Source organism: Myxine glutinosa, chromosome 6 (assembly GCF_964187855.1).
Source record: "Myxine glutinosa chromosome 6, kmMyxGlut1.1, whole genome shotgun sequence".
Classification (NCBI taxonomy): domain Eukaryota; kingdom Metazoa; phylum Chordata; class Myxini; order Myxiniformes; family Myxinidae; genus Myxine; species Myxine glutinosa.
This window is the reverse complement of record NC_136266.1, coordinates 59,517,151-59,581,830: the sequence shown is the minus strand read 5'-3', so window position 1 is coordinate 59,581,830 and position 64,680 is coordinate 59,517,151. Positions and strand designations below refer to the sequence as shown.

The following is a 64,680-nucleotide window of genomic DNA, read 5'->3' as shown; positions in this document are numbered from 1 at the left end:
CCAGAGGACCCAAATGACCCAGAGGACCCAGAGGACCCAAATGACCCAGAGGACCCAAATGACCCAGAGGACCCAAATGACCCAGAGGACCCAAATGACCCAGAGGACCCAAATGACCCAGAGGACCCAGAGGACCCAAATGACCCAGAGGACCCAGAGGACCCAAATGACCCAGAGGCCCCAAATGACCCAGAGGACCCAAATGACCCAGAGGACCCAAATGACCCAAATGACCCAGAGGACCCAAATGACCCAGAGGACCCAAATGACCCAGAGGACCCAAATGACCCAGAGGACCCAAATGACCCAGAGGACCCAGAGGACCCAAATGACCCAGAGGACCCAAATGACCCAGAGGACCCAGAGGACCCAAATGACCCAGAGGACCCAGAGGACCCAAATGACCCAGAGGACCCAAATGACCCAGAGGACCCAAATGACCCAGAGGACCCAAATGACCCAGAGGACCCAAATGACCCAGAGGACCCAAATGACCCAGAGGACCCAAATTCTATGTATGTTTCTATGATGATGTATGTTTTGGTGAAAGTACATAATGTGAATACTAGTAGCAATTTTACAAAAACCATGGCATAATTTCAAATCTTGACCCGAGATGATAATTATGCTACATCATAATTTCCATGTGCCAACCTGGGCGGAATCCAAGTGGATTCACTTGACTTGTTTTGCGATACTAATACAATACTTGGTTTTTGGTAACAACTGATTGGTGTGGTTTCACCATTGGTCTTTTTTTTTTGTCTGTCTGTCTGTCATTGGCACACATAATAGCACATCTTTCTGCCGTGACTCCTTTCGGGGCTTGGAGGTACACCGTGACCGGGGTTTGGGGAGGAGCACGTAACACAAGTAATAAAGTATCTTTATTTAATTGATTATTCTTTTTCTCCTTATAATTATTTATTTAATTTTCACTCGTTCCTCATGTCCACTATATCTATCTTTTTCTCTGTATTTCCATCACTTTTGAATTTCATCTCTTCAACTTTTTTTTTTCTGCCCATCTTCATTTACTTTTCTCTCCTTACTCCTTACCTCTAAATTTACTTTGTCGCATGGATTATGTTACATTAACCCAATAAAAAAATAAAATAAATAATCTAATCGCCATCTCGGATTCAGGGAAAGTGGGGTGGGGGGGGGGGGGGCAGGGGTTTGGAAAATGAACATGTGGTGATGGTGAACAGGTTGTGGGAAGGGGGGCGGGGGGTTGGAAACGCCATTTTCTCTGTCTTTTGATTAAACCCGTCAGCGAAGTGCCGAGCGGGATCCGTTGGCTGTCGCCATGCTGCGGGCAAGTTTGTACAGAACAATAGCATATATGGATGACTGTGCGGTAAAGGATCTCTGACTCATTCCTGCGAGATCTTACAAGAAAGCAAACTGTCTTCGGGGCATATGACAAATGAAGCCCCCATGAGCCACAGAATGATCTGAAGGCCCTTCATAAACTGCTGAAATATTCCCGTATGCTGGTTGAGCTTATCATGCTCTACGAGTCTACAGACTCAATAAAGACACAGTGAACCAAATATAGCAATTTTTGGCAAACAGGACGACTAATTGGTCAGTCAGCTAAGCGACAGGTAGGTTCTGGTATTCTAGTAATATAAATAACTACTTGAGGCCTAGCTCTGAGCTTGGATCACATGGGTGTGGCTTCAAATCAATAGGTAAGTCTCGCCCGGTAAGTGTCGGTACGGCGTCGTGTTTCAGCAATTTCCAAAGCTTGTTTCACAGGTAGTGATCGCCTTTTGATGAAACATGAACGCTGACGGCTCGAAGTGGTTTTTGCAAACAACGTGATATTTCAATGAACATAGGTGTTGATGTTGAATTTGATTGTTCCCAGGTTTTTCAACCACGAAGCACATGATCGTTGACGATCTTTTTGTGGGTCAGGATGCAAAAAACGACTTCTGAGTTCTGTGGGAAAATTTGTTGACGATTGGAACAGTTGAAAGCTTGGCACGTCAGCAACTTGAACTCCAGAGTAGAATAACTTGTGATGAAACACAGATGTGCACGTTTGTCAATGAGTTGTGCCCACATAACGTCACGTGAATCGATGGCAGTAGCTCATTTGCATAACGGAAGTGAAAATAGTCCGATTAAAAACACGATTATCTGGTTTATTATTGTCCCCCCAAATTTTTTTTGGTGGTAATGGGTCAGGCAGATCATCCTCGAAAACATATCTCTTCAAAAAAGTTATGATTATGAAAAAATATTATAGGATCCAGATCCAGATCTTCACCAAAATCGAATCAATTCATCCATGGCAGATATCCAACCTGTCCACCAAGTTTCATTCAAATCTGTCCATAACTTTTTGAGATATCGTGCTATATATTGTTTTTTTGCCCTTTCTCTCAATGGTGAAGAATCACTTTAAAATTCGAGTATCCTGATCTTCATCAATTCTTCCTTGTCACACACCCAACCTGTCCACCAAATTTCGTCTGAATCCATTAAATAACTTTTTGAGATATCCTTCTCACAGAGAGACAGAGACAAACAGACAAGGGTGAAGACACAACCTTCGTCCACCTTAGGTGACAGAGGTAATAAAACATTACAGCTGAAATAGCTGATTCTGGATTTTAGTTGCAACCTGTTAAAGACACAGAACCAGCCACTACAAATAACCTTTCGCTACTATATTGTTACCTTCAGTATCGGTCAGCAGCCTTTTTTTCTCACTTGCTAGCCCATGCCTTGGGAAAGGAATCAATCCATGGATGCATTTCTGGCTCACTGGCCGTCATCAGCAGGGAGAGGTCTTTCCCTAAGAGTTCACTCTTCACCGAGTCTTGGAGGGTTGCAGTTTGAGATTCAGACCCTGGCTGAGTCATAAAAAGACTTTTAGAAAGGGCCAGAGAATGAGACTTAACTCCTTTGGAACCAAGTCTCTTCGGAGAATCCTTGGCTATCGCTGGTCGGACTTTGTGTCCGACGAGCGGTTGCTGAGAAAGACTCAGATGAGATTTGTTACCTGTATGGTCCGTGAGCGTCAGCTGCGGCTGTATGAACATGTGGCTCATTTTCCGGACGCTGACCCAGCTCACCAGATACTCTCAGCAAGGGAGCTTCGTGAGTGGAGGAGGTCAACGGGCCGACCACATGCCTCGTGGTTGCAATAGGTCGATCGGCATCTCAACGAGATAGGGATGGGCCAGGCCTTAGCCTGGGGGATGGCCAGACAGAGGCCCCTGGAGTACCATCGGAAAGTGCATGTTCCCATACCTGACCTGACCTAATGCTACATCACTGATGCTGAGCATTTAGAGAATAGAGTGCAGCTCCATGTGGGTTGGAATCCCATTGAGGGATGGGAAGAGGTACGAGGGGGGGGGGGGGGGGGGAGAAAAGATTCTCGCTTAGACATGACTTGCTGACCGCGGAGAGAAAGGTGCCACCACAAGATGGCACAACTGTCACGCAGTGTATTCTGGAAAGTTACATCTCCCAAGGTCAATGGCTATGTTTATCTGAGATTCTGAGGTCAAGTCCTGTGTTGTCTGGTCTCTGTCTGCATGTGACACTTGTGAACCTTAAAAACCAAAGCAAAAAAAAGTGAGAAACTGTTACATTACAGAAAAACCAAATCAGAATTCAAGCAGTTGGGATTATAAGTGTTTAATCTTCTGCCTTATTTGTCCAGGTACATCAATCACCACATGCTTTCCGTCTCTTTCGAGGAGTATCACGTTTCCAAGCGACGAGGACGTGAAAGAAGATGCCCTAAAATGGCTACGCGTCAGTCCTAAAGGTTTATACGCTTCTGACAGGTTGCAGGAGCGAGGTAGAGTTGAAAGGACATCTGCTTTCACATAATGACGTGATCAAGCTATTATGTTCGGTATGGCATCACCTTGAAATAAAATTTCAAAGAAATTGCTTGAGTTTCAATAACTTCAGTTCTCTTTAGAAGTCCCAGGAGCAAGGCTGCAGGTCCTTGTGTCCTTCTCCCCCTTCCCTGATCTCACTTCCACTCTGCTGCCATTGTTTGCCACTTTCTCTTTTGTTCTATTCCATTCTGCTCCAGCTCTTCCATGAGCCTCGACCATGTATACAAAAAATACGAAGAAGAAAATCCACTTTTCTTTTATGAAAAGGCACATGAATATTTATTGCTGCCAATCCTGCCACATAATGAATAAGAAAATATAGTGTGTAGTGGAAAATTATTGTCATCATTACAAATAAGAGTCAACATGAAATAAATTACACAAAACACAATCTTCCACTTATATGTCCTCTTTTAAATCAACGTGAGTGAGAACAGTGCACTCGACAATATAGATGGCTGGTAATTTTGAAAGGTGTATATATAATATTTGGACAACTTTATAAATATCTTCCACTTCTAGTTTACCTCCACCATAATAGTTTGAAGATTGGGGGTAGTGAGGGGAGGGGGTGGGGGGCAGGGAGGGGGGTGGTTGGGTGGATGGGGTTGAAAAGGAGGGGGCAGGGTGAGTGGTGCAGACATGAGAAAGATCAGGGGTATTGGAATTAGTCAGCCTCACTAAAACCCAGTACCAAACCATCATATTATGCAGATAATTACTAATACAACCAGCTCAGCAAATACTCAAATCAAATCCGGGTGAAATACGCATTCCCTCGGTGATACACAACATAACCTGGACCTTCTGACTGAATACATGACGCTGATATCATGCACATGTGTAAACCATGGCTTAGACGTCATGTACATATGTGTAAACCATCAGCGTCATGTCGTATTCAGAGTCTGAAGAGCTATTTTTTGTTTCATTTATCTTGCCTGCTTGCACCCCTATTTCCTAAATGGTGATCAGTAGGGCAGAGACAAGACGTTCGTGTGGGAGACGACGCTTGTTGCCAACAGATCGTACAGCAGTTGCTGTTATGGGACTCTGTCTGTGCCTCGCTGCCCCCACCAAATTAAGGGGATATACAATATATTACATATGTATGTAGTTATATATATATACATACATACATACATATACACACATCTAAATATATCCCCATTCACCATTTTCTGTCTCAAAATGTCAGACGCTGATGAAGTAGTTTCTTGACGAGGGTGTTATGCTGGGTGGTTTGCCATTGCCTTTCCTTTGCTTTCCAAAATTTGGAATTTCTTAATGGTGCTGGCGATAGGTCTTCTACTTTTCGCAAACTACATTGTGGGATCTTTAACATCCACCAAGTAATACCAGCATCCGGGACGCTCAGTTTAACGTCCATCATGGACGACACAAACATTGATGAATCACCCCACCTGTGAAACACAGAATTTATAGTAGTTGGGTCAGGATTCGAATCCAGGCTGCACAGCTTAGAGGCAAGTGTGTGTACCTCTAGAGTCTAGGCTATGTGTGTGTGTGTGTGTTTATATATACATTAAAAAAAAAAAAATTTATATTTATATATATGTATATGTATACATATACATATGTGACTGGCTCTGGCAAAAGCAGACACTAAGGGGCAAAAATCAAAATTGAGATTTTGATATAATCTAATTCCCCATGCTTTTCTCTTTCATTTGATATATACATTATGTTAATTGGATGAAAATTAACGAAGTTATGGTATTTTAATGACAATTATATTTTCGTTTAAACAATGGAGATAATTAGGTTCAAAGTTCACAATACAGTTCACACGCACAAACAATGTGCGCACGTCGAGCATTTCATTCATACCAAACATGTATGTCAGGGATCTCCTTCGAATTGCGATGTGTGGCTCGTAGTAAAACGTCTAAATTTCGCGGTCTTCGTGACTTTCTGAGCACATTTTGAGAATGATATTTTAGATTCTTCGTCGAATTTCACAACTTTTCTGTTGTTTCCTGGAAAAATGTTTTGGTGCATAATAATCTGGAGAAGTTAATCTTTCTATCCATATAAAAATCTCAATTTGGTCCCTGTGGTCATATTTTGACTCTCTTCGGCTTTTTCTCGCCAAGAGAAATGCCACAAGTGTCTGGTTTTGCCAGAGCCAGTCACACGGGTGTATATATATATATATATACACACACACGCCTCGCTCAAAACCCAAAAATGTAATTTCCTTTAAATGTTGCTGAACTTATTTTAGTCTCATAAGCCGATTAGAATCGAGCAAATGCTGCTGTAATTATTATTCATTCCAAAGCATCAACAATTGTCAATTAATACAAATCCAAATATTTTCTCGGTTATTTACGAAGTATCAAAGTTGAAAAGCATTAACAACATCAAAATGTATATATTTTGTTAATTTCTTTTTAGGAAAAAATTGAACAGACAGCTCGGTGTCGAAGCCCACACTATTTAGACTTGGACAATGGACGACATTAAAAGAGTGACATAGACAGCTGGGCACCATGAAAATAAATAGGTTGTTACCAGCGATGTTCAGCGAATTTGTTAACTGTAATAAAAAACAGATGTGAAATGATGGCTGACAAACATCACAAATCACACAAACACACACAAACGTACACACGTACCAATTCACCATATGCATAGCTCGGTGTAGACAGCAAAAGTTATCATACTAGCAGCTACACACGTTACATATAGCACGTGATGCTATTAGCAATAATCACGTCACTGTCAAAGTGGTACACAAGTCGTTTAGATTCAACATCTAGTCAGTCATTCCACATTGGTCGAGGCTGGAGATGAATTGGAAGAGCAAACTATTCTAGACAGAAGCCCTGTAGCTCGTCAAGTTTGCTAAAAGGTCATCCCTCCCTCCCTCCTCCTCCCTTCCCCAAACCCCCTTCCCCCTCCGCTAACCCCAGACGATAAGAATTGATCTTCAATCATTCGCCCCAAAATAAGTTGCTTTAATGTAAAGGACAAGTACAAAAAGTTTTAATTAAAACAAAAGCCGCGTCGATGTTACACAATGCCTAGATGCAGCTGTGCCTATAACGTCGATGTTATAGGCACAGGACATTCCTATTAATTCGATTACTTGATGTTATTTTTGTGCAAAGTGAAAATATATCTCGGCAATTTCCCGTGTGTGGCGACGAATTTTTAATATATCTCGACATTTTCCCGTCTGTTATTTCGGGCGGTGTATGACTGACCATGCCGCGATTTAAAAAAAAAAAATCTCGGCAATTTCCCGTGTGTGGCGACACGTGAACGAAGCTATGCTCCTCTCTCCACATTATTGTGACGACGTATAAATTAAATATTTAATCGTGACGATTGTCATCAAATGGACGAATTTTTAATATATCTCGGCATTTTCCCGTCTGTTATTTCGGGCGGTGTATGACTGACCATGCTGCGATTTAAACAAAATATATATATCTCGGCATTTTCCCGTCTGTTATTTCGGGCGGTGTATGACTGACCATGCCACGATTTAAAAAATATATATCTCAATGGACTTGAAGTTACAGGCCTCTGAGAATTCATTTCGTTCTTTCAAGGGCAACTTTCATCGGAATTTCTTCCCGTTTTTTTTCAACCGAGTCTAAAACTATGTTAGCGACTGTGAAAAATGAAATGATATATCGAATTTGATTTGAAATAAAACTGTGTGAGAGAGGAAGACACCACGGGCCTACAAAACAGGCCTCAAAGCTATGCGAGTTAATAAAATGGTGGATATTTGTTTATATGAAGCCTCTCCCACAATGGGTGGAGCTATGGTTCCCAGAATGGGTGGAGCTTTGAGGTTTTGTCTTCTCTGCAAGAAGAACAAGAAGAACAAGAACAACAGCAGATGGCACTCTATGACCAGCGTCTTGCGACGCGGCTAAAAAACCGAGTCTAAAATTTCCCTAAAAATGGCCATGGGGTACAGTATCTTTTATATAAGGATACCTAAGGAACGTGGACCCAGGAGGAGATCATTTGTTCCATCAGGCTGGCGCTACATCTTTTCTCATCCACATACCCTCGAAAGCCCGCAAGCTGAGCAGCATAGACAGGTATTTTGAGCAGTTGCAGCATATAAGCAACCCATCGAGCAACCAAGCCAGTCGAAGACTATATCACCTTGCGGATCGTTCATATATATATATATATATACATACATACATTAGGGTGGCCCTTAAACAGGGTGAAAATTTTAAAATGTTAATTTGAATATTCTCATGGCCTAAATGTCATCTATTTGGGATAGAAACACTGCAGTCAAAATTTCATACAACTCTGTTTATATTTAGAGGTAGTCCAGGCACCTTCAATAATCAAGATTTTATATATATTTTATATTTTTTATATTTTATATTTCTAGTCCAAAGATGTGATAATTATTCATAAGCATGTTTTATCAAACGGTGTTTATTTATTTCTGTGATACATACTGCATTATCTGTGATATGTGTTTTTAGTGTTACGTGATCTCAATCAAATGGCCGACAGGGGGAAATGTTCAAGGGTGCTGGACTACCTCTAGATATTTATGAATTTAGCCGACATTTAGCCTGTTGTGTTTTTAGGGCAAATGGACGAGTTGTAGAGGGTGAGAGCTTAACACTTCAAACTTTCAAAAATAAAGGCCACCCTAATATACATATATATATATACAGTATATATATATATATATATATATATTAATTAATTTTAATTTATTTATTTATTAATTATTATTTAATAAATTTCCCAATTGGGGCACTCTTTCTCACATATATATATATATATATACGTATATATATATACGTATATATATATATATATATATATATATATATATATATATATATATTATATATATATATATATATATATATATATATATATGTATATATATATATATATATATATACATACATATATATGTATATATATATATATATATATATATATACTATATATATATATATATATATATATATATATATATATATATATATATATATATATATATATATATATGTGTGTTCCTTCCCTTGCTCTGTAACCGCAACGAGAAAGCAGTGGTGTGTAAATGTCTTTGTCACTCCCACCGGCCACGTCCTCGTCTATATATCGATTGCACACTACCAATGTGTTGAAGAACAGAAACCTCTCCCAATGAAACCAACTTTTGCGAACCGGAACAGCACTTATTACTCATATTGCACAAATCGTGACACAGGCCCAAGGCTTAGGCTGTGAACGAAACTTTTGCATTACAGTTACAGTAGGTAGCTCTTCGGTAACCTTTGACCTTTGCATACAAACTGGTTACGAAAATTGGGATAGTGCCAATGCGCATCAGATGAGTTTCATATTAAAGTGTCGGGTGGGTAAACGTCGGTGTGGGGGTTGCGGACGATTCTCTTGCAACCGAGGCATGTAGGTTATGGAAGTGGCCTGCTTTCGTCGCCCGCGTCCCCTCGTCCACACGAAAAGGAAAGCCAGGCAGAAAAGCACAACGCCCAGAAAGGTGAAGCAGCCCATCGCTGTTGCGATGACAATCGTCATGACAGCGATTGGCTCAAATGCGGCGCGTCCCATCGTGTTATTTGCTGTCACATTCTCGGTAAAGACATGGGTAATGAGTTCATCCTTGGTATCGGCGACGCCTACAAAACAGGAGGAATGGGTCCGCCTAAGCCCTGCACTCTTGTGCGTTTCATTCGCTATTCTTTGGTCGGTGACCTCAATTTTGCTCATCTCCCTGATCCCATTATTCGTGTTCTCTCCTTGCCATGCCACAGGTTCTTTTAACCAGCTGGTGTTGGACTGAGACTGACAAGCTGGCCACACTTCTGTCCTTGAGCGCTGCTGCTTTTGCCACCCAATGTCTCGTGTGTCACAGCGTTTAAGGCCGGATAACGTAGAAGACAGCAAGGCGGAAAGTTTCAAACCTCGGCTCTCTGATGGGCTAGAACAGACTGGTTCTGGCTTTCCAAAGTCCAGTTGCGCAGTTAGCAACCATGACAACCGACAATCACACATCAGAGGGTTTCCAGAGAGACGTAAAAGCTGGAGGGAGAAAGGTGGTTGACCAAATGAGGATTTCTCCAAATCTTGAAGTTCGTTATTTGAAAGGTCAATAATCCTCAGAGCTGGCACTCCAGCTAGCGCACCATAAGCCACACTCTCCAGTCCTGTATCTTCCAGATTCAGCTCCTGAAGACAGTGGAGCGGTGGGAAGGCAAAGGGCAGCAGTCGGGTGAGGGGGTTATGCGAGATGTCAAGGTGACGGAGCCATGGCTGCGACACCAAAGCAAGATGTGGCACAACTGACAGGTTTGTCCACGTCACAGAAAAAGAACAAAGTTTTAGTCCCAACAAAGAATCTGGGTTCATCGAAGAGAGGTGTGGCCAACCCTCCAGTGTGATGTTGTGCAAAGTGTGAAGGCCAGCAAAAGCGTTGGCTGGGAGCACGGTGAGAGGAAACCAACGGAGTTGGAGCTCCTGTAGTGAAGTCAATGGTGCAAGGGCTGAAGTTGGAATCGCCGAGAGGTTGCCACCATCCAGTGTCAGCTGGAGCAGTCCTGTGAGGCCCTGTAAAGCCTGTGGAGCTACAAAGACCAGCTCATTGAAACTAATATTGAGGCACTTAAGTGAGCTTAAGTGGCGAAACCCACCATCAAGCAATACAACGAGTCCATTGTAGCTAAGATCGAGGCTACTGAGATGGTGAAGCCCATCAAAAGCTCCAGCCACCACCAGAGTCAGGTAGTTCTTGGTTAGATTCAGCCTCTGCAGCCTGGGAAGGCCAGCAAAAGCTGCACGGTCAATGATGGATATTTCATTTGAGCTGAGATCCAGGTGTTCAATTCCAGGCGGAAGGCTGAACAGTTCATTTGGAGTGGCAGCGAGCAGGCGGTTGCCTGAAAGATCAAGAATTCTTGTCTCGTCAGGCAAAGATATTGGTGCTGAGGTGAGTAAAACAGCACGACAAGATACAGAGTCATTGTATGGTGAACATGAGCAAGATGTAGGGCAGGCCAAACAAGGCCGCATCAATATAGCTAATACTAACAGGGCAAGCAATGGAATAAAGGGTGGAAGGCTTTTGTGAGAGGAGATTGATAATCTGTTTGATAAACAAGAATAAGAATGAGGATTTGACTGAGGGAGAGAAGTGGAAAAGTAAGGTACATGGAGGCAGGATGGAAAATGAGGAGATGCTTGTGGATAAAAGGGAGAATGAACATTGGAAGGGTATGTTGATGGAGGCTGAGAATAGAAACGACAAGTACATAAGGAGATTGGATGAGAAGAACGGCATTGCATAGGACGAAAACAGGAAGTTGAGATAGCGTTAGAGATGGGAGGAGGCGTAATAGTAGGAAGAGAGCGTGAATGTGGAATGTTCACGAGTGGAAGAGAAGAGCATGGGTGATGAGGAAAGGAACACTGCCGAGGAGAATGAGGACCATGAGATAAGATGCAGAGATGTAGAGATAAAGGAAGACATGGCTTGAAAGGAGAAGGGAAGATAGTGAGCAATGAAGGAGAGAAGATCATTGAAGAGGGGAAAATCCAGTGGGGTGAAGATAGAACATTTTTGGGATGTTCTGTTGACTGAGTCTCCATGTCTCCAGTGCCCTGTAACACACAAACGCATGCAATTAGATTTCGCCCGGAATAATCAAACTCCCACTACCAACAATACTAGCATCAAACACATTGCTTCACAGAGGTTATAAATATATATATATATATCTATATATATATATATATATATATATATATATATATATATATATATATATATATATATATATATATATATATATATATTGTTACAGACGCGGTTTTAGATGTTTTAGTTTACCGAGCGGTTTGGTATTACCGCGTCCGCACAGTTACTCCCCGATTAGAACCCTATCCCGCCCGATTCCACTCGAACGTTGGCCAAATCGCGCTATGCTAAATCAATGAAGGAAAGGACACAACGGCTGGGATAAATGCTACGACACAAGGGGTACAGTTCTCAAGACCTCCGGAGGAGGATATAATATTGGTGATGCAGAAACGGGTAGATTACACGGCAAGAGGTAAAGCACAGAAAATATGGGCACTTAGACACAGTCTTATCTTATCCCCAACAGACCACAGACAAACGGGACAAGACTGACTTACACAGGGATTGATGGCAAGGAAGGGCAGGCAGTCGATAGCTCAAGGTGCACCTTGGCTCAGGGGCGGAATCAAACGCGGTCCGGTCCAGAGATGCGGGGAGGTATTCAGCGCTTGGAGGTGGCGTCTTCTCTCTCCAAGCTGGGGGCGCATCTCATGTCACCTGCCTCTTCCTGCGCATGTCCAGCGGGGAGTGACACGCCCTCGGCTCGTTAGCTCCGCCCCAGATGGAATCGGTCCGCCGCATCCATTGGGTGCGGGGGGTTACCGGGCTCCGCCCTTGACGAGGAGCTGACAGCGAGCCCCTGCGTGGTAACCCCGTCGGAGCACATGCTCAATGGCGGCTAACCAAGCCGGAGTGAGGACGCACACTCCCTGCGCCGCCGCCGCTGTTGTTGTAGTTGTTGTTGTACCATGAGGAAGAGCTGCGGGGAGGTATTGGGAGGTCCTAAACTTTCTAACGGTGCCATACAATCACATTCTGGTGCAACGAAGAGTCAGAATTAATGGAAACGAGTCCTTAACTGACATAGACTAAGAATAACTAGCAAGATGTCCTCTAGTTGTCTACGTGAGATGCGGTGAACCTGGGTGCGACATTTAATGGGGGAAATAGGGGAAGGTCGGTTCTACAGAGTGTTGTTTACAGAAAATGGGACTAGGGAATGGGGGATTGGGGATAGTTGGGAAGTATTGGGGAAATAGGGGAATATTTACAAGCGGATATGGATGGAGGCCAAATCCCATATCCGCAACATTGCACCCTTCTCTACCTCGGGGCGTCCCGACCCGATAAATTTTTACCTACGTTAGTGTGGCACTCAGATGTAGTTCCCTCTACTATTAACTCAACCCTGAGTGCGACAGTTTTACAGATGTTCACAAATGAGTAAATATGTCCCCCTGCGACGTTGCACCCTTCTCCTCACAGAAACACACCCACAGGATAACCAAATCGCGGAAAGAATCCTCAAACTAAACATACAGCCGGTAGGGAGCATTATTTACACAAGACTGCACTGATATTTACACTACGATCCAGGACCTGTTTTTGGAGGAACACATGCAGATGTTATGCATAGAGAGAGAGCACGCATGCCAGCATCGATACACCAACCCACGAGTGCTCTGTGGCCTTACGGCCTTTAATAATGTGCAGAGCACCCCATCCAAGCACCAAAAGCACCACCCCATAACACAGTCAGCACCATCCGGTGCACCAATAAAGTGTTCATAGTCACCGGTGGTGTCGCAGCCGGCCGATGTTCTGCCGCTGGTCTTGCCTTCATGTGGTGTACTTGGCCTTCTGGCTTCTTTCAAAAATAAAGAAAGGCGCCAACCGCGTCCATTTCTAAATTGTGGCCGTCAGGGGGGCCAACTATAAGTAGTTCACCTGTATGGCATAGGTGCCACGTTGACCCATAGGTCCATCAACGGGTGGTGCTTGCCCGCAAGAGAACTGCGGTCCATGGTGGGCGGCCACAAAAATTGCGGTCCATATGGTGTATCGATCCAGGCAGCAAGCAGCGAAAGTACAGGCCCACAACTGCGGAGCCAGCACCTCTCTCTCCTCTCTCTCTGCCCCAAAGCCAGATCCTCGGAGGTGGGAGACAAAAAAAAGAAGACAAGTGAGTAAGGTGGTAAGGGCGCAAAAGTGCACGCAATACAAGGTGATGCACACTGGGGGCACATGGGAACCAGGTGAGACAGGTACGTTCCTACCGTACGCCCCCCCCCCCCACCAGGTAACCTACATTGCCCCTCCCTTACCCCTTACTGTATCCACAAAACACAACACTACCCATAAACATCTACTTTACACATCAACAAACGTCCCTACTGTCTTCCCCGTTCCTCCCATAAACCAAATTCGTCTTCGCTCCCTCCTAACCAATCAAATTTGCCATTTCCAACTCTCATCAAAATTTGCCATCACCAATTCGTCATCAGTCCCTCCTAGGGAGGGAGAGATGGAATCACCCCAATGTCTCATCCACGTCGTGATGCGTCTCACAAATCCAAACAGCAATTCTCATTTCCTGCAACACAGAACAAAGAAAACACAGGTGTGGAGTCATCATCATCACCTCAGGTAAGTGGCTGCGTATGGTGCGACAGGTTCGTCAATCCTAACTATTTCCTCAATGACTTTAACAACTTTACATTACCCGGGGTCTTTCTCCTGCCAAACCATTGGCCAACTTACACTATGGGTTCTAAAAACCAATTCCCATTGACCAAACTGCGGTGCCTCTCAATTTGGGGTCTCACCTCCCCCGATTCATCTCCCGGTGCCCTCGCACAATTTCTGGGCTGTGACGTGTAGCTCTCCCAGCAGGGCCACCTGCACACCTCCACCACTGTAGTTGCCACCCGAGCTTACCTGCTCCTCACCCTAACCTAACTAACTGGGGAAGGCCCTCTCGCACTCTCACCCCCTCAGTGCCCTCTCTGGCACGGGCTGCCCGATCCACACCCGGGATCCTCAGGCACCCACTGACACTAACGGCTCCCAGAGCCCACCTGCGGCCTCACCTGGCCGACATCCTCACAGTGGTGGAGTGCCCAAACCAACTACACACACTAACAGGCTACACGCCCAGCCATTTCCACAACACTAATGCACCCATCCACAGTACCATTCTGCAACCGCACCACAAATGCCAATATCCAACCACAATTTACCTATACCCTCTACCTAACACTTACACTACCCGCCCCGGGTACTCGTGAAAGGGGTCCACTCTTCCCCCACCCACACCTTCGCACCATGCACACCACTCCGTACCACTTACTCCATGTATTCCACACACCTGTACTTGCACACCTGTGCTCTCACACCTGGTGCTACCTGCACCCTTCTCTCCCCAAGCGCATTCTCGCTGATCCACAACACTCACTGCTCCACACACTGCTCCACACACCTGTCCAGTTCTCACACAGCATCATCTCATCTAACTACTCCCCTCTGAAACTTGCGCTTCCCAGTCGTCCCTTTAAACTATTGCGCTCCCTCGTCATTATAATCCACTCTACTCTACCTGCGTCCCCACTACAGGTATCAGTCACTAACTAACCTTAACGTTACCTAATGTCAATCTTCTAGGGCCCTACACACCATATATTCTAACCCTCCCGGGCTAGTTTTCACTGCCATACACCCCATAATCTATAGCTCCTTTGCCCCCATTTGTGAGGGATGACAGAGTTGCCATCCCACCACATCGGGCATCTCCCACTACCAATTTTGCACATCAAATTTCAACAAATCAAAAATTTGCCAATCACTACCCATCATCTGCCAATCATTACTGCCAATCCTTTGCCAATCATCAAATTTTGTTTTTCTCTAATTTTGGGTCCAAAACACTAACCTCATCACACAGTCTACTCACTAATGCCTCTCGGTGCGCCAATTCCTGTCCAAAGCCCGGCTTCGTAAAGCCGAGCAATGAATGCGGGTTGTTTGGTGCCAGCGGCTGGATACGTCCCGCATTCGTGGCAGGGATGGGGCCTTACCCGAGCCGAGATCCCACGCACCACCTCGGCGCGGAGCCATCCAATGTCCGGATCTCGACCTGCCGGCACGTCTCAATAGAAAGTGGTCGCCATGACGACCCTTCCTATCGGGCTGCCCGCTCCGCCTAGTGGAGCCCGGACGCGGCCGTTCCAAGCGAGGCACAGTGTGGATCGCGTACGGCGGCTCTTTCGAAACCGCCGTGGTTCGGATCCCCGCTGGTCCTCGCGGCACGCGAAGCTGCCCGACGCGCACCGAGGGCCCGATTCGGCTATAAGTCGTTCTAACCTCTAACCCGGTTACCGTCGATGCTTCACCTGCATACGCTACCCCTTTCTTGCTCATACATCCAGCCGTTTCCATGCTCCTCGTCGTACCTTCTCTAACACACCCGGGTACACTCATTCCACTCCCAGCCTTGGTCACACACCTGACCACCGAACACTTTGGCACACATTCGTTGGTCGCACACCTCACCAACACACCTCTTCGCGCCCCTTCCTCGGTCACCTCCTCTGTGACAATCACAGGTGTGCTTTCACTCGCACACCCAACCACGTGCCTCACTACCAATTCCAGCGTGCATTCCCACACACGCTCTACCATTCCAGGTGTGCTTCCTTTCTCACCTGTCACAACCAACTCACGCTCCGTGTCACTCTTACTACTCTCACCTCCACTCTTGACAGCGCACTCACCCTTACTCTTGACAGCGCACTCTTTCCTCACACACCCCAGAGTCGGACTTTCTCGCACACCTCCTTTTTCGCACACCAGACCTGTCGCACACTTCACCAACGGCCTCTCACGAACACCCGGGTCCATCTCGACCCCCAAGCTCATTAAATCACCTGGCGCATCATACGCACGACCATATTGGTCACCACTTACACCGGGGCCTCTTCCTCTTCGCTTCTCCTCCATCACCTGCGAATCCCTCATCCGGTTAATGAGCACATCATCACGATCCGAACACAGACTTTGGACCAATTCTTTTATCTCCTCTTTTATCTCTTTCTTATCCTCTCTCCGTCGCTTCTTAATTTCGCTCACCCCCTTCTTCCACTTCTTCTAATTTCTGCTTCACCTCTCTTATGTCCCGGTACGTCTCCTCAAGCTCGTCCTCCAAGGCTACCTTGACCGTTTCCATGTGCGTCCTCACCTGCCGGTCCTTCGTCTCCATTACCTCTGTCATCTCGTCCAACCTCGTTGTCAGTCCCTCACGTACCATCTGACATTGCCTCTTTGTCGCTATCAAGTCGTTTTTTATGTCGTTTTGTGTCGCTTTTAAACCTCCTAGTACCGCAGTGTTCCTTTGTACCTGCTCCACTAACTCAGTCTGTCCCACCGTCAGCTGTTCCACCTCCTGCGTCAGGTCCTCTATGCCACCTTGCAATTTTACAGTCCCCTTTCTCACCTCCTTCTCCATGTGCTCCTTACAGTGCCTCACCTCCTCGCGCACTCCTCCGACCTCCTCACTCACCCCTCTTCTGATCTCTTCTCCCATCACTTGCATCTCCTGCCCAGATGCCACCCTCATCTGCTCCATTTCCTCCCTGTGAGCATCCAACTTAGTTTCTACCCCCATTCTGACCCCCTCTATCTGCTGCCCCATTTGTTTAACTTCCCTTTCCGCTTGGTCCCTCATGTCCCTCAATTTGCCTTCCATACTGTTTTCTAACCCCTCTAACCCCTTTTGCATCCCTTCCATTTGATTCTCTTGAGCGGCCATTCTGTTTTCTACCCCCATTAACCCCTCCTGTATTTCCCCTAATCTATTGTCTAATCCCTCTATTCTACTCCCTAACCCTCCGATCTGGGCCCCCATGTCCTCCCTCAATTTCTCGCTATTGGACCCCATTTGGCCCTCCAATCGCTCACCCTGAGCATCCATCCGGTTCCCCATTACCCCCATTTGGTTTCCCATTACCCCCATTTGGCCCTCCAATCGCTCACCCTGAGCCTCCATACTGTTTTTCAAACCTCCAATTTGGTCTCCCATTTGTCCCATAAGGGCCCTCATTTGCAGGAAAAAAAGGTTCGAATCCACCAACGGCGCTGCTACGGTCGCGGGCGCGGTCGCCGTGGCCATGTGCGAGGCGCCATTTTGCGCGCCCGTAACCTCGTGCGCGACTACGCTATTTTGCGAACCTGCCACCCTCACTGCTTCGCTCTCCTCATGTCCCTCATTTTGGTCCTGGATCGACCCTGCCTCACTCTCCTCTACCGGAACCCAGCCGTCTTGATCCGCCATAGCGCGACTTTCAAAATTCGGGTTTTTATTTTTGTAAAACACAATCAAATTTCGGTCAGTTGTAATTTTGAGCGCTTTAAGCGCGCTTCGGGTCCGATCTCACTCCTCGACACCAATTGTTACGTAATAACACAATTGGTGTTCCAAAATTTGGGCCTAACAAATTTAGTCCCAGGTCCGAATCCAACTCCTGACAACCAATTGTTACAGACGCGGTTTTAGATGTTAGTTTACCGAGCGGTTTGGTATTACCGCGTCCGCACAGTTACTCCCCGATTAGAACCCTATCCCGCCCGATTCCACTCGAACGTTGGCCAAATCGCGCTATGCTAAATCAATGAAGGAAAGGACACAATGGCTGGGATAAATGCTACGACACAAGGGGTACAGTTCTCAAGACCTCCGGAGGAGGATATAATATTGGTGATGCAGAAACGGGTAGATTACACGGCAAGAGGTAAAGCACAGAAAAGATGGGCACTTAGACACAGTCTTATCTTATCCCCGACAGACCACAGACAAACGGGACAAGACTGACTTACACAGGGATTGATGGCAAGGAAGGGCAGGCAGTCGATAGCTCAAGGTGCACCTTGGTTCAAGGGCGGAATCAAACGCGGTCCGGTCCAGAGATGCGGGGAGGTATTCAGCGCTTGGAGGTGGCGTCTTCTCTCTCCAAGCTGGGGGCGCATCTCACGTCACCTCCCTCTTCCTGCGTATGTCCAGCGGGGAGTGACACGCCCTCGTCTCGTTAGCTCCGCCCCAGATGGAATCGGTCCGCCGCATCCATTGGGTGCGGGGGGTTACCGGGCTCCGCCCTTGACGAGGAGCTGACAGCGAGCCCCTGCGTGGTAACCCCGTCGGAGCACATGCTCAATGGCGGCTAACCAAGCCGGAGTGAGGACGCACACTCCCCGTGCCGCCGCCGCTGTTGTTGTAGTTGTTGTTGTACCATGAGGAAGAGCTGCGGGGAGGTATTGGGAGGTCCTAAACTTTCTAACGGTGCCATAGAATCACATTCTGGTGCAACGAAGAGTCAGAATTAATGGAAACGAGTCCTTAACTGACATAGACTAAGAATAACCAGCAAGATGTCCTATAGTTGTCTACGTGAGATGCGGTGAACCTGGGTGCGACATTTAATGGGGGAAATAGGGGAAGGTCGGTTCTACAGAGTGTTGTTTACAGAAAATGGGACTAGGGAATGGGGGATTGGGGATAGTTGGGAAGTAATAGGGAAATAGGGGAATATTTACAAGCGGATATGGATGGAGGCCAAATCCCATATCCGCAACAATATATATATATATATATATATATATATATATATATATATATATATATATATATATATATATATATATATATATATATATTGTCACGCAACCACCGAAATTAATATCTGTCGGTCGCGGATTGCCGATCACGAGGCTTTAACTCCGAGGCGGAAGCTCAATGGCGGATTCCAAAATCTAAAACACCTAAGCGTGCGGAGTGGAGGGAAACAGCGCAAGTCCCACAGCCTTAACTATCAAATCAATCAGGAAACTGCATTCAGGTATTATGTACAAAAAGTAATATAAGGGTTTATTGGGAAAAGCAAGGACAGGAAAAGCACGATAAACCTAAGGTAACTAAATTGGGATCCCACACACAACAGATTTCAAATACAAAAACGAAGGAATATGAATTAACAAAAAGAACACGTCACGTCGTGTACAGTGTACGCGGAGCTCGGGCTTATCTGTCTCGTCGTCTTGTCCGTCCACCGCGGCTCCAAACTCCGGCCCCGATGTACCCACGAGGCCTCGCTCCAAGCTCCGATCCTCTCGCCGCCAACGAGGTCCGTGCACCAAGCTCCAAAAGCACCAGCACCGCTCCACTCGGGCTACACCTCAGCCCAACTCGGGTCGGGGTCTCTGAACGACTCGACCGGGCTGCTGAAGACAACTCCTCGTATCGACTCGACTGCCCAATTGCGTTCGGCAAACTGGCGTTCAGCAACCCCCAATAGCTCAACTGCCAACTCTGCAAATCCAGCTGCTCTGGACTGCACCAGGAATGTCACTCAACTCCCTCACTCCTCCTGCTCAACTCAGGTCGGGGCTCTGATCTCATCTGAACTGCTCGAAATAGCGTCCGGCCCCCGTTAATATCTCTGGCCGATGACATCAGCATTGGCGCACTGCTCTGCCAATCAGAGCCTCCACCTACTAGCCCCTGTGCACGCCCACTGCGTCACTCCAACTCTCGTCCCATACTCCGTGGTCCTTGTGTTATAGCACATGCTATGCGAGGTGGGTAGGCCTCTCCGAGGTGTAAATGGTGGCGGCCAATTGTGGCGGTGTTCCAGCCTGATTTCTTCCTGAGTCATGTCAGGGGAGAAGGCGTCATTTAGTGTTGTACTAAAGGTCCTAACTAATGTTTAAGTGGTGTGCAATGCCAAAATGGACAAAGGTTTGACTACCAGGTGAGACATACAGGGGCTCTACTCATTATTCCCTACACTAACGAACACACGAATCTCCTGGTAGATTCACACACACATATTAACCCGACAAATGCCTACACATGACTTATTACAGGAAGTGTTCCTTATCGCGACATCTCGAAGCATGTTACCTACTCAGATCTACTCTGCTCTACATATTGCTCTACCAAATTCGTAACACAGCCCCCCCCCCCCCCCCCCCCCCGGAACCGAAGCTCCTGCAAGGTTCACTGCCGGCGCTACCATTCCAGCCTCAACACTTACTGTCACACACATAATTAACCTATGAAATAAATCTGGAAGGGCTGTGGGAAGTGAGTCGGACTACCTACCTACACTTCCTTAACATGCTAAACCCCTTAACCATCATGTAATGAAATATGTACATTGATCTTCTTTGTTCCTGCGGAGGGAGGAAACAAACAACACGCAACATTAACTTAACCACAAACTTAACCAACTTACAAAATTCACAAACTCTATACATTTTTACATACCCCGGTCTACAGACCGCGTCCCCCGGTGGATGCCACAAGACAACCTTACCTGCGGGGCCATCCCCAATGCACCCCCTAAATTTCCACGGGCCCTGTCCAGGTGTTACAGGTGAGTGGCATGGCTCGGTGGATTTCGCCCACATTCATGCAACACAAACCCCTTATCCACTCATCCTCATTCCGAAACTCATCAAGGCATTTCAAAAATCAACAAAGCACTTATTCAATTCACCCCCTTGCAGGACCATGGCATCGGTGTCATATCATATGTGTGCATTCCTCAACTAGGCAGCGGGGAGGTACCGCACAAAAAGACGGTGGGGGCGCTTCAGGCTGTGGTGCCCGCAGTCCCAAAACAAGTCAACCGACTTACAAGTTCATTGCCCATCCCCCCCCCCCCTTTACCTCTTGGCCCATGGCAGCCCAACAGCCCCTTTCCATCGTTACCTCGCCGGTGAGGGTCTCCACACACACCAGGCTCCTCCGCGGCCTCCTGCTTCAGCACAGCCAACACGGGTCACCGGGGGACTTCCTCACCCCGCAGCGCCCATCCAGACCCTCCACTGATGAGCTCCCATTTCCAGTTACCACCGGCTGCCAGGGGTAATTGCCGCAGAGGGGGGGCTGCAGGCATCGCTCCTCAGAGCTTGATCCGTACCTGCAGACACACACACCTTCCCCACCCACAAGACCCCAAGACACATCTCCTCCCCCGCTGCCATTCAATTCTCAACACAACTCAGCACAATTCCAATGATGGTGTAAAAGGTGTTACAAAGCTTGCCATGGCCTGCTACATGTGAAATCCCCCAGTTCACATTGAATCACATTTAAACCATTGCACATTTTCAAAAGCACATTTCCAAAACTCCATAATCATCACTCACTTTCCTGTTTCTACTCTCACGACCACATCAAAACACATAACCACAACACATAAACATACGCCACCCACAAGACACTGTGTGGCCCCCATTCAATCCCCCTCACTGGCCATTCATCACTCTCACCCGCCTCCCAACTCCAAATTACATGTCCCCTAAATTTCCAAGCAAGTCCTGGAGCCTGGGACAGTACACCTCAAAACACTCACCTCAAGTGCAGGTAGTTGCAGGTTGGTCGGGTCCAAGAGTGCCATCCACTACACCTAATTTCCCCCCTCACCCTTCCAATCCACCCCGGAGCCTCCCGACCCATGTAGGAGCTCAATCTATCCCCGTGAACTATCTGTGGAAGGGCCCGGGGCCCTTCCAAGGTGAGGTGAGTTTTTGGCACACCCCCTTCCTTCTCCGGGGCCAGTAGAGCCAAACAAGGTCTCCGGGAAGGAACCGAGGTGTGTGTGCCCAAGCGTCATACCGCGTTTTCATATGCGAAGAAGCCAAGCCAATTTGCTTCCTCGCAAACTCATGAGCCTTTTCCATGCTCGCTTTCAAATTGGTTGCATAGTTTTCCACAGATGGCTCACCCGGTTCCCCTAGTGACGGTCCCATCAACAAATCTGTGGGGACTCGCATCTCCCTACCAAACATCAACAGGGCAGGGGTGCACCGAGTGGTCGCATGCTGAGCGGTCCGGTAAGCCATCAATATAAAGGGGAGGTGCTCGTCCCAATCCTGCTGGTTTTCGGATGTAAAGAGGGCCAATTGTGTCAACAATGTCCGGTTGAACCTCTCTACCATCCCATCCGATTGAGGCCTAAGTGGGGTCGTCCGGGTCTTGTGAATTTGGAAGAGCTCGCACACCGACCGCAGGAGGGCGGATTCAAAGTTCCGGCCCTGGTCGGTGTGTAGCTCCCTTGGAACGCCAAATCGGGAGAAGAATCCCTCAACTAGAACTTGAGCTACCAGCCGGGCTTCCTGGTTGGGCAATGGGTAGGCTTCTGGCCACTTGGTGAAGTAGTCAATTGCCACCATAATGTACTGGTTCCCTCGGCGGGTGGCTGGTAGGGGCCCCACCACATCTACTGCCACCCGCTCAAGTGGTGCTCCGACATTGTACACCTGGAGCGGGGCCTTGCGCGCACGTGAGGGTCCCTTCTTACTGCGGTAGAGGTCGCAGGATTTCACCCAATTTTGAATGTCCCTGCTCGAATTCACCCACTAGAACCTCTGCCGCAATTTGGACAAAGTTTTGGCCACGCCCAAATGTCCCATTGTCCTAGTCCCATGCACGTGCCCCATAACCACTTCCTTCAATTTGTTTGGTACAATTATCAACCAGGAAGCTACATCGCCCGTTGGTGTCACGCATTTTCTGAACAAATAGCCATCTTTAAACCCCAACATCTGCCACTGTGCCCAATAGGCCTTTACCTGGGCCCCGTGTGGTGCAATCTCCTCCCAAGAAGGTCTTTTGTCCTCCTCTAGCCAATGAAAAAGGGGCCCCAAAACAGGATTCTCCCTTTGACTCTCTCGCCAATTCACATCGCCCAATTCAGGTGGGGGTTGTGGCAAAGTTCGCCTGGTCACTCTCGCTGCATATAGGCATGCATCAATTTGGTCCTGCCCAATTGGATCCTTGGCTTCTTGTCTATCACAAAATTTACACTGTGCCTCCCAACAGGGGTGCCGAGAGAGAGCGTCTGCATTGGCATGTGCTTTGCCAGGCCAATGTTGCACAGAGAAATTATACTGCTGCAGCCTCTCAAGCCACCTTGCAATTTGTCCCTCCGGCTCTTTGAACCGAAGAAGCCATTGCAAGGAGGCATGATCCTCTCGGATCACAAACTCCCTCCCATAAAGGTAAGGGTGAAAGTGTCCAACTGCAGACAGTAGGGCCAATAGTTCTTTGCGGGTAACGCAATAATTTCGTTCGGGCCTCGAAAGTGCCTGACTGTAATACGCAATAACCCTCTCGACTCCCTGTTGCATTTGGGACAACACAGCTCCCAATCCTTCCTGGCTCGCATCTGTGTCCAGGATGTAATTGCCATCATCCGTCGGGTATGCCAAAACTGGGGCCTCCACCAGACGTTGTTTTAAGTGATTGAATGCCTCGATGCAGCTCTCTGACCATATAAATTTGGCTCCTTTCTCTGTCAATTTGTGCAAGGGTCTTGCAATTTCTGCGAAATTTGCCACAAATCTCCTGTAGTAAGAGCAGAGGCCCAAAAATCCTCTGACCTCCCTTACATTTTTGGGGGCGGGCCACTCTTTTACCGATTTTACTTTCCCAGGGTCCATGGCCACGCCGCTCTCACTAATCACGTGACCCAGGTAAGTCACCTCTCTCTTGAAAATTTCACACTTGCTCGGAATCAATTTCAACCCAGCACCCCTTAATCTCCCAAATACCTCTGACAAATTTTTAGCAGCCTGTTCAAATGTGGGAGCGTGGACCAATACATCATCCAAATAGACCAGGCAAGTCTGCCATGGTAAGCCAATTAAAACACGTTCCATCAGACGCTCAAACGTGGCAGGGGCATTGCACAATCCAAAAGGCATAACTACAAACTGCCAGAGACCCTTTCCTGTGGTGAAAGCTGTTTTCTCCCTCGCCCCTTTATCCATTTCCACCTGCCAATAACCACTCTTTAAATCCAATGTAGAGAACCATTTTGAGCCTGAAACGGCATTGAGGGTGTCATCAATCCTTGGCAGGGGATACGAGTCTTTGAGTGTCACATGATTGAGCTGGCGGTAGTCCACACAGAACCGAGTGGTCCCATCCTTCTTTTTCACCAGCACAATGGGTGACACCCAAGGACTCACCGAGGGCTCGATAAATCAGGCTCTTTCCATTTTGCTCACCTGTTCCTCTGCCTCCTCTTTCTTAGCAAAAGGGAGCTGCCTTGGCGGTTGGCGAACAGGCCGAACCGAGCCAGTACTAATTTGGTGCCTGACGAGACTCGTGAGTCCAACATCCTCGGGGGAGAGAGAGAAAAAACATCCAAGTTCTTACCAACCAAATTGTGCAATGTCTCTACCTGCTCCGATGTTAGGCCCTCTTCAGAGCGTGTCATCATGACCCGCACTCCCTCTGGCCAATCACATTTCCCCAAAATTTTCCCTCTTTCCGGCTGTACTGGCAAGCATGTGGGTCCACCTCCTCCGGTGACCTCTACTACACTAGTGCATTTGGCTACGATGGCTCCGCACCTTACAGTGCGGGGGCTATTGGACAAGTTGAGCAGCCTGACTGCCAGCATAGGCCCACGGGTGTCTACGGGGGTGCGACCCACCATTAATCCCTCCGTCCCCTGTGAGGACCATGACTCCACTAGCCCCAGCTGGCCAATGGGTTGAACACCTGCTGCTAACTCCACCATCACCACTCTCTCGGACCTGGGAGGCACGGTCACAGTGCGTGGCACCTCCAGCCACATCCCCTGCACCTCCTCGTCATCCCCCAGTCCCACTAACTGCAGCCTCTCAGTGTCCAACCACATATGACCACACCCAAGGTCTAGTTGGCAGTCATGTTCCACCAGGAAACTCAGTCCCAATAGACACTGATCGCACACCCCCGCCAGCGCCACCCATGCAACCACGCTGACCTCCAGACCACCCAACTCCATCCTCACCACTCCGCATCCCAATATTGGCACCGTTGCCCCCGTAGCCAGTTGAAGGCTGTGTCCTTCTACCCTATCAATTTTGTCCCAGCCTCCAACACTCTGGTCTAGCACACTCGGATTAATAATGGTGTCACTGGCTCCAGTGTCCACCACAGCCTCACAAAATTCTCCCTCAATTTTGCATCTAACCCTTAGATTACCCGTGCCAATTTTTCCGCAATTCACTACTTTCACCAAAGGAGGGCGCTTCTCCACACACTTGCCAGCCGAGCATGGCCCCGTATGCTCGGCTCGTTCTAGTTTCCCGCACACTCTATTGCTATCGGCCCCGGCCGAGGTGGTGGTCCTCTTTCTGGCGCCTGTGGACCTACTGGTGCCCGCTCCTTTCTGGGCTGCGAAGCCTGTTAGGAGGTGGTGGCCCAGGTGGTTGCCGACAATCCCTCTGCCTGTGCCCTCTTCTCCCACATCTATAACAAGTCCCCATGAATGGACCCCACTGGTACCCAGGCGGAGCACCTCCCTCTCCTGGCCCAACCCGACGAAAATCAGGCCGTCCCGATGGCAAACCTGGACCAAACTGCCGTGACTCGCTCCCTGCAAATTTGCCCCCGGTCAAATTTGTCAGCTGGCGGCTGATTCCCCTTAACATTCGTCCCATGTCATCCTCTGGCTTTTCCTGATCCCACACCTCGGCCTGCCGTACCATCACAGGTGCCCTCTCCGATGAGTGGTTCGACCTCCTCAGAAAGGTCAGTCTCGCCACGCATTCCGCCGCCCGGTGCACCATGGGTGGGTCCTGTAACTCCACCAACGTCCGGACCTCGGGATCAGGAAGAGCCGCCATAAATTTTTCTATCGCCAGCTTGTCCCACGCCTGTGCTGGTAGGTCTCTGTATGCTATCCTCACAGATTGGTATATATCCTGGGCCAGCTCCTGCAACGTCTCATTCGGCTTTTGCCTGCAATGCAGCAGCTGTGCCCTGACCAGGTCGCACCTTGCGCCTGTCCCGTACCTATGATTCAAGGCCTCACAGATGGCCTTTCTGGTCAATATTCCCTCTGGGACTACGTTTAGCACGTCTGCGGCTGACCCCCGCAGTGTCGCCACCAGATTCCCCATGCGCTCCCGCTCTCCCCAACCATTGAGCTGAGACACGCACTCAAATTGCATCAGGAAAGCCTCGAGGCTCCCTGATCCATCAAAATGCACGAGGGGGATTGTTTTTCCAGAGACTCTATTCCCTGATTCCTCTCTGTCTAAATCCAGTCCGGGGCCAAAACATCCCCCCAACTGGGCATTCAGTTTCGGAGCCTCTGGTGTCCAACTGTGGCTCGTGGTGAGGGTCTCCTGGGTCACCTTAATCTGATCCTGAAGATGTTTAACAGACCGACTCACCTCTTCCCTTAGGCTTTCTTGGACCCGAACAACCTCCGCCTTGATGGCATTGTCCCAGGTCTCCAGTCGCTCCTGCACCAAATCACTCACCCTCTCATTATCCATTTGCGGCACCCACAGGCCTTTCTCAATTAACCCCTGCTCCTGCTCTTTTATGCGGGTTTCCAACCCTTTTACCTCCTCGGCCAATTCGCCCCCCTGTTGTTTGAGCAGTCCCCATTCCTCTCTCTGTTGTTGCATTCTGGCATCCACCCGGCCCCGATAGCCTTCCAGGTCCCCATTTGCTTTATCAATTCGGGCACCAATCCGACCCTCCAACGCTCCCCCCTTTCGGACAGCGTGGGTCACGCCCTCTATTTTTGACACTAATTCTGTCCGTATCAATTCACTTACCACCCCTATGGCTTTTTCCATCTCCCCCATTCTAGTTCCTACTTTACCCTTGTTACGGATTCGTCACTTCCGTTGTTGTGGTTCTCATCCACTGTAAACATTTTTGGTTGCATGTACTATTATGGTTATTGTTTAAATGAATTAGAGATTACTGTTTTCAAAAGGTAAAAAAAGTTAGTGTTTTAAAAGAAACCGGAAACCGGATCGGGAACCGGACGAAGAAGAAGAAGAAAAAAAGAAGAGGCGGAGCGAGTGAGGTCGGAGAATGAGCCGAGCTACGTTGAGGTTTTGAGCAAACGCTGGCGAACAAGGGTCACAAGCGAACTTTGGGGTTTCCTGGGAAAGGGATTCCTGCGACAGAGTTGTTATCGCTGTGACAGATAAACCTGCGTGACAGGTTTTGCGGATGATTCCGAAGAGAATCATTGGAGTGCCGTTACGTCTCGAGAACCGACCGTTGGCCATTTTACCTCGCGCCGGATTTCGCATCGCTCCAGGTTCTTCACCTCGCTTCAACCATTTTCACAACCATCCAGACGTTAATCTGGTGTGTGTGTGTAACGTGGATTTTGAGTGGGAATTTGCGGTTCGCCGTCTGAGAGTCGTTGAACATCCATACCCGAAGGTTAATTTGCGGTTCACCGTTTGTGAGCCGTTGAACGTCCATACCCGAAGGTGTGATTTCCCAGTTGCCTCTTGAGGGTACCTTTGCCCATCTTTGGCAGTGTGACTGTCAACCGAGCGGGATTCTGGTCTCGATACAGCATCGTTCTGACGATCACTGGAGTGGATCGACTTTGGCTTGAAGCCGGAACCAACTTTGGTTTGATGCCGGGATAGAGACATTGGGAATGTTCTTTTCGCTCACTTGGAGCACAGTGAGTTATATTGTACGAAACTGATGGTATCATCATAGGAATGATATATTGGTTGTACAATTGATTAATATTGTTATTGTACTGTTATTCTTGTGTGACCTTAATACAATACTTGTTTGTTGGTAACAATTGGTGTGGTTTCACCATTGATCTTTGACACACAGAATAACACATCTTTCTGCCGTGACTCCTCTCGGGGCTCGGAGGTACACCGTGACCGTGGTTTGGGGAGGAGCACGTAACACCCTCCAATTCCCCCAGTCTGCCCGTAATTTGGTTTTGCACCCTCCCTTCTATGCCATCAATTCGTTCCCCCAGCTGCTGTGCCATTTCCCCAATTTTTCCTTCCAATTTTTCATTCCTTTCCTTAATTTGTTCATTCATTTGTTCATTCATTCCTTTCATTTTTCCCTCCAATCCCTCAATTTTGCTGTCCATCCCTTCAATCTGTTCTTTCAATCCCTCCTTTAATCTATCCATTTGCCCCTCCATGTTTTGGGTTTGGGCATTCATTTTGTTCTCCAATTGCTCGCTCTGAGCATTCATTTCCCCTTTTAATTCATTAATTTGGTCACTCATTTCCTTCATCTCTCCCTCAATTCATTCCTTCATCATTCATCCTTCAATTCATTTCCCATCTCCCTTCATCCCTTCAATTCATTCAACTTCCGGGTGCGGTTGTGAGAGGACGCTGGCGCTACTTGTTCGCCGCTTCTCCGACTGGATGGATGTACAGGGTCTACTTCTACTTTCCGACCTGACATCTCACACCTGTCCTGCCTTTTGTTGATTGTGGATTGGATTGGATTTGTGGACTGTGGACTTTGTGGATTGTGGACTTTGATTTGTGGTTTGTGGACGCCGCCATGGCGTCGCGTATGGGGACGCTGGTGCTGTTTGTTCTCCAACGGAAGGCGCACGTGCCGCGCGTTCTCCGGCTGGATAGAGGTACGGAATCTGCTTTTCTAGTACTCTTGGCGGCTTTTTGGCCGACGGGTCTGCTCTCTGCTTGATCCTCCCGGCTTCACCTGCCCGGCTCTTCCGCCGTTGCCTCCTGCCCGCTCCCGGGCATCTCGCACCTGTCCTGCCTTTTGTTTTCTTGGGTTGCTCTCCTGTGGGTTGCCTGGACAGCTGGCTGGCTCCCTGTTGGCCACCGCTGCAGTCGTCGAGCTGCAGGACACTCGCTGGCTGTTAACGCTGGCTGTTGCCCGGCTGCCTCCTCGGCTCTCGGCCCTCTATTGGTCCTCGGGCTGCTCATCTTCATTGCTCGACCCTCCTCGCGTGTCGTGCTCTGGACCAGCCTGTTGTGCCTGGCGCTTTGGTCAGCCAGCCTGCGGCTGCCGGCTGACCTCTCCGGGCTCTGTGCCCCTTCGCTCCTGCCTGGCATGGCACTGAGGTACTCCGCCGCTAGGCTTCTTCAACTCAACAACCACTCCACTCCGCCATGCATCTCTGTCATCAAAAACCACGGACTCCTATGACGACCCAGATACATCCATAGAGGCTCCGGTCGCAAGTTTGTTTACTCCCAGACAGGTCACTCCGTCCCCTCACTCTGGTCAGCTGAGCGCACTCTCACCCGTCGATTACGTCATCACAACAACATACACGAACGCGCCCCCTGTCTGCAAGCCCTGGCAAAATCACCCGAGTCCATCGAGTCCATCACCCGACACCATGCAAAGCAATATGAAGCTTGCTCTGTTCAATACCCGGGCCCTCAACAATAAAAGCCACATCCTGAACGACTTCATTCTGGACAATAAACTGGACTTTCTCTGACTGAAACCTGGCAACAACCTCTGGACTACCTCTCACTCAACCTCACTACACCCAATGGTTACTCATACATCAATGAACCACGCTCGGAGGGCCGAGGTGGTGGAATTGCTGTAATACACCGACAGGACATCAAGACCAGCCTCATCTCCATCTCATCTGCTCCATCATTTGAACACCTGGCTTTTAAACTTTCTGGTCACACACAGTCAGTCATGGCAGTTGTCTACCGCCCTCCCAAACCACACCCATCATTCCTGTCTGACCTCTCTTACTTTCTGACCCAGCTCTGCTCCTTCTCCCCCTCAACCCTCCTCCTCGGTGATTTCAATATCCACATGGACTCCACTGACTCCACAATAACCGCTGACTTCATTGATATTCTTAATTGCTTTAACCTCACTCAACATGTCAACTTTCCCACCCATAACCATGGTCACATTCTGGACCTTGTCTGTTCTATTGGACTAAATCTACACCATCTCTCTGGATCTGACCTCACCCTCTCCGATCACTTAGCCATCACTATGACCATCGACATTCCCACCCCAGCACCAAGACAAAAACGCATAATCAACTTTGTTATGAACTCTCAGCTGAACTCTCTTTCACCTACCTCATTCTCATCTTCCCTCTCCGAAAAGATGTCCACCTCTCCGTTCGTTGATTTGCACAGCCCCTCTGACCTCACTGACTACTACAACCACACTCTCTCTTCCTGCCTCGACCAGCTTGCGCCTATAAAAACCAAAACAGTTTCATTCACCCATTCTGCTCCCTGGTTTACCCCTGAACTCCGCCTGATGAAAACCCGTGCCCGCCAACTTGAAAGACTCCGTAATAAAACAGGTCTCACAATACACTCCCAGGCCTACAAAGACCACCTGCAGCACTACAAAGATGCCCTCTCCCACGCCCGCTCCACCTACTACTCTCAAATAATCCACTCTGGCTCCGGAAACCCAAAGGCACTCTTCTCCACAATAAACAAACTCCTCAGCCCCCCTGGATACCACCACCCAGTCATTCACAGTCGACAACTGCATTTCTTTCCTTTCATTCTTCCAAAGCAAGATAGACAACATCTACAGCAGCTTAACCACCACCTCACCTGCTCCCCCTCAAACCATCTGCCCCCCCCCCCCCCCCCTTGTCCTGCCAACCCCTATCTCAGTTTTCCCCAGTCTCCCCTACTGACCTCTCTGAACTCCTCACAGGAATGAAAACAGCCACCTGCACTCTGGACCCCATCTCCTCCAGCTTTGTTAAGGCTTGACTTCCTGCTCTCTCTCTCCACTTATCACTGCAACGATAAACTCCTCCCTGTCTACTGGCATCGTCCCACCATCCCTCAAAATCGCTGCTGTCACCCCCATTCTGAAAAAACCTGGACTCAACCCTGACACCCCAAATAACTTCAGACCCATCTCCAACCTACCCTTTCTGTCAAAAGTTTTGCAACGCGCTGTAGCCACTCAACTCAAACATCACCTCTCTGCCAATAACCTGTATGAAACATTCCAATCCGGATTCGGCCTCAACCACAGTACGGAAACTGCACTCCTCAAAATCACCAACGACCTTCTCCTCTCCTCTGATGCCGTAACCTCAACATTCTCATCCTTCTCGACCTCAGCGCCGCCTTTGACACCATCAATCACATCATCCTCCTTACCCGACTTGAAACCACCTTTAACATCACTGGCACTGCCCTTTCTTGGATCAAATCATACCTCTCCGACAGGCACCAGTTCATCTCCATCAATAACTGCAAATCCCCCACCGCTCCCCTCCCCCAAGGTGTCCCCCAAGGTTCAGTTCTCGGTCCCCTCCTCTTCATCCTGTACCTGTTCCCCCTTGGTCACTTAATCCATCGTCATGGTCTCCAATTCCACTGCTTTGCCGATGACATCCAGCTTTTCATTTCCGCCAAGTCAATTTCCACCGTCACCCACTCTATCCTGACAAACTGCATCACTGAAATAAAATCCTGGCTTCAAATCAACTTCCTCAAACGAAACTGTGATAAATCCGAAATAATCATTATTGGACCAAAAACGCTCACCAAATCCACCCACAACTTCACCCTCAACATCGACAGTATCCCAGTATCCACCTCCCCTCACATCCGGAATCTTGGCATCATCTTTGACCAAACCCTCTCCTTCGACAAACACACTAAACAGATCACCAAGACAGCCTTCTTTCATCTGAAAAACATTGCCCGTCTCCGTCCATCCCTCTCCTCCACAGCTGCAGAAACCCTCATCCACGCCTTCATCACTTCCCGTCTGGACTACTGCAACAGCCTCCTCTATGGTTCACCCTCAAATATCATCAATAAACTTCAATACATTCAGAACTCCGCTGCCCGTCTACTCACCCACTCCCGGGACCGGGACCACATCACCCCCGTCCTTCACAAGCTCCACTGGCTCCCTATCTCCCAGAGAATCCAGTACAAAATCCTCCTCCTGACCTACAAAGCCCTCCATAACCTGGCCCCATCCTACCTGACTGACCTCCTCCCCAGACACACTCCCACCCGCACCCTCCGCTCTGCTGCTGCCAACCTCCTGTCCCCCCCCCCCCCCCCCCAATCCGGACCAAACTCAGATCCTGGTGGGACAGGGCCTTCTCCATCGCTGCTCCCACACTCTGGAACTCACTACCTCAAACCATCAGAGACTCCTCCTCTCTCACCACATTCAAATCATCACTCAAGACCCACCTGTTCAACACCGCATTCAACCCCTGACCGTCTCTTCTCCTTCTCCTTCCTTTCTGTTTGGTTATTTAATTATGTATTTTTGTCTTTTTTGTCTTTGTTTTACGTACTATGTCAAAGCGTCTTTGGGTTTCTTGAAAAGCGCTATACAAAATAAATGTATTATTATTATTATTATTATTATTATTCCTTTGGGAGTCCATTTTTCCATCCAACCCATCGATTTTATTTTCTAGTCGCTCACTGCGTTCACTCTGAGCCTCCATTTTGTTTTTCATTTCTCCCATCTCCTTACTCATTCACTCGCCCTGTGCGTTTATGTCTCCCTTTAATTCATTTTTCATTTCTCCCATTTGCCTAAGCAATTGACCCAACATCTGGTCGGTTGTCGGGGCCGCGCCTACTGCTCCCGACTCCCCGGTAGGGGAATGGGGGTAAGTTGGTACTCAGGATGGGGGAGGTTCCAAGGCTCACCTCTAATTCAAATCCCCCTATTTCCGGCCCCCTCGCTTCACTGACGGAGGCCTCGCTACGTACCTCCATCTCGTCAATCTCCGACATCCGCTTTTCGGAAGATCATTTCCCGCGCGCGTATTTATTTTAATTCCAAAAAAACACAATTTAAGTTTGGCGAAGACGCGATATCGCGCTCCGTATATCCAATCGGTATCAAATTTCTCCGCCTCGACTATGAAAATTTTGCGTTCGAACGTCGGGCGCAATGTATGCCCGACCGTGTCGATGTCTTGCCGTGGACAAAAAAAATTCGTCCGTCGGGTTCGAATCCCACACTCCTGACACCAAATGTCACGCAACCACCGAAATTAATATCTGGCGGTCGAGGATTGCCGATCACGCGGCTTTAACTCTGAGGCAGAAGCTCAATGGCGGATTCCAAAATCTAAAACACCTAAGCGCGTGGAATGGAGGGAAACAGCGCATGTCCCTGCAGCCTTAACTATCAAATCAATCAGGAATCTGCATTCAGGTATTATGTACAAAAAGTAATAAGGGTTTATTGGGAAAAGCAAGGACAGGAAAAGCACGATAAACTTAAGGTAACTAAATTGGGATCCCACACACAACAGATTTCAAATACAAAAACGAGGGAATATGAATTAACAAAAAGAACACGTCACGTCGTGTTAGTGTACGCGGAGCTCGGGCTTATCTGTCTCGTCGTCTTGTCCGTCCAACGCGGCTCCAAACTCCGGCCCCGATGTACCCATGAGGCCTCGCTCCAAGCTCCGATCCTCTCGCCGCCAACGAGGTCCATGCACCAAGGTCCAAAAGCACCAGCACCGCTCCACTTGGGCTACACCTCAGGCCAACTTGGGTCGGGATCTCTGAACGACTCGACCGGACTGCTGAAGACAACTCCTCGTATCGACTCGACTGCCCAATGGCGTTCGGCAAACTGGCGTTCAGCAACTCCCTATGGCTCAACTGCCAACTCTGTGAATCCAGCTGCTCTGGACTGTGCCAGGAATGTCACAACTCCCTAACTCCTCCTGCTCAACTCAGGTCGGGGCTCTGATCTCATCTGAACTGCTCGAAATGGCGTCCGGCCCCCGTTAATATCTCTGGCCGATGACGTCAGCATTGGCGCACTGCTCTGCCAATCAGAGCCTCCACCGATTCGCCCCTGTGCACGACCACTGCGTCACTCCAACTCTCGTCCCCTACTCCGTGGTTCTTGTGTTATAGCACGTGCTATGCGAGGTGGGTAGGCCTCTCAGAGGTGAAAATGGTGGCGGTCAATTGTGGCAGTGTTCCCCCTGATTTCTTCCTAAGTCATGTCAGGGGAGAGGGCGTCTTTTAGTGTTGTACTAAAGGTCCTAACTAATGTTTAAGTGGTGTGCAATGCCAAAATGGACAAAGGTTTGACTACCAGGTGAGACATACAAGGGCTCTACTCATTATTCCCTACACTAACTAACACACAAATCTCCTGGTAGATTCACAATCATACATCTTAACACGACAAACGCCTACACATGACTTATTACAGGAAGTGTTCCTTATCGCGACATCTCTAAGCATGTTACCTACTCAGATCTACTCTGCTCTACATATTGCATTACCAAATTGGTAACAATATATATATATATATACATATATATATATATATACATATATATATACATATATATATATATATATATATATATATATATATATATATATATATATATATATATATATATATATACAGTCTCGTGAAAAAGTAAGTACACCCCATGTAAAGTTTTGACTTTTTCAACATATTTCAACATACAGCTATTTGATCTTCATTTCAACAATATTGATAGATAAAGGTGATATAATATAACAAATATCATGAAACATTTACATTTTGTAGTCCATTGTATAATTTAAATAAACATAAATGCAAATTTCGCATGTGGAAAAAGTATGTACACCCTTGGCTCTAATAGGTGGTATTGCCCCCTTTGGCAGAAACAACCTCAAGTAGGCGTTTCTTATGACTGTCTACCAGTCTCTGACATCGACTGGGAGAAATTTTTGCCCACTCCTTCATGCAGAATTCTTTCAGCTGTGCGATGTTTGAGGGGTTTCTTGCATGCACAGCTCGTTTCAAATCCCCCCACAACATATCGATGGGATTTAGATCCGGGCTTTGACTTGGCCATTCCAGAACCCTCCATTTCTTTCTTTTCAGCCATTCCTTGGTGGATTTACTGGTATGTTTAGGGTCATTGTCATGTTGCAAGGTCCACCTTCGGTTGAGCTTCAACTTTCCGACAGATGGCCTCACATTATCCTCAAGCACCCTCTGGTACAATGAAGAATTAATAGTGGATTCTATGATGGTGAGCAGCCCAAGCCCTGATGCCGCAGAACTGCCAAAACCATATTTCCACCACCATGTTTTACAGTTGGTATCAGGTTCTTGTGGTAAAATGCTGTCTTTGGTTTTCGCCAAACATGTCTTCTGGTACTGTGGCCAAATAGCTCTACCTTTGACTCATCTGCACAGAGCACATTGTTCTAGAAGTGCTGGTCTTTGCCTTGGTGTTCATTGGCAAACTTTAGTCTTGCCCTGATGTTCTTTCTGGACAGCAAAGGTTTCCTCCTGGCACACCTCCCATGTAGATAAAATTTGTGCAGCCTCTTTCTAATGGTAGACTCGTGCACTTTGACATCAACAGTAGCATGAGCTACCTGTAGGTCCCGTGATGACATTCTGGGGTTCTTAGAGACTTCTTTCAGCATCTTGCGGTCTGATCTCGTGCTGAACTTGCTGGGGCGGCCCAGCCTGAACAAGTTGGCAGTTGTTTGGAATCTTCTCCACTTGTAGATGATCTTCTGGACAGTCGAATGATTGATTTCACATTGTTTGGAGATCTTTTTTAATCCCTTCCCAGACTCGTAGGCATCTATAACCTTCTTTCTGAAGGCCTCAGAGAGCTCTTTTGATCTCGGCATGGTAACGCCGCACACTTCAACAACAAAGAGCAAATCAAACTAAATGGCTGAGGTTTAAATAAGACAGGTTCCTCCAAGATCCTCTCTAACGATGTTCTAATGATTTGCACCTGAGCTGGTGCACCTGATTCTAATTTTAGGTATTTGAAGTAGTGATAAATGTAGATTGTAGGGGTGTACTTACTTTTTCCAAATGCGAAATTTGTATTTATGTTTAGTTAAATTATACAATGGACTACAAAATGTAAATGTTTCATGATATTTGTTATATTATATCACCTTTATCTATCAATTTGTTGAAATGAAGATCAAATAGCTGTATGTTGAAATATGTTGAAAAAGTCAAATCTTTACATGGGGTGTACTTAGTTTTTCATGAGACTGTGTGTGTGTGTGTGTATATATATATATATATATATATATATATATATATATATATATATATATATATATATATATATATATATATATATATATATATATATATATGTCACAGTATAGTAAGTGACAGTTTATTGACAGTCGACCCGGCGTTAATTTTATTAATACGCACTTTTTTTTTTATGCAGCTTGTGGCTGCTGGTTGCATCATTTATGGAAGTGGGGCTGTGCCGCTGATGAAGTGCCCTGTTTCCAGTAACCTGGCACTCATTTTGCCGACCTTGAAAGGATGACAGGGCTAGTAAACTCTCACCTGGTGTTATTTAATAGCACGACAGGGGCTCAACGTCAAGATCTTCAGGCTGCCACCTCAACAGATTTTTTTTTTTTTTTTTTTTTTGTATACTGAATCGAGGCTCGTGAAAGAGCTAACATTTATTTCACAAACAAATCAACCAGACAAACAAAATATACAAAAAGAGGGAGCGGAAGACAAGATGGGGAGAGAAGGGGAAGCACACAACCACAACATTTGAGAGCAGGGAGAAGTGTGGGAGGGAGAGGGCTTGGGGGCAGGAGGCGTGGGAAGGGGAGGGGGGGGGGGGGAGGGGGGGAGAGGTATAAAACACAAGGGGACCGAAATTAGCGGGGGTAGAAAAGATCAAGGTTTTGGATGGGGGAGGATAAGAGATGGTGGTGAACAGCTGTTTTAAAGACCTGGAGGGTGAGTGGGATTGAAGAGAGTGAGGGAGTTTGTTCCAGAGGTGGGAGAAAAGAGGAATGAAGGAGTGAAGGTGAGCAGAAAGTCTTGATTTTGGCAGTTTAAGCATAAGAGGGTTGCAGGCAGATCTTGTGCGACCTGTAGGAAAATTTGGGGGACAGAGCCCAGAGAGGGCTGGGGGGGCAAGGCCAGAGAGGAGTCGGTAGAAGACGGAAAGACCACCAACCTGCCTGCGGTGAGTGAGTGAAAGGCCCTTGGAGTTAGCTTCATCGCGGGAGATTCCAATGATTCTGAACGCTTTGGTTTCAACAGCGTGAAGACGGGCTAGGTGTGAGGCAGGAGCACCAGACCAGAGGGGAGAGCAGTATTCCATAGAGCTGCGGATGAAAGCCTTGTATGTGGTGAGGAGCTCAGGTGTGCCAAGGAAGGACTTCGCACGACGGAGGATGCCCAGTCGGCGACTGGCTTTGGAGGCCAGATTTGAAATGTGGTTTTCCCAGGAAAGATCATGGCAAATAGTGAGACCCAAAAGCTTGAGTGACAGAACTTCTTGGAGAGGATTATTCAGAAAGTGGATGGGAGGGTTTTCCAGTCGGTCTTTTCGGAGAGACATCGTAAGAGTGTGAGATTTATCAGGATTGAAAGACATGTTCCATTTGTTTGCCCAGTCTGTGATTTTGTCCAGGTCTGCAGAGACTGAGGAGGCTGCAGACTGCCGATCTGAGGGATGAGGAATGGAGCGACAGAGAGTAGAGTCGTCATAAAATTGCCAACACCTGGATTATTTGCACACTTATTATTTATAACTAGCAGGGGTACACGGCATTGCCCGTTCTAATTTTTGTGGGGGCCTAAAACATCTTTCCTACAACCACTAAGGAATAAAGTTCCTACACACTTCCCCACACCCATGATAGAGCGATCAAAAGAAAAAAAACATCTCCAAAAATGAAACTTTTAAAAATTAAATCAATTAATTTTTTGGTCTAAACCACTCCCTGGCACTCATTTATGGCATCTGAAAGTTTGACGAAGATCTATTCAGCAATCTCTGAGAAAAATGGCAACACTCACACAGACACAGACACAGACACACACGGCTCTCGTTTATAGTTTCGCTTTGTTTATGATCCCAAGGACCAGACGTTGCGTGTTTTATTGCAAGTTGGAAAAAGCATCAAGTTTGTTCTCATTACTTCCGCCACCGAAGGTAAATGGAGGTTGTGTTTTCACCGCTGTCTGTTTGTGAACAGGATATCTCAAAAACTTGTGGGCTGATTCGGACGAAACTTGGTAGGCAGGTTGGGTGTGTGACAAGGAAGAATTGATTCGATTTTGGTGAAGATCCGAATCCGGATGCGGATACGAGAATTATTTAATTTTTGAAGCGATTCTTCACCATGGAGAGAACGGGCTAAAACGATATGTAACATTATATTTAAAAAAGTTATCGATAGATTATAACAAAACTTGGTGAATTGGTGAATAACAATTTATTGTTATATAATAACAATTTATTATAACAATATTCACCAAAACTTGGTGAATAACAAGTCGGTTAGATTTTGGTTCAGGTCCGAATCCATATCCGGCCTATCAGTGGATACAAAACAAACTGTTCAGTCTGGCGGAGGTGTGCGCTCTCTACCGAGTGCGGTTGTTTATACTTTCAGCTGATGCTTTGTGATGGTGAACAAATATGACAATCAGGAAAAACCGTGCTGCTAATATAGTTCATTAAAACAAACATTGCGAGTTGATTATTATTATTATTATTATTATTACTATTATCATTATTACGATAACGATGTTATTATGAAAAGTAGGCTAATTAGTTATGGCTTGTTCGCAGGTACCAGAAGTGGTTTCTGAAATATCACACCACTTCTCATGGAGTCACGAATAATACACCACTGTAAAGGCCTAGCCTAGTGCTAGACATAACGCCGTCCCAGCGAAAAGAGCGTGACAGACGGACGGAGAAACCCGGCTACTTTTACATAGAGATGACGTTTTGTGAATTTTTTTAAATTATGAAATTGGAAGTCTGCGTGTGGAACTTCCAGTAACACAATTTGTGATGACATCATGGGGCACCTTGTTAGAATAAAGGGCACATTCTGTACTACAATGCTTAATATAGGCCAGCTGCCGTCTAGGATAGACACTTAGCCACACGGTAAAATCACACGTTAAATTTTACACCGATGTTGAGAAATTCGTCACTCGAACAGAGGCTCACACGTGGCATTTCGGCTTCAGTGACAGAGTTGCCTTTCGTCGGAGCAATGGCAACATCAGGCCTGAGCCTTTGTCCACGTGATAACTTTCAATATTGATTGTGCCTGCACGTTACCATTGATATAATTTATCAATCCACCATTTTCTTTCATTTGAAGCTTACACGTAAGCAGAACTCCTTCCTAATCAGCTTTTCGAGAGCTGCGCCATGGAATACCATTACTATTCGTGGTGAAGGTTCTAGTGAAATGCTCCCATGAATCACAGAAATTAGAGTCTGAACCTGCGAGTCCTAGACAAAACTGAACAATAGCACTTCTTGCCATGCACACACAGTCCCTTTTAGCAGTAACAGAATAATTATCATTCAGCAAATGTATACCAATGATTTTCTGTGGATGTAAAGAGGAAATTTAGGCCTAATCCCCCAGCTGGGCAACGGATCTGTTTAATGTCCCCAGAGCATCATTACATGAGGCCTCAGCACAGTAAGCATTGCCGGGTCGCTCGGGTGGGAGAGAGCCGGTGAATCATTCTCTGTTCCTCAGAAACAAACAACATCAACACATAATCACACACGTACATTCAGATAATCAGCATCATCTCTGAGGAGGATGGAGAACTCTTGCTTACAGGAAATGGAGTTACAATCCAGATGCTGTGCTATATTATTTATTGGAGTAAAATTCATCCAGTTAATTATTGGAATTTGTGGCTGCACGACGTAGTTTTAGAAAGATTTCCTCCATCTTGACTGGGGTTCATAAGAACTGATCAGGATGCAAACAGAGTTATGAATTGTTTTTCAAGACACCACTAAGTATGTTTCCTGGATACCAGTGCCTAGCAACGAGCACCTAGCAACCAGCATCCAAGCATCCATCAACAAAGCACATGACATAAAAACCCAGCATTTATCAACACGCACCCCATATTACGAGCGTTCAATTATTCATTCAATCTCAAGAAATATATATCGCGAGAAGCAGATGATGGAATTTCTTTTTTTTCTTTTTTTTTAAAAGTCACTTGGAACCCATGGAAATGTGAATTCGCGCAATAAACGGCACGCAGTGATTACCCTCTAATAGCAGACTGTTTGCTATGGCGAAGCGGCTCGACAGCGTCGCAACGCCATGAATGGGTTAATGCGTAATCTTCCGCTGCACTGCAGCTTCTGGGAATTTCAAGCTGGGATGTTGTCAACATAGATGCGGTATTCCAGCCATCTAACTGGTTTCACAGGGTACGTACATTTGAACTGCGGGAGCCCAGTGATGGGTTTGAACCTACCTCGTTTAAACGCCCTCCCCCCTCACCCCTCAAAAGTGTCTGCCTGGGTCGATAAATAACGCATTCTAAAGGTCGCAAGATGATGTACTGTGCAACCGACCTGCTTCAAATAGGTAAATCAGAGGGGCAGGATCCAAGTTTGACCTTTCAAGGTCAGCCCGGCTTTTTCTTCATGTGCTGAATCACTGCGTGTAGTTCCAGCCGAGCACGTACTCCTCATTGCACAGTTACTTTATGACATTTTACCAATTTTCACATTTGTGCACGAAATCGTATTACTTTGTGGGTGTCTTCATTTGAATCTTTTAATGCTGAATTCCATCCTTACATCTCCATGCATCCCCTCAAGGTGGAGAACTTGCTGCTCATAAAAAAGGTGTGAATCGTGATCAGATGATCTCCAGGCTGCCTGGGTCTCGAACTCCAACCCCTCGTCCCTGGGGGAAGATGGAGAAACGGAAGTCGGTTAATAAAAGATAAATAACAAAATGCTGTAAATCTCATTCATTTCCCATTCAAGGTTCATGCCAAAGGCAAAGACGCATATCTTGTTTCTTTATTTATTTCCTTTCCCATAAATGACTCCAGATGATGGATGCAAACACATCTCAAAGGTTGTAAACGCTGCAGCATAAAGAATAATGGATTATGAGGCTCTTTAGTTGGCAAAATTGGCATCATAAATTTTCTGCTATTATCGAACCGAGCATCACGACTGTGCTATTCTAACCTAATTGATTCTTCATCGATTATATGACACAGAGGAATCGTTTTTACCATGGTAATGCATGTGTGCAGACAAACCAAAACACGTTGAAGCCAAAACAACACAGCTGAGATAATTATCTCTGCCATACAACATGATGAAAGATTAAAAAGGAACAAAACAGAGAGCCTCTGGAGCCTCGTCACAAGGGCGAAGGGGCCATTTATTTATTATGTGGCTTACATAAGTATGTCAGGATTATTCAGCTCACTCCCATCACTTCATAAGCTCTGATCTGATCCCCAGCCCACATCAAGTACATCTGGAATATTGTGTTCGGGTTGGTCGCCACATTTGAGAAAGGACATACAGTAGCTGCCACGGAACGTGTCCAGCGCATTGTGGCTACCGGTAGATTGATTCCCTGTGCCAGCTAGACTTAGCTCGGAGCAATGGATGGAGACTGGACGTTATTCATCCCAAAAGAGATGAGAATGAGGGGGATCTGATAGAGATGCTTTATAGGCTAATTAATGGTATGGAGGGAATAATTGTGGAAAGGTTTTTCAGCAGAATGGACAGCAATAGGGCCATGAGCTTGAGAGTGAAGAGGAAAGATGGATCGTCATGGAAGCAGGACAGGGGGTCTTTCAATCAGAGAGTAGTTAATGCATGGAATGGTCTCCCTGGGGCAGTGGGGCAGTGGTGGCAGCTGAAATGGTGGAAAAGTTTAAACTGGAGATCGATAGCTACAGGAGTACATGGATATCGGTGGAAATGCACGAGCATGATGGGCCGGATGGGCATGTACATCTATGTACAAGGACTTCCTTGTATTTCTTTGTACTTTGTCCCCACAATTTAGACCATACCGCCAGAGCAGTATCCTCTGCCATTGCTAAATAACAAGAATGACCGCACCGTGGTCACAACCTGCAACACAAAATATTGTTATATCGGTGGGGTAGTGATATGTCGAGTCAGGTAGATTTGTGTAGGTATCATGCTCCGACTGTCGTGAAGAAGAAGAAGAAGAAGAAGAACCACCACCATGTAATAAGTAGAGGCCCTGTTTAGCCCGGCTGTCGGATTAAGGTGAATCTTCGTCCCCATTACGAGGAATGGGGCATGTTAACTGGTTATAGGGATTATGTTAATTCCCTGTTCGTCAAACCTCAGTGATTTATTTCCTTTGCCCCTTTTGGTACCACACCATAGACACTAGTGAGAAAGTGCCCATTAAACCACACTTAATAATAAAAACCAACCCGAAGCCAAGCATCAAGCACAAGGGCTAACAATCCCGCCTGGCAGGCACACATCGCTTGGGCAGGCCGAGAGCCACGCCCAGAAGGACAGTGATTGGGCGGGAGTTGACCAACAGGAAGGCCGGGGTAAGAAGGCACTCGCTGATTGGCAAGGGCAGAGCAGGAAGCTACTCACTGATTGGTAAAAGAAGGGCGAGCAAGAAGCGGCACGCTGACTGGTGGAGAGCTGAGCATTCAGTGGTGGCCTGCAGACTGATTGGTGAAGTCACAGATGACGTCACGAGACGGCCGATAAAATAACGTGCTGACTGACATCTTGCCCCTTGGTATCGGACTCTGGTGAAAGACGGTTGAGTGCTGACGATTCTCCCCCCTGTCTTGACGTTCTGGACCTCGGTTCTGGCGGAAGCGGTTGTGGGCCGGCATCGTATCCTCGTTCCCCTGTTCGTCTGACGTGAGGAGGAAGAGCCACAGACGGAGAGCTGCAGTTTTTCCAGGCAGAAACGATGCGTGGACAAACGCTCGGGAGGCCTTCATCGAGGCCTAGTGAGGCCTGTTTCGTGCCAACGCACACGCAACGCTACCAGCGCCCCGGACCCGTTCGCAGACCCTGACGAGGTTCAAGCCGATTGAGCTAAGTGCAAATAACTACAAGTTTTTATTTTCCAGTTATCCTTCCCTTCATCTGTGTTTCTAAGTCTGGTGAGGGAGCGCTCCATTTAGGACTTTAGTTATCGTCACGCTTTGCTTTGTCCCGGCATTCCGTTTAATAAACCCCTTCGTTATTTTCTGTACATTTAAAATCCGGTTTCGTTTTGAGTTACTTTTTGCAGGTTGAAGACTGCCCGGCGGGATCGCTCAGGTAAGCGCTTCAACTTCCGCCCCTCCCTTTTCTTCCCCCGGCGCATATGATAAAAATCCGCATTTGATCAACGCCTCAGAGTTAAAGCTCGCTATTGGCCATTCGTGATCCCTGTGGTGTTCACCTGGGGAATCGCACAATATATATGTATGTATATGTATTAAAAAAAAATTTTTTTTTTTTTTTTTTTTACCTCCTCTGTCCACTCAATTCACACATCCTTGCTGTTGAGGTTATTATCAAATTCCTCTCTGACGGTCTTCATGGTTTGGTTCAATATCAATTACCAGTCTGATGGACAGATGTGTCTGGTTTCACACCCCTTTAAGATATTACGTAATACATGAAGACATTCCCCCTTCCAATCAACGCTAATTGAAATCTGACGCAACAAACCCAGGCAATGTATAATCAGCAGAAAATCAAGATGGCGATCATATTATTTTGTCTGGGTGCCAAGGTGGATAGAGTCGAGTGACAAATGTGGGTGGGGTCCGGCAGCTGTCCGACCAATGAATGCACATTTCAAAAATCGACCCCTAACAACCACAGTTTCCTATTAGTGACATTATAGTTAAAGTGTCTGCTCTGAGTCTGGGAGGTTGGTATTTCAAACTTCGGCTGAGTCATACCAAAGATTTTTCAAATGTCCCTTGCTGCTTCCTTCCTTGACATCAGCATTTAGAGATAAAGAATGGATAAACCCCATGGGTTTGCATCCCATGGAAGGTGGCCAGTGGGAGGGATGTGGTTCTCCATAATTTCCTTGCTGACTGTGGAGAGAAAAGGGACATCACAATATGGCTTCCCAGCACAAAGAGTGCTCCTCAAAGTTATGTCACTTCCGCAAAGGTCACCAGCCGTGTTTGTCTGAAGTTGTATAGTATCGTATTATGTCTCTGTCTGCATATGTGGGCATGATTTGTGTAACAGCTCCTCCATGAGTCAAAGAAGCTGAAATAAAACTAAAACTTAGGGGTTAGTAATTATGTGGAGCTCTGGATGTTGAGATCCATTAATCCAACCGGTTTTTTATTTAACAAGAATGGAGATGATTTGAATACAACATGGCAGAGAAATACATGGAACATTATTTTACGTCTGGCAAACATAGGGGCAATACCCCTGACACTCACCTGGTGGAATAAACAGTATACTGCACTGACTAAAGGTATTTTAAACCACTTTCAATGCTTGCTAGAATACAGGGCAGCATGTAGAATCATACTAATATAATCATAAGACTTTAAATAAACAAACAAAAAAATATCCATTTTGGGGGGCAACCCCCCCCCCCCCCCCCCCCCCCACCATCCCCCTCCCACCCTGTGTCGCTCCTCAGACCCAAATTTTTCAAATGACTTGAACAAACATTGGTACATCATGGGTGATGAAGGTTGTGGTCAAGTTTCATCGAAATAGTGTGTGTAGTTTCAGAGGAAAAAGCAAATTCCTATTTTGGGGGGTCAAACCTGGATCCACTTTGACCCCGGTAAAACCCCTTAGATCTCGATCTTTTTTAATGCCGTGAACAAACATTAGTCACAACACAACAAATATAATTTGTGTCAAATTTGGTCGCATCGCATAAGCTCTCCTGAACTTCGTTCCAGGTGAGCAAACAAGAAAAAATACATGAAACAAGTAAGTGACCTGGAAATTGTCATCAATGTTACTTCTATTCTGACAAGATGATTAAAAGAGGGGAATGTTTCTTCCGCAAGTGATGTACATATGAAAAAGCAAGCTTACAATGCAATTAAATGCAAGACTCACAAGTAAAAGAAGAAGAAGAAATAATATTCACAAGTCAGGAGACGACGATGGTTAACGAGTGAGCGGTATTAAATGACAAAGGTCAAAACCGACATTGAAAATATATAAATAGGAATGTATTATCTGTTATGAGACTAGTTAGCGACACAATAACGAAAATTCGGTTCGATTCCGACAACTTTGAAAATTTCACCTTTGTGACCTTGAAATGTAAAAACGAAGGTTACTGACCTTGAAATGAGATAGAAAATAATGTATAATCAGTTATGAGGTTAGTTAGCTACACAATACCGAAAATTCGGTTCGATTCCGACAACTTTGAAAATTTGACCTTTGTGACCTTCAAAGGTCAAAGGTCAAAGATTCTGAAATTTGTTGGAAAACTTGTATTTCATGATGTATGTGATAATATAAGATCATGTACGACATTTCACCCTATCAGGAAGCGAACAATGTAATAAAACCATCAAAAATCGACTTTTCTAAATTTCCTGACCTTGTGACCTTGACCTTGGGGCAAAAATGAAAAATCTAGCTCTATGGGGCTAGACACATAACATTGGCCGAACCAAATACCGAAACCCCTGTCAGATTCCACCAAACCCCTCGGAGAAGATGTAGCTTGAAATCGATTACCCCCTAAAAAGACATCTTTTTTGGGCGTGGCTCCGCCCACTATGGGCGCAATACGCCCACTCTAGGCAGGACACAACTAGATCATGATATCAACCTCCCACCCAAGTTTCATCAAGATCGGATGATATCATCGGGTAGTTATGCTGCGGACAGACAGACATACAGACACACACCCATGACGAATATAGTGGTCACTCTGTTTGATAACTCGTGAACCAATATACTTGATGGCTCCATGCATCAACAAATGCCTCTCCCTTTTTATGGTGTATCCCGTAAGGCAATGCCGTCTGGAACAGCGTTTGTCTGTCCATCTGGTGTATGTATGTATGTCCCTCACAAACGTCCACCAATCAGAGCTGAGGATCTGGTCACATGACAGGGGGATGGCAGATCCTCCACTCAGCAGATCTAAGCTTGGCTATGCCGTTGTTAGACTATCGGTCTTGTTTTTTGACGACATTTTTGTTTTTACCTGCGACATGTCGCAGGCCTGCAAGAGCTTTGCGTTGCTGTTGTTGTTTGGGGTTCTTTTTGGGGGTCACTTCTTTTTGAAATTTTAGAAATGTGAACCCATTGGTCAGAGAGTTGCCAGACCACACCCACATCTGTCGCTTGATTCCACCCAACTTTGCGCCGAGACGAAATGATATGGCCGCCAGATTGGTTTTCTGGTGGGCCTAACACTTAGGCTTCTGCTAATTATACAAGGCCCAGGTTTGTAATCTGGAAAATGTTCAATCAAGTCTGCCAGAATGCATGGTAATTAAGCGTTATGTTATGCAAGTTATTCAAAAAATAGCGTGACGTCATTTTTGAACGGCCATATATTGGGGATAAGCAATCTGTGACCGTGTGACGAATCAGTTTGTTCTTATATAACTGTGGGGGGGCTGACATGGATCAGAGGTGTCGAGTTAATTTTTTAATAGCGCATTAAATGTATGTTTCCCAATCATACTGTTTGTCTTTTAAGAGGGCCTTGAATGCGTGTTTCACAATCGGCCTGATTACAGCATTTTGTCGCAGGTTGTGACCACAGTGCGGACATTCTTGATCTTAAAACCAAACCGGATCTGTATTCAAAGTCCAAAGCCTCGACCAGAATAGCATTCACAACTATAACAAGTTGACAATGTCAATTATACCTGACAGTAACATGGTGTGTGTCTCGACTGTTTCCGTTATCTTCTTCACTTTCATCTCCTCTTGTGTCATATTGTTGCGTGACGGCTCCTCATGCCCCCAAAAAAGATGAAAATGTGCGTTAATGGCTGTAATTACAACATGTGCGTTTACGAATGAAAAATCTTCATGGAAGCAAAGTGCTCGGATGAAAGAATGGCAGAAGAGGCAGTTACAGCGAACGTTTCAGGAATTTCACATGGAAGAGACTAAAGACTTCATGGACTACGTGCGAATGTCCCTCATGAATCGTCCGTTTCACTTTTAGAAGTGAAACCCCACAATGGACAATTGTGCGATACACATTCAACAGATTGGATGTTGCACCTGCGGCACGACATGAGGTAACACTTCGGTTTGTGGTGCCTTGTGCTCCGCTTCCATTGGCTCACTGCTCGAACCTGATGATGGTGAATGATGAACAAGGAAACTCGATGGAACAGACTCAGTTATGACTGCCATTAAAAACTAGCAGTTTTAATATGTACACTATAATCACGTCGATCAATTATAACTGACGTTCGAAATAATAGAAATTGTATCTTCAGATGAGGGTTCAGGATATTGCAAAGTTATGAACACAGGTTTGATTAATTGTAGTCATTTTAATTTGTATTAAAAAGGAATTTCTTGGATGCTATCACTGTATACTGATGAGACACACACACACACACACACACACACACACACACACACACACACACACACACACACACACACACACACACACACACACACACACACACACAGTTCAAAATTCTGTATTATGGTTGGTATTTTTTTCTTCACATGATGAAGGCTCATGGAAGAGCGAAGTGATGGAGAGTTGTTGTTGTTGTTGTTGTTGTTGTTGTAATATAGCCCCGAATAGTTCTCTTGAACAAGCCTGTGGCACGGAGACAGCCGATTGATCTCCCAGGAGCGACCCAGAGATCCCCCACATCTAGGATGGTGTACCCCCGCCTTCACCAAGTCAGGGCCACGACAGAGTTAGAGAAAGAGAAAGAGAGAGAGAGAAGAAGAAGAAGAGGAGGGACAGGACCGGTCCATGGGACCGATCGGCACTCTGACCGTGACCGTGCTGCCCTGACAAATCCGGGCAGCGGGAAGAAAGGGGAGATTTGGCCCCCGACTTGCGTTGGTGGGTACAACCACCACAAAGAGGCATCCTCGATAGTTTTTGATGGATGGTATGAAGTGACAGTGGGGTAACAGTTGGACACAATAAGCAAGGGAATGCGCACAAAGATAAGATAGACGAAGGGATGAAACACAGCAACCTGCAGAAGTAAGGGGGTTAAAGAGTGTTGTGGGAAAGGACAGTGGATGATATGAGATGGTGCTGCACCACCTGCTTGAAGCTTTGTAGTGGGGGGGCCTATGCACTCAATTTCAAGTTCGTGTGCAGTTCATGTTGATTTTGGGCAACCACTATAAATGTATTCTACTGGGTCCTACTAATCGGAAAAATGATGTCGCCATTTTTTTCTGTTGACCTTTAGTGACCTTGACTCAAGGTCAAAGTTCAAACGTCATTACAGTGACCATACTTCATCCAACGTATATCAACCTGGGTACCAAAATGTGGTAAATTTCACAAGGAACATTGGTTATGACATTTGTTTCATCATTTGACCTTTAGTTTTTTTGCAATATGCAAATGAGCTAATTAGAGACAAAAATATGCATAATTAGCATACCCTGTTAAACATATATCCCGGTTATACATATAATGGCTAGTACATCCCGTCTCCAGAAAATGTTAATCGTTAGTAATTAATCACAAATATATCCTGGGTCCGATTAGCTGACTGATGTTGTCAATATTCTTGTGACTTTTGTGACCTTGAACGAAGGTCAAAGTTCAAAGAGCATATTTCGGCCACAATTCTGCATTACCATGATTGTGTTCCTATGTGCATCTAATGGTTATTGTTGACACACATTGAAAAAAAATTTGCACCGAGTAAACTGGAAACATGTTTTTGCTTTTAGATTAGCTTCTTATATTGTTCACAACAAAGGATCTTCATAATCTTCTTCTTCTTCTTCTTCTTCTTCATCAATCCCAAAAGCATGTCCGTGGTCATTGTTAGTACAGTTGTCATCATCTGCACCACACACACACATCTCTATGCAGTTCATATTCTGTGATCTGCAAGAGCAGTGAGAGCTGCATTTTGTTGTCGTACATCCACACTTAACTAGGTGAGTGATGGCATATGGGGCAGGAAGTTGCTTTGTTGAGATGGCCACCAGACCATCACCTGCCACTTTCCACCCAAAGTCTGTAGCAGGTGGGAGCTGTGGGTCAGGCACGTAATCTTGGTTCCACACCATCGCTTGGTAGTGGGCACGCGCGATAGCTTCTTCCAAAGCTCCTCGAGTAGGCGGAAACTTTTGAGCTTCCGATTGTTTCTTTGTGAACAATCTCCAGCGGAGGTCGCCAACATTGGTGATGGATGTCCCTGGCTCGTACAACTGACAAACAAACTCTTCTAGAGCTGCAATTGTTTCTGATGATGGTCCATTACGATTACCAAGAGATGCAAAGGCAGATACCACATCAGGGGAAGATTTCATCAGTGCATGCCAGCAGCTAAGCTTACCCGTGGCAGCAAATCTGCCAGTTTGATCTGCTCCAGAGAACGCATGAAAGCCAGGTAGAGCAGCAACCATTTGGTTACCCAGTGCATGAAATATGGGTGACAGCGGGATAACATGTTTCTTGTTTCCTGTCCCTGTCAGAAAATATGTCTTTGCATCGCTGTGGATAACGTCTGATAAGCAGGACTAGAACATCTGTATCTGGGGACATAGTACGTTCGATCCAAGTTATCATTTGAAAGTATTAAATAATTTGACTTACCAATGGGCACTAATAAAAATCAAGATATGAATGAGGTTGACTGTAGACCTACATGTAGATACTACAGGTCATTGTATCTTACAAAAGCATTAATTCTTTATCTTAACAGGATTGGAGTATATGAATGAATGATCGTTTTTTAAGGCCATTTTCCCCACTAGAGCGGGGGTTGGCCTTGCGGGCCCCATGACAATCATGGTTTCCTGTTTGAGGTAATGTTTTTATGGCCGGATGCCCTTCCTGACGCCAACCCTTGGTCGCCTCTTGCGATGCGCAGGGATACGGTGTACCTATTCTAAGCCGGGGTACACACCGGGATCATTCATCCCAGCAAGCTGGTGCTCAATTTGCCGACCTCGGAAGGATGACAGGCTGAGTCAACCCCCCTGGCGTTAATTCAGCGATCGACCGGGATTCGAACCCAGGATCCTAGGATCCCAAGCCGGCACCCTAACCGCTAAGCCAACACCAGGCTTAACAGGATTGGGGTCCTTCCCTGAAAAGAGCAAACAGAATATATGTGTGACGCGAACAAGCAAAATGATTTGGACAACTGACAGAATCAATTTTGTGTTTTTAGGCAACAAATTAAATGTTAAAAATACTAACAATGGCTAAAAACCCGACCAACATGAGCAAATGAGCATGATGAATGAACAGTATAAAGAAAAGCATTGGGAACTTGAATCCAAAAATCAATATTCTAGACATCCGATTTATTTTGCTTGATCGCATCACATGGTTAAAATGACATTTGACATTTCACCTTGGGTCAAGGTAAGTAAAGTCAAGTACATGTCAAAGGTCAGTTAATATCAAGAACATGTCAACAGAAAACAATAAGCAACATATTTTTCCAGTTTAGGATCCAGCAGAACACATTGGTAACTGGTAACTAATAATTAATGATGGTAACTAATGATTGGCATTCAATAATAATGCGAAGTGATGGGATTTACGTGTATGATGAAGACTATATGTTAATTATGCATATTTATTCTCTAATTAGGTCATTTGCTTATTAATTTGCATATTGCAAACATCTGAGAGGGCAAATGACAAAACAAATGTCATAATCAATGTTCCTTGTGAAATTTGCCACATTTTGGTACCAAGGTCGATATAATTTGAATGAAGTATGGTCACTGTAATGACGTTTGAACTTTGACCTTGAGTCAAGGTCACTGAAGATCAACAGAAAAAAATGGCGACATCATTTTTCCGATTAGTAGGATCCAGTAGAATACATTTATAGTGGTTGTCCAAAATTAACATGAACTGCACACGAACTTGAAATTGAGTACATAGGCCCCCCACTATTGGAGGGAAGAGTGAGATAGACCTGTCTCTAGAAGGTGGTTCCGCAGTCAGGAGAAAGTGGGGAATGAAATAGTTGAGGTGCGGGCAATGAGCAAGGATTTTAGAGGTTTAACCAGGATGGGATTACTGGAAGAACACGTTCATCCTGGAGTTGCCGGGGAGGGTCAGATGTTTGATAAGGCCTAGGGAACTCGACTGGAGGAGAGGCCATTTAAAAAAAAAAACAGAGGCTATCAACCTGCCTGCGATGTGTGAGCAACATACCATAGCAACAGCCCTCTTCACAATGGTCCAAACTCCCCTCCCTTCTTGCATACGGCTAACAGTAAGCATTAGATGGCTCAGAGGTTGTCATCATGTCCTTTAAACACTTTTAGTTGGATATTTTGCTCTGAAATCCCATATAGCAAATGTGAGAGGTTATTTGGAATCCCCTAATGCTGAGAACGAGATGACAATAACTTGAGACAAACCCGGAAATGCAGTGCAAGCACTTCCGGCAGAGAGAATGTCCATGTGCGACCACCTGAAACAACGAGGACGAATAGGCAATGTCTTATATGACAAGGTGGTGTTGGTGTTGGGCTAGGTCCCTGGTGTTGGGCTAGCGGCTAGGGTGCCGGCTTAGGATCCTAGGGTCCTGGGTTCGAATCTCGGTCGATCGCTGAATTAACGCCAGGGGGGTTGACTCAGCCTGTCATCCTTCCGAGGTCGGCAAATTGAGTACCAGTTCACTGGTAATTCCCTGTTTGTCGTTAAAGGTGGCAAAAAGGGTTGGCGTCAGGAAGGGCATCTGGCCGTAAAACATTGCTTCAAAAAAGGGGACCGAAAAACGACAACAACCACGGTTCCCGAAAAAGGCCAACCCCCGCTTTGCGGGGAAAAATGGCCTCTAAAGGTGGTTATTTTTTTTTATTTTTTTATATGACAGCCTGAGTGAAACCGTTTCTGACATGCAGCTTCAATTTCCCCTCGACTCTATCGAGAGAGTGATTCTGTGCCTGCATGCTGGTGTTTAGGCCTTGCTAGAAACGAGCATGTTTACCCTGCGCACGAAGCGAAAAGCACAGTTAAACAATTGGTTTACTTCTGTCTGTCCATCCGTCCATCTGTCCATTCACCAACGTCATTTATGATCGAGGAACAACTTTATTTCAATTGAATGTTATATTTTGAACACGAATCGGAACATGAACCTGTAGTTTAGCAGTACGTACTTTGGCTCTGAATTTGTCCGGATCGTACATGCGCAGAGAGAAATGAGGTAATTCTTTTACTCTGTCTGCCTGGAAGTCAAACAAAATTGAAAATCATTCCCAAAAGGAAACTTACCGTTTTTAACGACGTTATAAAGGTCACAAACAACATGCACAAATAACTAATATAACATGTTAGATAAGGTGGTGTATAAATAGCCACTGTGTTATTGGCATTTAAATTCTGGAATCAATTTCTTTATATGAGCTTTAAAATTATTATTTTATTTCAATTGAATTACATATCTAAGCACTTTATTTAGAACACGACTCGCCTTCTTGTCTCTTCCAAAAAACCCCAGTTATCAGTACTTGGACATGTTAAATAGGGTGGTCTACAACTGCATCAACAGCACTAAACTTGCGGAATTGTTTTTATACGAGCTTTAAAAAAATTATTTTATTTAAATTGAAGTATATATTTAAACACAGTAGAACACATATCGCCTTCTTGTCACTTCCAAAAACCTCCAGTTTTCAGTACTTGGACATGTTAAATAGGGTGGTGTCTACAACTGCATCAACAGCGCTAAACTCCTGAAATTGTTTTTATACAAGCTTTGAAATCATTATTATATATAAATTGAATTATATATTTAAACACTGTAGAACACATATCGCCTTCTTGTTACTTCCAAAAAACCCCAGTTATCAGTACTTGGACATGTTAAATAGGGTGGTGTCTACGACTGCATTAACAGCACTAAACGTGCGGAATTGTTTTTATACAAGCTTTGAAATCATTATTATATATAAATTGAATTATATATTTAAACACTGTAGAACACATATCGCCTTCTTGTTACTTCCAAAAAACCCCAGTTATCAGCACTTGGACATGTTAAATAGGGTGGTGTCTACGACTGCATTAACAGCACTAAACGTGCGGAATTGTTTTTATACAAGCTTTAAAATCATTATTATATATTAATTGAATTATATATTTAAACACTGTAGAACACATATCGCCTTCTTGTCACTTCCAAAAACCTCCAGTTTTCAGCACTTGGACATGTTCAATAGGGTGGTGTCTACAACTGCATCAACAGCGCTAAACTCCTGAAATTGTTTTTATACAAGCTTTAAAATCATTATTATATATAAATTGAATTATATATTTAAACACTGTGGAACACATATCACCTTCTTGTCACTTCCAAAAACCTCCAGTTTTCAGTACTTGGACATGTTAAATAGGGTGGTGCACAACTGCATCAACAGCGCTAAACTCCTGAAATTGTTTTTATACAAGCTTTGAAATCATTATTACATATAAATTGAATTATATATTTAAACACTGTAGAACACATATCGCCTTCTTGTTACTTCCAAAAAACCCCAGTTTTCAGTACATGGACATGTTAAATAGGGTGGTGTATAAAACTGCATTAACAGCACTAAACGTGCGGAATTGTTTTTATACGAGCTTTAAAATCATTATTTTATTTAAATTGAATTATATATTTAAACACTGTAGAACACATATCGCCTTCTTGTCACTTCCAAAAATCTCCAGTTTTCAGTACATGGACATGTTAAATAGGGTGGTGTATAAAACTGCATTAACAGCACTAAACTTGCGGAATTGTTTTTATATGAGCTTTAAAATCATTATATATAAATTGAATTATATATTTAAACACTGTAGAACACTTATCGCCTTCTTGTCACTTCCAAAAAACCCCAGTTATCAGTACTTGGACATGTTAAATAGGGTGGTGTCTACGACTGCATTAACAGCACTAAACGTGCGGAATTGTTTTTATACAAGCTTTGAAATCATTATTATATATAAATTGAATTATATATTTAAACACTGTAGAACACATATCACCTTCTTGTTACTTCCAAAAAACCCCAGTTATCAGCACTTGGACATGTTAAATAGGGTGGTGTCTACGACTGCATTAACAGCACTAAACGTGCGGAATTGTTTTTATACAAGCTTTAAAATCATTATTATATATAAATTGAATTATATATTTAAACACTGTAGAACACATATCGCCTTCTTGTTACTTCCAAAAAACCCCAGTTATCAGCACTTGGACATGTTAAATAGGGTGGTGTCTACGACTGCATTAACAGCACTAAACGTGCGGAATTGTTTTTATACAAGCTTTAAAATCATTATTATATATAAATTGAATTATATATTTAAACACTGTAGAACACATATCGCCTTCTTGTCACTTCCAAAAACCTCCAGTTTTCAGTACTTCGACATGTTAAATAGGGTGGTGTACAACTACATCAATAGCGCTAAACTCCTGAAATTGTTTTTATACGAGCTTTGAAATCATTATTATATATAAATTGAATTATATATTTAAACACTGTAGAACACATATCGCCTTCTTGTCACTTCCAAAAACCTCCAGTTATCAGCACTTGGACATGTTCAATAGGGTGGTGTCTACAACTGCATCAACAGCGCTAAACTCCTGAAATTGTTTTTATACAAGCTTTAAAATCATTATTATATATAAATTGAATTATATATTTAAACACTGTAGAACACATATCGCCTTCTTGTTACTTCCAAAAACCTCCAGTTATCAGCACTTGGACATGTTCAATAGGGTGGTGTCTACAACTGCATCAACAGCGCTAAACTCCTGAAATTGTTTTTATACAAGCTTTGAAATCATTATTATATATAAATTGAATTATATATTTAAACACTGTAGAACACATATCGCCTTCTTGTTACTTCCAAAAAACCCCAGTTATCAGTACTTGGACATGTTAAATAGGGTGGTGTCTACGACTGCATTAACAGCACTAAACGTGCGGAATTGTTTTTATACAAGCTTTGAAATCATTATTACATATAAATTGAATTATATATTTAAACACTGTAGAACACATATCGCCTTCTTGTCACTTCCAAAAACCTCCAGTTATCAGCACTTGGACATGTTCAATAGGGTGGTGTCTACAACTGCATCAACAGCGCTAAACTCCTGAAATTGTTTTTATACAAGCTTTAAAATCATTATTATATATAAATTGAATTATATATTTAAACACTGTAGAACACATATCACCTTCTTGTCACTTCCAAAAACCTCCAGTTTTCATTACTTGGACATGTTAAATAGGGTGGTGTACAACTGCATCAACAGCGCTAAACTCCTTTTCTTTCTTTTTTTTCTTTTTTTCTTTTTTTTTTGTATACAATATCGAGGCTCGTGAAAGAGCGAACATTAATCACACAGAAAGACAAACCGACACATAAAACATATAACATAGGGAGCGGTAGACAAGATGGGGAGAGAGGGGGAAGGACACAAACACAACATTTGAGAGCAGGGACCGAGAGACATGGAGACATCGAGAGATCTGAGAGAGGGCGAGGGCTTTGGGGGGGGGGGGGGGCGTGGGAAGGGGGCAGTGCGAGAGGTATAAAACATATGGACACTGCCAGGACTTCCAGGAAAGAAGTTGGAATTTCAAACAAGGTGGATCTGGGGTGAATTAGCGGGGGTAGAAAAGATCAAGGTTTTGGATGGGGGAAGATAAGAGATGGTGGTGAACAGCTGTTTTAAAGACCTGGAGGGAGGAGTGGGATTGAAGGGAGTGAGGGAGTTTGTTCCAGAGGCGGGAGAAAAGAGGAATGAAAGAGTGAAGGTGAGCGGAGAGCCGAGATTTCGGCAGTTTAACCATCAGAGGGTTGCTGGCAGATCTTGTGCGACCTGTAGGAATATTTGGGGGACAGAGCACAGAGAGAGCTGGGGGTGCAAGGCCGGAGAGGAGTCGGTAGAAGACAGAAAGACCACCTACCTGCCTGCGGTGAGTGAGTGAAAGGCCCTCAGAGATAGCTTCATCGCGGGAGATTCCAATAATTCTGAAAGCTTTGGTTTCAACAGCGTGAAGCCGAGCTAGGTGTGAGGCAGGAGCACCGGCCCATAGGGGAGAACAGTATTCCATTGAGCTGCGGATGAAAGCCTTGTATGTGGTGAGGAGCTCAGGTGTGCCGAGGAAGGACTTCGCACGACGGAGGATGCCCAGTCGGCGACTGGCTTTGGAGGCCAGCTTGGAAATGTGGTTTTCCCAAGAAAGATCATGGCAGATAGTGAGACCCAAAATCTTGAGCGACAGAACTTCTTGGAGAGGATTGTTGAGAAAGTAGATGGGAGGGTTGTCCAGTCGATCTTTTCGGAGAGACATAGTAAGAGTGTGAGATTTGTCAGGATTGAAAGACATGTTCCACTTGTTTGACCAGTCTGTGATTTTGTCCAGGTCTTCAGAGAGTGAGGAGGCAGCAGACTGCCGATCTGAGGGAAGAGGAATGGAGCGGCAGAGAGTGGAGTCATCAGCAAAGAGATAGAGAGGATTTTCGAGAGAGTCAGAGAGATCATTGATGAAGACCAGAAAAAGCACGGGGCCCAGAACACTGCCTTGGGGAACTCCAGCCTGAACAGGAAGAGGAGATGAGAGAAACCCATTCAGGGCCACACGTTGACGACGACTAGAGAGGAAGTCCGCCAGCCATGCGTGGAGATTTCCATGGATACCAAAGGAGGAGAGTTTGGTGAGCAGAGCGGGGTGCCAGACCGTGTCGAAGGCACGTGATATGTCGAGGGAGACAGCTCTAATTTCCTGTTTGGCATTGAGGACCTCCATCCATTGTTGAGACAGCAGAAGCAGCATGTCCAGAGTAGAGTGACCTGGTCTGAAACCAAATTGATGATCAGAGATCAAGCCATTGGAGAAGAGGAAATATTTCATATCAGAAGCAATGATGGATTCCATGACTTTGCTGATAATTGGGAGAAGGCTGATTGGTCTGTAGTTGCTAGGATCTGTTTTTGCACCTTTTTTGTGCAAAGCGATGATGTTGGCTGATTTCCAAGCAGATGGCAGTTGACCTTGAGCAAAAGAGAGGGTGAAGAGAACAGAGAGAGGGTGAGATAGAGCAGCAGAGCAGGATTTTAGGACCCGTGGGCTGATGCCATCGGGTCCAGTTGCAGAATCAGAGTCGAGGGTTGACAGAAACTTTTCCACCTTGTCAGGAGGAAAGGACACGGAGTCCAGGAGCAGCAGGGTACGACTGGGTATGGTGGGTACAGAGAGGGATGGGTTTGGGACACAAGATTTAGAGGCAAACACAGAGTTGAGGCATTCAGCTTTTTCACGTGCGGAGTCAGCTGTGTAGCCGTTTGAGGTAAGGGAGGGGATGGAGGGGGAACAAACACCAGAAACGGATTTGACCAGACGCCACCAGGATTTGGAAGAGGGAGACAGATAAGAGAGTTCGGTCTTGAGAACGGAGAGATATTGTTTCCTGGCTCTCCTGAGGGTGGACACACACTTGTTTCGGGCTTTGTGAAAGGAAATGAGATTTCCTTCCGTTGGATTTGCTTTCCAGGAGACGAAGGCAAGTTGTTTCTGGGCAACAGCCTCACCACAAGATTCCGTGTACCATGGACGGGAGGAAGGGTATGACAACTGAAGACGAGATGGGATAAATCTGTGCATGAGAGAGAGCAATTTACTTTGGAAGAATTCCCAGGATGAGTTGATGTCAGAGGTGGTAGAGATGGGAGACCAGTCCAGATGATTGATGGCTGCTTGAAGACCGTGCCAGTTGGCCTGAGTGAAATGCCAGACTCGTCGACGCTGAGCAGGCTCCCTGAGGATGGTCAGAGAGATGTCCACTTTAACAAGGACATGATCAGATGTTCCGATCGGAGCAGAAGAAGAGCAGCAGACATTTTCAGGGAAGTTAGTCATAACCAAGTCCAGAAGAGAAGATGTTCCGTTGACTGAGATCCGGGTCGGGAAATTGTTTTTATACAAGCTTTGAAATCATTATTATATATAAATTGAATTATATATTTAAACACTGTAGAACACATATCGCCTTCTTGTTACTTCCAAAAAACCCCAGTTATCAGTACTTGGACATGTTAAATAGGGTGGTGTCTACGACTGCATTAACAGCACTAAACGTGCGGAATTGTTTTTATACAAGCTTTGAAATCATTATTACATATAAATTGAATTATATATTTAAACACTGTAGAACACATATCGCCTTCTTGTTACTTCCAAAAAACCCCAGTTTTCAGTACATGGACATGTTAAATAGGGTGGTGTATAAAACTGCATTAACAGCACTAAACGTGCGGAATTGTTTTTATACGAGCTTTAAAATCATTATTTTATTTAAATTGAATTATCTATCTATAATTCCAGTAATCTCTGTTTGTACGTTTGTTTGTCTGTGACCGCTGTTTCTCGACAACCACGGGTCCGATATACTTTTAACTTGCCAGGTATATTGCTGGGGACCCGAGGATGTGCCTTTTCAAGGTTTCATATTAATCGGACAATTACTTACCGAGCTATGTCCAAAAAACGATTCAACCAATCAGAGAGCAGCGAACTATCGCGTGTGCCGAACGTGGCGGACACACTCTGCCTCGGATGGCACATTTGAGAGCGTATTCATTTATTTCACGTTTGCAAACTATGTTGGCGTTAAACTATGTTTTAAAACTAATAAAAACGAATTTGCGATTCATTCGCTTTCCTGCGCGTTTGTGCACGCGATGGCGATTTCTTTACCAAACTCCGGAAGCCGTTCGCTTTGGACCAAACCATTTCATGTAAATAGAGGGGGGGGGGATATAATTTTAGATATAGATATAGTACGGGCAATGCCCTAGTATATTTAAACACTGTAGAACACATATCGCCTTCTTGTCACTTCCAAAAATCTCCAGTTTTCAGTACATGGACATGTTAAATAGGGTGGTGTATAAAACCCGCATTAACAGCACTAAACTTGCGGAATTGTTTTTATATGAGCTTTAAAATCATTATATTTATATATAATCTATCTATAATTCCAGTAATCTCTGTGTGTGTGTGTGTCTGTGTGTGTGTCTGTGTGTTTGTTTGTCTGTGACCGCTGTTTCTCGACAACCACGGGTCCGATATACTTGAAACTTGCCAGGTATATTGCTGGGGACCTGAGGATGTGCCTTTTCAAGGTTTCATATTAATCGGAGAAGTAGTTACCGAGCTATGGCGATTTAGCCGTTCGCCGTTCGCTTTGGCTTTGCGAATGGACCAAACCATTTCATGTAAATAGAGGGGGGGGGGGGGGGTTCTACCGTACTCGCAAGCCGTTCGCTTTGGCTTTGCGAATGGACCAAACCATTTCATGTAAATAGAGGGGGGGGGTTCTGTGGTCGTTACTGCCACGTGGTTTCAAAGTTTTTTTTTGTTGTTGTTGTTTGCACGCATGTTTTTTTGCACCCACGTACGGGCACGCCCTAGTAATCTATAATTCCAGTAATCTCTGTGTGTGTGTGTGTCTGTGTGTGTGTCTGTGTGTGTGTCTGTGTGTGTGTCTGTGTGTTTGTTTGTCTGTGACCGCTGTTTCTCGACAACCACGGGTCCGATATACTTGAAACTTGCCAGGTATATTGCTGGGGACCTGAGGATGTGCCTTTTCAAGGTTTCATATTAATCGGAGAAGTAGTTACCGAGCTATTGGTAAAAGTAACGCAAGCCGTTCGCTTTGGCTTTGCGAATGGACCAAACCATTTCATGTAAATAGAGGGGGGGTTCTACCGTACTCGCAAGCCGTTCGCTTTGGCTTTGCGAATGGACCAAACCATTTCATGTAAATAGAGGGGGGGGTTCTGTGGTCGTTACTGCCACGTGGTTTCAAAGTTTTTTTTTGTTGTTGTTGTTTGCACGCATGTTTTTTTGCACCCACGTACGGGCACGCCCTAGTTATATATAAATTGAATTATATATTTAAACACTGTAGAACACTTATCGCCTTCTTGTCACTTCCAAAAAACCCCAGTTATCAGTACTTGGACATGTTAAATAGGGTGGTGTATAAAACTGCATCAACAGCACAAAACTTGCGGAATTGTTTTTATATGAGCTTTAAAATCATTATTATATATAAATTGAATTATATATTTAAACACTGTAGAACACATATCGCCTTCTTGTCACTTCCAAAAAACCCCAGTTATCAGCACTTGCACATGTTAAATAGGGTGGTGTCTACGACTGCATCAACAGCACTAAACTTGTGGAATTGTTTTTATACGAGCTTTAAAATCATTATTTTATTTCAATTGAATTATATATTTGAACACTGTGAACTCTCTAGTGTTACAAGTTTTTGGACCAATTGTGAGGTTTTTGTTTTTTTGTATGTTACCTCCTCCCTGTCACCTCGTCGATCTGCTGGTACCGATTCAGAACCTCATAGACCACCCCATTCCATTTAAACAAGAATGTTAATCAGAGAAAAGAGCTCCAAACGTCATTCTTTCTTGTGTGTTTGTCTAGTTGCATCTTTTGTGTTTCTAATATCAACATTTCTCTGTGCAGACTTAAAAGCCAAGTTCTCTGCAATCATTTGCTCCCATGAGTGAACGATTTATCATCTGTGCTTGCCTGCGTAACAATACAATCCATGCGAGTTTGTCGAAGTTAACATTCGCTGTTACAAGTGGATGAACAAACGAATATGTTATTGCATGGGAATTGTGACTGTAAATAAATTTGCAGTGACATAAATGTTTATTTTTGTAAATGCTCTGGCTCCATTCTATCCCCTGTGCAAGTTTGAACTTGCTCACTCAGAGTAAATCGCTCATCACGTTCGTCAGGGCTACTTCGCTCGGCTAATCCTTGCGATTGGATGGCAGCGAGTTGGTCTTTCAGGCCCATCAGGGATATAGCCTAATCATTCTCTGGGGGAGGTCAATTGGTCATCTGGAACCGAGTCAACAATGATTTAGACCAATATGATGTCAGTTTAAGCTAGAACGGCCTACAGAGCATACCTCCTCCAGGCCGGAACGTTTTGTATCCCACTCATAGGCCAGATCTGCATCCGGATCTTCACCAAAATCGAATCATTTTGTCCTTGTCACACACCCAACCTGTCCACCAAGTTACGTCCAAATCCGTCCATGCCTTTTTGAGGTATCCTGCTCACAGACAAACAAACAATCAAACAAACAAACAAACAGGAATGTATAAGTACATAACCTCCATCCATCTCTGGTGATACAGGTAATTATAGGGCAGATATTGGAAATGTAAATCTATTTTAAGGGGTAAAATTTAATGAAGGAATGCTTCTTTTTTTTTTAAACAGGAGGATCTACTCTCACAGTGGAGCTGACAGACGCACACACGCACGCACACAAGCATGCACACACACACATGCACACGCACACACACGCATGCACACACACACGCATGCACACACACGCATGCACACACACGCATGCACACACACGCACACACACCACAGCCACCGAGCTTGGGGAAAGTGCTGTCACCTCCCTGGGCACTCCTGTACCCGTGACGTCACAACAACGGTGCCACCTTTCCCACCGCACTGAGCGGGGCATTTCCTAAGGAGGAATTTCCTCCTTTGGGGATTGTCCTTAATTTGCCCTTAACCTTTTAATGCTGAACCCTAAGCAAGGAAGGGGCACGCACCATTTAAAAAAGTCTTTAGTATGACTCAGTCTGGATTTGAACCACCGACCTCCTAGACTAGAAGCGGATGCTCTAACCGGATCTAGGTTACATCGATTAGTAGAATATTCAACAAAAAATAGACATTTGAACATAAATCAACAATTCAATGCTGTGACACATGTGCAGGTACATTACTCACGTTTTGTGCAGGTACACAGGTACATTACTCACCTAACAGCTCGATGATCATCAATTCTTTTTTTTATTTATAATCAATACTACTCCATTTTGTTTTAACCCGATAAAACTTCTTTTTTTTTTTCTTTTTTTTTAGTCCTTGGACCACGTGCTCTGTAAATTTTGGAATTAAACCATTTGATTACGATTACAAAACCTCAGATCAGCAACCCACCCTGCGAACTCGATGGGAAAAATAGAAATTTTTTTTTTTTTTTTTTTTTTTACATTATCGCACAAAAGGTCACGAGACTATAAGGTCACGAAGGCTTACAAAAGGTCCAATCAACAACCAGTCAATGGCGCGCCCATGTTCGTTGTGTTCCCCGTCACGCGAACTTCGTGGTCCACAAGGAAACGGACAAATGTGAGGATCGCATGATAAGTTGCTTGGGAGTAGATTAGCCTGATGAACACGTAACTTTGTCAGACTCGGATAGACGACGTTTCGTGATATGAAAACAAACGCCGCAGCCCTTGGCGAGGGTACGTCGGAGGGGTCGGGTCCCTTACGAGGATGAATCAAATTGCGAGGATGATGAGGACCGAGGGAGGGCGGAGGAGGGAGGGATGAAGTCGTTGTTAAGAGGGTTAGGAAATTGCGCACGAACCCGAGGCACGAACACACGATGGGACATTACGAGGCACGCTCGGGCTCTTGTTATACATCCAGTTCTCTGAGGTAATTGCATCAAATAAAAATCATTAATAACAATTGCCATTGTACTTCCAGCGTGCGACGCGAAAAAAGTGCAATCGACAATTATTACAATCCAAATGGCTCCATTATATGTACTATGATATCGCCTCACCTGCGACGCCTCTATCTCCCCGGGTCGTTCTCTCAGCAACACAGGAGAGTGCGCGTGCCCGTTCTTTAACCCCGCCCCTTCGCGCGCTCCGTTTCTCTCTCTCTCCTCTTCTTCTTCTTCTTCTTCTTCTTCTTCCTTCCCCAGTTTTGCTCCTCCTCTACGTCGCTTTGCTTATAGTATATTCCATCTCATTATTATCTGCGTCAAAGCGCTCGTTTGTCGTGTTTCGCTTGGCTTGGATAACGCTTGTTCAGACCATTGGAGACAACAGATGTCCATCTATAAAGCGGATAAACATGAAGGATTACAAGAGAAAGGAAGGGCGATTGATTTGTTCAAAACACTCCTGGCTCATGATGCAGCGAACCCAGCCCATGGTCATGTCCCGTTTACCATATGTGCTCCTCTACTATCTACGCATGTCCTTGTATTCATGTGAAAGTATACACCGATATGTACTCGTCTTTTTGTCCACAATGTGATGCATGTAAAAGGTTCTCCCTGAGCTTAAGATCAATATGAAAAGTAAATGATGATGTGCAGTCACGTCAGTCAGTGTAAGGTCGATTCATGCAGCATATGCATATAATGTACAGTCATGTGGATTGAACATGTAGTTTGTGAAAACCCTTTTAATTGGTTTGGGATATTTTTTTTCTTACTCTTAGGAAGCATTTTAGGGTCTAACCCAATTTGTCCAAGGGTATTAAAATTCAGCCAGAGAGTTTGGTGTACTATCACGTGCTGGCCAGATGAGGCATGGCATGACAAAGGTAAAATGTGAAGAACTACATAGTGGTTTGTCAGTTAAGTTTACAGAAGCAACCTGCAGCATCAGCATCTTTACCTGTTCAGAGGAGAGTTTATGTGATGCTAGACAAATGTATAATTGAATCTGGACAAACATGTGAGCTCCCAGTTTCCATTGCTCACAATCAATTAGATGTGATGAGATCACATAGTTGAAAACTCGTTTTGCTGGCAAGAATATTAAGAGATGGGGTAGGGGTGGAAGGTGGGCGGTGGAAGTGGGTGAGAGAAAGAAGGGGGGAGGGAAGGGGAGAGAGAGCGGGTGGGGAGGAAGGAGAGATGGCGAGGAGAGAGAGAGAGAGAGAGAGACAAGAATAGCGAGGGGGAATGGGAGAGCGAGGAGGGGAAGGTGAGCAAGGAGGGGACGTTGAGCAGGGAGGAGTAGGTGAGGTGAGGGATGTGGGGAGAGGAGAGGGAGGGGGGAGAGGAGAGGGAGGGGGGAGAGGAGAGGGAGGGGGAATAGGATAGGAGAGCGAGGAGGGGAAGGTGAGCAAGGAGGGGAAGGTGAGCAAGGAGGGGACGTTGAGCAGGGAGGAGTAGGTGAGGTGAGGGATGTGGGGAGAGGGGAGGGAGGGGGAATGGGAGAGCGAGGAGGGGAAGGTGAGCAAGGAGGGGAGGGTGAGGTGAGGGATGTGGGGAGAGGGGAGGGGTGAGGAGGAAGGAGAGATGATGAGGAAAGAGAGAGAGGGACAAGAGTAGCGAGGGGGAATGGGAGAGCGGTGAGGGGAAGGTGAGCAGGGAGGGGAAGGTGAGGTGAGGGATGTGGGGAGAGGAGAGGGAGGGGGGAGAGGAGAGGGAGGGGGGAGAGGAGAGGGAGGGGGGAGAGGAGAGGGAGGGGGAATAGGATAGGAGAGCGAGGAGGGGAAGGT

At 45.5% G+C, this 64,680-nt stretch overlaps 1 protein-coding gene across 2 annotated transcripts; it reads right to left on the bottom strand.

Moving 5' to 3' along the window:
* Nucleotides 1-8,920: 8,920 nt before the first annotated feature.
* Nucleotides 8,921-63,053, bottom strand: LOC137429183 (leucine-rich repeat and immunoglobulin-like domain-containing nogo receptor-interacting protein 1). Of its 2 annotated transcripts, none has more exons than XM_068119182.2 (3): nucleotides 63,002-63,053; nucleotides 40,923-41,031; nucleotides 8,921-11,522 (listed from the first exon to the last, which is right to left on the bottom strand). In XM_068119182.2, the coding sequence occupies exons 2-3, from the start codon at nucleotides 40,932-40,934 to the stop codon at nucleotides 9,234-9,236; spliced, it is 2,301 nt and encodes a 766-aa protein (XP_067975283.1). In that variant the 5' UTR covers nucleotides 40,935-41,031; nucleotides 63,002-63,053; the 3' UTR covers nucleotides 8,921-9,233. The 2 variants fall into 2 exon arrangements, with proteins under 2 accessions (XP_067975283.1, XP_078635589.1); XM_078779463.1 differs by lacking the exon at nucleotides 63,002-63,053 and adding an exon at nucleotides 61,304-61,476.
* Nucleotides 63,054-64,680: the final 1,627 nt, after the last annotated feature.

Excerpts from the sequence above, each read along its gene's own strand:
- LOC137429183 (XM_078779463.1), bottom strand. The coding sequence starts at position 61,353 with ATGCAGATCTGGCCTATGAGTGGGATACAAAACGTTCCGGCCTGGAGG. Across the intron at positions 41,032-61,303 it reads AACGTTCCGGCCTGGAGGAG|GGACGAGGGGTTGGAGTTCG; the intron begins GTATGCTCTGTA and ends ATCTTCCCCCAG. Across the intron at positions 11,523-40,922 it reads TTGAGGGGATGCATGGAGAT|GGCACTGGAGACATGGAGAC; the intron begins GTAAGGATGGAA and ends TGTGTGTTACAG.